At 46.0% G+C, this 70903-nt stretch overlaps 7 protein-coding genes across 12 annotated transcripts; 2 read left to right on the top strand and 5 right to left on the bottom strand.

Moving 5' to 3' along the window:
* Positions 1-2923: 2923 nt before the first annotated feature.
* LOC131101567 (uncharacterized) lies at positions 2924-4047 on the bottom strand. Its single transcript, XM_058046842.2, has 6 exons — positions 3816-4047; positions 3616-3758; positions 3485-3549; positions 3243-3416; positions 3063-3167; positions 2924-2988 (listed from the first exon to the last, which is right to left on the bottom strand). The coding sequence occupies exons 1-6, from the start codon at positions 4032-4034 to the stop codon at positions 2951-2953; spliced, it is 744 nt and encodes a 247-aa protein (XP_057902825.2). The 5' UTR covers positions 4035-4047; the 3' UTR covers positions 2924-2950.
* A 7024-nt stretch (positions 4048-11071) lies between these two features.
* LOC131101573 (cortexin-2-like) lies at positions 11072-11332 on the bottom strand. The gene has a single exon (XM_078791761.1). The coding sequence runs from the start codon at positions 11330-11332 to the stop codon at positions 11105-11107; it is 228 nt and encodes a 75-aa protein (XP_078647887.1). The 3' UTR covers positions 11072-11104.
* Positions 11333-20628: 9296 nt separating this feature from the next.
* LOC131101556 (semaphorin-6D-like) lies at positions 20629-27937 on the top strand. The gene is given in 22 exon segments (XM_078792209.1): positions 20629-20808; positions 21658-22008; positions 22488-22652; positions 22722-22827; positions 22890-22947; positions 23188-23244; positions 23320-23421; positions 23479-23569; positions 23656-23778; positions 23871-23959; positions 24027-24116; positions 24224-24351; positions 24469-24600; positions 24683-24838; positions 25034-25207; positions 25287-25427; positions 25618-25695; positions 25885-25940; positions 26005-26062; positions 26064-26433; positions 26517-26630; positions 26767-27937. Coding segments are annotated over 20 exon segments (3192 nt in total). The 5' UTR covers positions 20629-20808; positions 21658-22008; positions 22488-22534; the 3' UTR covers positions 27718-27937.
* A 96-nt stretch (positions 27938-28033) lies between these two features.
* LOC131101569 (uncharacterized) lies at positions 28034-29999 on the bottom strand. Its single transcript, XM_058046843.2, has 2 exons — positions 29642-29999; positions 28034-29406 (listed from the first exon to the last, which is right to left on the bottom strand). The coding sequence occupies exons 1-2, from the start codon at positions 29823-29825 to the stop codon at positions 28847-28849; spliced, it is 744 nt and encodes a 247-aa protein (XP_057902826.2). The 5' UTR covers positions 29826-29999; the 3' UTR covers positions 28034-28846.
* A 155-nt stretch (positions 30000-30154) lies between these two features.
* On the bottom strand, positions 30155-34672 carry LOC131101562 (major histocompatibility complex class I-related protein 1-like). The gene is made up of 7 exons (XM_058046836.2): positions 34492-34672; positions 33316-33582; positions 32952-33230; positions 32574-32876; positions 32402-32503; positions 32310-32327; positions 30155-31703 (listed from the first exon to the last, which is right to left on the bottom strand). The coding sequence occupies exons 1-7, from the start codon at positions 34541-34543 to the stop codon at positions 31651-31653; spliced, it is 1074 nt and encodes a 357-aa protein (XP_057902819.2). The 5' UTR covers positions 34544-34672; the 3' UTR covers positions 30155-31650.
* Positions 34673-44926: 10254 nt separating this feature from the next.
* Positions 44927-51495, top strand: LOC131101557 (cell adhesion molecule CEACAM20). Its single transcript, XM_058046832.2, has 10 exons — positions 44927-45089; positions 45202-45534; positions 45928-46091; positions 46164-46290; positions 47688-47966; positions 49298-49576; positions 49692-49946; positions 50010-50127; positions 50407-50442; positions 50505-51495. Exons 1-9 carry the CDS (start codon positions 45056-45058, stop codon positions 50423-50425), a joined length of 1608 nt encoding a protein of 535 aa, XP_057902815.2. The 5' UTR covers positions 44927-45055; the 3' UTR covers positions 50426-50442; positions 50505-51495.
* Positions 51496-57333: 5838 nt separating this feature from the next.
* LOC131101554 (glutamate receptor ionotropic, kainate 5-like) lies at positions 57334-68156 on the bottom strand. 6 transcript variants are annotated; one of them, XM_078792207.1, is made up of 21 exons: positions 67742-68156; positions 67359-67519; positions 66111-66259; positions 65854-66018; positions 65689-65786; positions 65451-65616; positions 65210-65388; positions 65073-65126; positions 64756-64920; positions 64540-64692; positions 64351-64455; positions 62796-62903; positions 62523-62726; positions 60512-60625; positions 60316-60425; positions 60037-60210; positions 59790-59955; positions 59481-59706; positions 59280-59408; positions 59097-59215; positions 57334-59051 (listed from the first exon to the last, which is right to left on the bottom strand). In XM_078792207.1, the coding sequence occupies exons 3-21, from the start codon at positions 66217-66219 to the stop codon at positions 58344-58346; spliced, it is 3252 nt and encodes a 1083-aa protein (XP_078648333.1). In that variant the 5' UTR covers positions 66220-66259; positions 67359-67519; positions 67742-68156; the 3' UTR covers positions 57334-58343. The 6 variants fall into 6 exon arrangements, with proteins under 6 accessions (XP_078648333.1, XP_057902813.2, XP_078648332.1 ...); XM_058046830.2 differs by having other exon boundaries at positions 57334-59027; XM_078792206.1 differs by having other exon boundaries at positions 57334-59027; positions 59790-60210.
* Between the last annotated feature and the right edge of the window lie 2747 nt (positions 68157-70903).

Genomic DNA, 70903 nt, shown 5'->3' with positions numbered 1-70903 from the left:
GTCTGTGGTGGTCTGAATCTGTCTGTGATGGTCTGAATGTGTCTGTGGCGTTCTGAATGTGTCTGTGACGGTCTGAATGTGTCTGTGATGGTCTCAATGTGACTGTGGCAGTCTGAATGGGTCTGTGATGGTCTGAATGCATCTGTGGCGATCTGAATGTGTCTGTGACAGTCTGAATGTGTCTGTGGCGGTCTGAATTTGTCTGTGACGGTCTGAATATGTCTGGCGGTCTGAATGTGTCTGTGATGGTCTGAATGGGTCTGTGACGGTCTGAATGTGTCTGTGGCTGTCTGAATGGTCTGTGGCGGTCTGAATGTGACTGTGACGGTCTGAATGTGTCTGTGACGATCTGAATGTGTCTGTGATGGTCCGAATGTATCTGTGGCAGTCTGAATGTGTCTGTGGCGGTCTGAATTTGTCTGTGGCAGTGTGAAAGTGTCTGTGATGTCTGAATGTGTCTGTGGCGGTCTGAATGTGTCTGTGATGGTCTGAATGTGTCTGTAGCGTTCTGAATGTGTCTGTGACAGTCTGAATGTGTCTGTGACGGTCTGAATGTGTCTGTGGCAGTCTGAATGGGTCTGTGACGGTCTGAATGTGTCTGTGATGGTCTGAATGTGTCTATGGTGGTCTGAATGGGTCTGTGAGGGTCTGAATGTGTCTGTGGTGATCTGAATGTGTCTGTGACAGTATGACTGTGTGTGCAGCGGTGTGAATGTGTCTGTGGCGGTCTGAATTTGTCTGTGACGGTCTGAATGTGTCTGTGATGGTCTGAATGTGTCTGTGGCGGTCTGAATGGGTCTGTGATGGTCTGAATGGGTCTGTGACGGTCTGAATGTGTCTGTGGCGGTCTGAATGGTCTGTAGCGGTCTGAATGTGACTGTGACGGTCTGAATGTGTCTGTGACGATCTGAATGTGCCTGTGATGGTCCGAATGTATCTGTGGCGGTCTGAATGTGTCTGTGGCGGTCTGAATTTGTCTGTGGTGGTGTGAAAGTGTCTGTGATGTCTGAATGTGTTTGTGGCGGTCTGAATGTGTCTGTGATGGTCTGAATGTGTCTGTGATGGTCTGAATGTGTCTGTGATGGTCTGAATGTGTCTGTAGCGTTCTGAATGTGTCTGTGATGGTCTGAATGTGTCTGTGATGGTCTGAATGTGTCTGTGGCGGTCTGAATGGGTCTGTGACGGTCTGAATGTGTCTGTCATGGTCTGAATGTGTCTGTGGTGGTCTGAATGGGTCTGTGACGGTCTGAATGTGTCTGTGATGGTCTGAATGTGTCTGTGGTGGTCTGAATGGGTCTGTGAGGGTCTGAATGTGTCTGTGGTGGTCTGAATGTGTCTGTGGCGGTCAGAATGTGTCTGTGGTGGTCTGAATGGGTCTGTGACGGTCTGAATGTGTCTGTGGCGATCTGAATGTGTCTGTGACAGTATGACTGTGTGTGTGCAGCGTTCTGAATGTGTCTGTGACGGTCTGAATGTGTCTGTGGCGATCTGAATGTGTCTGTGACAGTATGACTGTGTGTGTGCAGCGTTCTGAATGTGTCTGTGATGGTCTGAATGTGTCTGTGGCGGTCTGAATGGGTCTGTGACGGTCTGAATGTGTCCGTGGCAGTCTGAATGTGTCTGTGACGGTCTGAATGTGTCTGTGGCAGTCTGAATGTGTCTGTGATGGTCTGAATGTGTCTGTGGCAGTCTGAATGGGTCTGTGACGGTCTGAATGTGTCTGTGATGGTCTGAATGTGTCTATGGTGGTCTGAATGGGTCTGTGAGGGTCTGAATGTGTCTGTGGTGATCTGAATGTGTCTGTGACAGTATGACTGTGTGTGCAGCGGTGTGAATGTGTCTGTGGCGGTCTGAATTTGTCTGTGACGGTCTGAATGTGTCTGTGATGGTCTGAATGTGTCTGTGGCGGTCTGAATGGGTCTGTGATGGTCTGAATGGGTCTGTGACGGTCTGAATGTGTCTGTGGCGGTCTGAATGGTCTGTAGCGGTCTGAATGTGACTGTGACGGTCTGAATGTGTCTGTGACGATCTGAATGTGCCTGTGATGGTCCGAATGTATCTGTGGCGGTCTGAATGTGTCTGTGGCGGTCTGAATTTGTCTGTGGTGGTGTGAAAGTGTCTGTGATGTCTGAATGTGTCTGTGGCGGTCTGAATGTGTCTGTGATGGTCTGAATGTGTCTGTGATGGTCTGAATGTGTCTGTGATGGTCTGAATGTGTCTGTAGCGTTCTGAATGTGTCTGTGATGGTCTGAATGTGTCTGTGATGGTCTGAATGTGTCTGTGGCGGTCTGAATGGGTCTGTGACGGTCTGAATGTGTCTGTCATGGTCTGAATGTGTCTGTGGTGGTCTGAATGGGTCTGTGACGGTCTGAATGTGTCTGTGATGGTCTGAATGTGTCTGTGGTGGTCTGAATGGGTCTGTGAGGGTCTGAATGTGTCTGTGGTGGTCTGAATGTGTCTGTGGCGGTCAGAATGTGTCTGTGGTGGTCTGAATGGGTCTGTGACGGTCTGAATGTGTCTGTGGCGATCTGAATGTGTCTGTGACAGTATGACTGTGTGTGTGCAGCGTTCTGAATGTGTCTGTGACGATCTGAATGTGTCTGTGGCGATCTGAATGTGTCTGTGACAGTATGACTGTGTGTGTGCAGCGTTCTGAATGTGTCTGTGATGGTCTGAATGTGTCTGTGGCGGTCTGAATGGGTCTGTGACGGTCTGAATGTGTCCGTGGCAGTCTGAATGTGTCTGTGACGGTCTGAATGTGTCTGTGGCAGTCTGAATGTGTCTGTGGCGGTCTGAATGTGTTTGTGACGGTCTGAATATGTCCGTGGCAGTCTGAATGTGTCTGTGACGTGTGAATGTGTCTGTGGCGGTGTGAATGTGTCTGTGGCGGACACAAAGAAGCACCACAAGAGGAGAGGCAAGGTGGAGGAGAAGGTGTTTAATGGCAGCTTCAGGTGAGCATGGTGATTTTGCTGCCGTCACAGAAACCTGCAGAAGAAGAAGAAGAAGACATGAAGGTCCAGCACAGCGGAGCGGCGTCGGTGCTGAGAGCGGAACAGAACCTTCTTTGGGGTCAAACATGAAGACGGGTTCTCCGGAGAATCCCAAGCAGTGAGCCTGCTCCTTGTAGTGGTCCAGGTCCGCATCCTTCACGTGGTCCTCATGTGCTGGAAAGATAAAGCGGAGAATAATAGTGAGGAGCGGCGTGGGGGGGGGGCGGTACTTGGCGGCGCTCCTCTCACCAAGGAGGTAGACGGCGCGCATGTTGATGTGGTCGGGGATGGCGATGTCATTGGGGATGTGGATGTGGAAGGCCTCCAGGAAGGCGCGGAGGTTGTGGGCGGAGCTGTTGCTGCTGAGCACCATGCAGGAGTCACAGGCGGGCAACAGGTGGAAGGAGGTGGAGATGTTGGCCACTGGCGAGCACGCGGACAGTCAGCGGGACGTCAAGGGGGCGTGGCTTGAAAGAAGTAAGACGTCTGACCTGATGTGGACGCCACGTCGTGCTGGATGCTGATGTTGAAGTTGCTTCCGTAGCAGGTTCCGTTCCTGGAGGAGGACATGGGCTTTACTCGGGAGCTGTGGAGAAGACAACGGAAACAACAACATGCTCACATCCGCATCTCCTCGTAGAGGACCACGTCCTTCGAAGCCCCAGACTCGCTGATGGTCATGCGAGTGCTTTGGGTGACCTTGAAGATGGCGTTGTAGACGTCATGGTCCGTGTAGGCCGAGATCAAGTTCCACTTGCCCAACATCTGAAAACAGCAGCGGCTGAACACGCTGAGGATGCTAGCACGCTAACGTGGCGTTACCTTCTGGTGGTCGGCCAGGGACAGCGGCGTCACCCAAGGTGAGCAGTCCTTGTCCGAGGAGGCCAGGCTCAAACATGCCAAGGCGAACACACTCAGCAGCTTCATGGCGACACTGACCCTCCATCGCTGGCGCTTCCTTTTAAAGCCGCGCCTCCTCGTGGCGCCCGCCTCTTTGTTTGGCTTCACCTTCACTTTGCTCTTTACTCTCACGTCAATCATTCACACGCACACACACACAGACACACACACACAGACACACGTTATACGTGGTAGGAAGGCACCCATGTGCTTGCCATCATGGAGAACATCTCCCATGTGAAATCATTTTCTGAAGAAGATGAGGATACACGTCGTCTGATGTGTGTGCGCGCGTTGCGTCCCGAACGCATTACATTCACACACACACACACACACACACTGTCAGGGTGCACATGGGAACATCGCTGTCATTGAACCTTTCACTCAAATATTTTCAATCGTGGGCCGCATTAAGTTAACAAAACACATATTTAACACACACTATTTTATGCTTATGATTTTCTTTGAATGATTTGTGTGATTTGATCTGTAAAAGTGTTATTCTATCAGCTGTATGTTCTCATGTCCTTTTTTTCAGGAGCGCTTGAACATCACACCACATCAAACTATGTCTTTTCAGTTGACGGTTTTGTTGTCTTTTTTTTACTAAATAATACACAATAATAATAACATACCACTTATGATGGCAAGTCATGTTGCCACTTTGGATGTTCAAAGTTGAAATATTTAGAAAGCAAACGCTTGGTGGGCCGCATGTGGCCCCCGGGCTGTAGTTTGCTCACCGCTGCACTACATCCTCAGCTAGGTTCATGCATACTAACATATGATATACGGTGTAATATTATATATAATAACATCTGATACACAGTATAATATTATATATACTAACATATGATATATGGTATAATATTATATATACTAACATAGTATGATATATGGTGTAATATTGTATATACTAACATATGATATACGGTATAATATTATATATACTAACATATGATATATGGTGTAATATTGTATATACTAACATATGATATACGGTATAATATTATATATACTAACATATGATATATGGTGTAATATTGTATATACTAACATATGATATACGGTATAATATTACATATACTAACATGAGAACATGCAAACTCTACACAGAGATGGCCGAGGGGAGACTCCAACCCAGGTCTTCTAGCTGTGTGGCATGTGTTCTAACCACTCAACCACCATGCAGCCTGTAATAAGTATTTTGAGTAAAACATTATTTTTATTGTACTAATTGTGATTTTATTGTATTAAAAATATGTGAGAGTGATGATTTTTAGGGCAATAATAATTTTTGCAGTTGCAGTTATGTTTTGAGTGTAATCATGATTCATCATTATTGTAGTTTTGTAATTATTACACAAATATTATGATTGTAATGAATTGTCATCCTAAATGATAATTGTAATGTAGCATAATAATAATTATGAGCCCAAAAACAATCTGCAGTGATTTTCCGAGCGTTTCGTCCAAATGAAAAGTCCTCATTTCACAGGAATAGGATGGAAATATGGGAAGTTTGGGAGCGTTAGCCTGGGAAAAGCTAACATGTGATGTAAGAATCCAATAAGTCCAAATATGACGGCAATAAAGGTTACATCAAAATATTTCATAACAATAACAATGAAAACAATGTACTTAAAAATGTACTTTGAATTTTATGGGAGTAAAGTCAGAATATTATGAGAAAACAATGGAAGAAGATTATTGATGAAATCAGTTGAAATATTTGGAAAAAAAACAGCAAAAATGTGGAAAAAAGAGCAAAAGTGAAGTTAATATGAATATTATCTTTTTCCTCCTGCTGTATACGACAAAGCTGATATGAATTATAAATATAAGTATGTGTTATACCGCATGCTAATGTAGTACGCTAATAAGGTCATGGAGTACATGTTATACCGTATGACTTATACTGATTGCTCCTGCAGTATTTGTTATCTGGTAGTAAAGCTATGGAGTCCGTGCTTCCATGTGAGCTTGGATGAAATGATGTTCCCACAGGACTGCCATCTATATGTGGCGGGGTGCTTTGTGATTTATGATGTTATTTTATTATGTTTAATGTGTGACAATATGATGTCATTATTGGAATAATACTTTTACTCTAAGAAAGATTAGGATCCGTGTACCACGTGTGTGTGTGTGTGCATGTGTGTGTGGTGTGTGTGTGAGGCAGAGTGTGTGTTTATCGTGCAGGGCAGGTGAGGACATATGTCCTCAGTGGGCAAACATGAGGGACAAAGTCCATGTTGGACTTGATTTCATAACATCGAATTCATCCAAACATTCTCACATCTTAGCAATACGCACTAACTTATTATTATTAGCATTATTAGCATATGATTATCATTTTCAATATGACTCCATATACTTACGTACAGTGTGTACTACCACATGTATTCCTCACTTTGAGTACTACAAACCTACATTCAACACAATATCCATCATTGTCATGTTAGCATGTTAGCTCTCAGATACGTCACATCAGCTATTCCTCAGACTTGACTTACCTACCTTCCTTTCCATTAATTCACTTTCATTATATCCTCATCATATACCAATATATACCATTATCCTCATCATACACAATATATACCATTATCCTCATCATACACAATATATACCATTATCCTCATCATATATCAATATATACCATTATCCTCATCATATACAATATATACCATTATCCTCATCATATACCAATATGTACCATTATCCTCATCATATACAATATATACCATTATCCTCATCATACACAATATATACCATTATCCTCATCATATATCAATATATACCATTATCCTCATCATTTACAATATATACCATTATCCTCATCATATACCAATATATACCATTATCCTCATCATATACAATATATACCATTATCCTCATCATATACAATATATACCATTATCCTCATCATACACAATATATACCATTATCCTCATCATATACAATATATACCATTATCCTCATCATATATTAATATATGCCATTATCCTCATCATATACCAATATATACCATTATCCTCATCATATACAATATATACCATTATCCTCATCATATACAATATATACCATTATCCTCATCATACACAATATATACCATTATCCTCATCATATACAATATATCCCATTATCCTCATCGTATATTAATATATACCATTATCCTCATCATATACCAATATATACCATTATCCTCATCATATACAATATATACCATTATCCTCATCATATACTAATATATACCAATTCCATAATCATATACCAATATATACCATTATCCTCATCATATACCAATATATACCATTATCCTCATCATATACAATATATACCATTATCCTCATCAAATACAATATATACCATTATCCTCATCATATACCAATATATACCATTATCCTCATCATACACAATATATACCATTATCCTTATCATATATCAATATATACCATTATCCTCATCATATATCAATATATACCATTATCCTCATCATACACAATATATACCATTATCCTCATCATATATCAATATATACCATTATCCTCATCATATACCAATATATACCATTATCCTCATCATATACCAATATATACCATTATCCTCATCATACACAATATATACCATTATCCTTATCATATATCAATATATACCATTATCCTCATCATATACCAATATATACCCTTATCCTCATCATATACAATATATACCATTATCCTCATCATATATCAATATATACCATTATCCTCATCATATATCAATATATACCATTATCCTCATCATATATCAATATATACCATTATCCTCATCATATACCAATATATACCATTATCCTCATCATACACAAAATATACCATTATCCTTATCATATATCAATATATACCATTATCCTCATCATATATCAATATATACCATTATCCTCATCATACACAATATATACCATTATCCTCATCATATATCAATATATACCATTATCCTCATCATATACCAATATATACCATTATCCTCATCATATACCAATATATACCATTATCCTCATCATATATCAATATATACCATTATCCTCATCATATACCAATATATACCATTATCCTCATCATATACCAGTATATACCATTATCCTCATCATATACAATATATACCATTATCCTCATCATATACAATATATACCATTATCCTCATCATACACAATATATACCATTATCCTCATCATATATTAATATATGCCATTATCCTCATCATATACCAATATATACCATTATCCTCATCATATACAATATATACCATTATCCTCATCATATACAATATATACCATTATCCTCATCATACACAATATATACCATTATCCTCATCATATACAATATATCCCATTATCCTCATCGTATATTAATATATACCATTATCCTCATCATATACCAATATATACCATTATCCTCATCATATACAATATATACCATTATCCTCATCATATACTAATATATACCAATTCCATAATCATATACCAATATATACCATTATCCTCATCATATACCAATATATACCATTATCCTCATCATATACAATATATACCATTATCCTCATCAAATACAATATATACCATTATCCTCATCATATACCAATATATACCATTATCCTCATCATACACAATATATACCATTATCCTTATCATATATCAATATATACCATTATCCTCATCATATATCAATATATACCATTATCCTCATCATACACAATATATACCATTATCCTCATCATATATCAATATATACCATTATCCTCATCATATACCAATATATACCATTATCCTCATCATATACCAATATATACCATTATCCTCATCATACACAATATATACCATTATCCTTATCATATATCAATATATACCATTATCCTCATCATATACCAATATATACCCTTATCCTCATCATATACAATATATACCATTATCCTCATCATATATCAATATATACCATTATCCTCATCATATATCAATATATACCATTATCCTCATCATATATCAATATATACCATTATCCTCATCATATACCAATATATACCATTATCCTCATCATACACAAAATATACCATTATCCTTATCATATATCAATATATACCATTATCCTCATCATATATCAATATATACCATTATCCTCATCATACACAATATATACCATTATCCTCATCATATATCAATATATACCATTATCCTCATCATATACCAATATATACCATTATCCTCATCATATACCAATATATACCATTATCCTCATCATATATCAATATATACCATTATCCTCATCATATACCAATATATACCATTATCCTCATCATATATCAATATATACCATTATCCTCATCATATACCAATATATACCATTATCCTCATCATATATCAATATATACCATTATCCTCATCATATACCAATATATACCATTATACTCATCATATATCAATATATACCATTATCCTCATCATATATCAATATATACCATTATCCTCATCATATACCAATATATACCATTATCCTCATCATATACCAATATATACCATTATCCTCATCATATACCAATATATACCATTATCCTCATCATATATCAATATATACCATTATCCTCATCATATATCAATATATACCATTATCCTCATCATATATCAATATATACCATTATCCTCATCGTATACCAATATATACGATTATCCTCATCATACACAATATATACCATTATCCTCATCATATATCAATATATACCATTATCCTCATCATAAACCAATACATACCATTATCCTCATCATATACCAATATATACCATTATCCTCATATATCAATATATACCATTATCCTCATCATATACCAATATATACCATTAACCTCAATACCAATACCATAATCATATACCAAAATATACCAATACCTTAATCATATACCAATATATACCATTAACCTCATCATATACCATTACATACACATGCCATAATTATATACCAATAAATACCATTATCCTCATCATATACCAATATATACCAATGCCATAATCATATACCAAAATATACCAATACCTTAATCATATACCAATATATACCATTATCCTCATCATATACCAATATATACCATTAACCTCATATACCAATTTATACCATTATCCTCATCATGTACCAATATATACCATTAACCTCATATACCAATACATACCATTATCCTCATCATATACCAATATATACCAATACCATAATCATATACCAAAATATACCAATACCTTAATCATATACCGATATATACCATGAACCTCATCATATACCAATGTATACCATTATCCTCATCATATACCAATATATACCATTAACCTCATCATATACCATTACATACACATGCCATAATTATATACCGTACATAGGTACTGTATGTACGTAGGTACTTTATGTACCGTACACATTTGAAAAATCTAATTTAACCAAACGCCCAAAAACAATCTGCAGTGATTTTCCGAGCATTTCGTCCAAATGAAAAGTCCTCATTTCACAGGAATAGGATGGGAAGTTTCGGAGCGTTAGCCTGGGAAAAGCTAACCTGTGATGTAAGAATCCAATAAGTCCAAATATGACGGCAATAAAGGTTTCACCAGAATATTTCATCACAATAACAATGAAAACAATGTACTGAAAAATGTACTTTGAATTTTATGGGAGTAAAGTCAGAATATTATGAGAATACAATGGAAGAAGATTATTGATGAAATCAGTTGAAATATTTGGAAAAAACAGCAAAAATGTGGAAAAAAGAGCAAAGAGTGAAGTTGATATGAATATTATCTTTTCCTCCTGCTGTATACGACAAAGCTGATATGAATGATATATATATGTAAGTATGTGTTATACCGCATGCTATGGAGTACATGTTATACAGTACAGTAGTACAGTATGACTTATACTGCATGCTACTGCAGTATTTGTTATCTGGTAGTAAAGCTATGGAGTCCGTGCTTCCATGTGAGCTTGGATGTTCCCACAGGACTGCCATGTATTCGTGGCGGCGTGCAGGCTTCCGTGTCGCCTTTGTCGTGAGTGAGTGAAAAGCTGGTTGCTTTTGTGAATAAGAGCATCCCGTGAAGCTTCTGGTTCTTCCGCTTCCGAGGTTCTGTTCTCCTTGGAAGCTCTTTTGGATCCTCAGGCAGCGACCCGCGGGGGATCTGGCCACCTCTCACGCCGCCTGTCAGGAGATCCGGTAGTCGAAGGTGTACTTCTCGGTGTAGTCGGTCCAGGTGGAGGACGGCATGCTGCGGTACGGGTCCAGGAGGATGCGGAAGCAGCGCACCATCAGCAGGCCCAGGAAGACCAGGAGGACCAGGACGAAGACCAAGGCTGCCCTCTGCTCCGGCTCAAGGACGGAGGGGGAGTGGACATCCGAGGACACGGTGCTCCCGTGGACTTGCTCGGCCATGCCGGGACGCTTCTAGAAGGCGGGAGGACACACGAACATCTCACGGCGAGCATGGGAAAGCAAAGAGGAAGGAGGTGACTGATCTAAAAATAACTTGACGATAAAAATAATCTCCTTCATCTTCCCAACGTTGAGGAACATGTCCTCCAACATCTGAGACCATCATGTTTGACATGTTCTCACACGCACACACACACACACACTTCCTGCCACCAGCAGGGGCGCTCACTTTTGTCCTCACTTTTTAAACCTGAGGAAACAAACAACAACAAGTGTTTCAGGATAGAAAGAAGTCACATGACATTTGTCCACAAAAGACACACGCAGAGTCTCCGTCCTTCCACTTCCTGTCAAGGCGGAGATAGGGGAACGAGGAGTGGGTGAGGATTCCTTGCTCACAAAGTCCACTGGTGAGATTGGGTGTTTTATTTTGGCGAGACAACGCTTTACTTCCTCTTGCTAGGACCTCAGCGAGGAAAGATGTGGGAAGACATCGCACTCATTCACTCGTGGCCACCAGGGGGAGCTGATAAGCTGAAATATATAATCCAAATACTGTATCACAACATACTCATAGACTCCAAATACCATATCACTACATACTCATACACCCCAAATACTGCATCACTACACACTCATATACTCCAAATACTGTATCACTGCACGCTCATATACTCCTAATACTGTATCACTACATACTCATATACTGCAAATACTGTATCACTACATACTCATACACCCCAAATACTGTATCACTACACACTCATATACTCCAAATACTGTATCACTACATACTCAGACACTACAAATACTATATCACGATATACTCATACACTCCAAATACCGTATCACTACATACTCATACACCCCAAATACTGTATCACTACACACTCATATACTCCAAATACTGTATCACTACACACTCATATACTCCAAATACTGTATCACTACATAGTCAGACACTGCAAATACTGTATCACGACATACTCATATACTCCAAATACTGTATCACTACATACTCATATACTGCAAATACTGTATCACTACATACTCATACACTGCAAATACCGTAACCGTATCACTACATACTCATACACCCCAAATACTGTATCACTACACACTCATATACTCCAAATACTGTATCACTACACACTCATATACTCCAAATACTGTATCACTACACACTCATATATTCCAAATACTGTATCACTGCACACTCATATACTCCAAATACTGTATCACTACATACTCATATACTGCAAATACTGTATCACTACATACTCATACACTCCAAATACCGTATCACTACATACTCATACACCCCAAATACTGCATCACTACACACTCATATACTCCAAATACTGTATCACTGCACGCTCATATACTCCTAATACTGTATCACTACATACTCATATACTGCAAATACTGTATCACTACATACTCATACACCCCAAATACTGTATCACTACACACTCATATACTCCAAATACTGTATCACTACATACTCAGACACTACAAATACTATATCACGATATACTCATACACTCCAAATACCGTATCACTACATACTCATACACCCCAAATACTGTATCACTACACACTCATATACTCCAAATACTGTATCACTACACACTCATATACTCCAAATACTGTATCACTACATAGTCAGACACTGCAAATACTGTATCACGACATACTCATATACTCCAAATACTGTATCACTACATACTCATATACTGCAAATACTGTATCACTACATACTCATACACTGCAAATACCGTAACCGTATCACTACATACTCATACACCCCAAATACTGTATCACTACACACTCATATACTCCAAATACTGTATCACTACACACTCATATACTCCAAATACTGTATCACTACACACTCATATATTCCAAATACTGTATCACTGCACACTCATATACTCCAAATACTGTATCACTACATACTCATATACTGCAAATACTGTATCACTACATACTCATACACTCCAAATACCGTATCACTACATACTCATACACCCCAAATACTGTATCACTACACACTCATATACTCCAAATACTGTATCACTGCAAGCTCATATACTCCTAATACTGTATCACTACATACTCATATACTGCAAATACTGTATCACTACATACTCATACACTGCAAATACTGTAACCGTATCACTACATACTCATACACCCCAAATACTGTATCACTACACACTCATATACTCCAAATACTGTATCACTACATAGTCAGACACTGCAAATACTGTATCACGACATACTCATATACTCCAAATACTGTATCACTACATACTCATATACTGCAAATACTGTATCACTGCACACTCATATACTCCAAATACTGTATCACTACATACTCATATACTGCAAATACCGTATCACGATATACTCATACACTACAAATACTGTATCACTACATACTCATACACCCCAAATACTGTATCACTACACACTCATATATTCCAAATACTGTATCACTGCACACTCATATACTCCAAATACTGTATCACTACATACTCATATACTGCAAATAATGTATCACTACATACTCATACACTCCAAATACCGTATCACTACATACTCATACACCCCAAATACTGTATCACTACACACTCATATACTCCAAATACTGTATCACTGCACGCTCATATACTCCTAATACTGTATCACTACACACTCATATACTCCAAATACTGTATCACTACACACTCATATACTCCAAATACTGTATCACTACATACTCAGACACTACAAATACTATATCACAATATACTCATACACTCCAAATACCGTATCACTACATACTCATACACCCCAAATACTGTATCACTACACACTCATATACTCCAAATACTGTATCACTACACACTCATATACTCCAAATACTGTATCACTACATAGTCAGACACTGCAAATACTGTATCACGACATACTCATATACTCCAAATACTGTATCACTACATACTCATATACTGCAAATACTGTATCACTGCACACTCATATACTCCAAATACTGTATCACTACATACTCATATACTGCAAATACCGTATCACGATATATTCATACACTACAAATACTGTATCACTACATACTCATACACCCCAAATACTGTATCACTGCAAGCTCATATATTCCAAATACTGTATCACTGCACACTCATATACTCCAAATACTGTATCACTACATACTCATATACTGCAAATACTGTATCACTACATACTCATACACTCCAAATACCGTATCACTACATACTCATACACCCCAAATACTGTATCACTACACACTCATATACTCCAAATACTGTATCACTGCACGCTCATATACTCCTAATACTGTATCACTACATACTCATATACTGCAAATACTGTATCACTACATACTCATACACTGCAAATACCGTAACCGTATCACTACATACTCATACACCCCAAATACTGTATTACTACACACTCATATACTCCAAATACTGTATCACTACACACTCATATACTCCAAATACTGTATCACTACATACTCAGACACTACAAATACTATATCACGATATACTCATACACTCCAAATACCGTATCACTACATACTCATACACCCCAAATACTGTATCACTACACACTCATATACTCCAAATACTGTATCACTACACACTCATATACTCCAAATACTGTATCACTACATAGTCAGACACTGCAAATACTGTGTCACGACATACTCATATACTCCAAATACTGTATCACTACATACTCATATACTGCAAATACTGTATCACTACATACTCATACACTGCAAATACCGTAACCGTATCACTACATACTCATACACCCCAAATACTGTATCACTACACACTCATATACTCCAAATACTGTATCACTACATACTCAGACACTACAAATACTATATCACGATATACTCATACACTACAAATACTGTATCACTACATACTCATACACCCCAAATACTGTATCACTACACACTCATATATTCCAAATACTGTATCACTGCACACTCATATACTCCAAATACTGTATCACTACATACTCATATACTGCAAATACTGTATCACTACATACTCATACACTCCAAATACCGTATCACTATATACTCATACACCCCAAATACTGTATCACTACACACTCATATACTCCAAATACTGTATCACTGCACACTCATATACTCCAAATACTGTATCACTACATACTCATACATTCCAAATACCGTATCACTACATACTCATACACCCCAAATACTGTATCACTACACACTCATATACTCCAAATACTGTATCACTGCACACTCATATACTCCAAATACTGTATCACTACATACTCATATACTGCAAATACCGTATCACTACATACTCATACACTCCAAATACCGTATCACTATATACTCATACACCCCAAATACTGTATCACTACACACTCATATACTCCAAATACTGTATCACTGCACACTCATATACTGCAAATACTGTATCACTACATACTCATAAACTGCAAATACCATATCACAACATACTCATACACCCCAAATACTGTATCACTACACACTCATATACTCCAAATACTGTATCACTACATACTCAGACACTACAAATACTGTATCACGACATACTCATATACTCCAAATACTGTATCACTACACATGATATACCATGATATTATGAAATATCAGAATATCAGAATACAAATGATTATGGTATAATTACGCAACAAACTGGATGAACTCCAGGCAAATATGTCATGCCAGCGGGTGTACAAGGAGGCTAGCTTGATGTGCCTCACTGAAACCTGGCTGGATTACACGATTCCAGACTTATACGCCTTAAAAAACTTGAAATGAGAAGAAAATAGTTGAATTTTAATTGAGGGAACAAAATGGAGTCCAAGTCATCCAAAAGAGACGGAACAGAGAAATAAAGCCAGCCAAGAGCGGGTACAAGGAGAGGGTCGAGAAACTTTTTCAGGAAGGCAATGCCAGGATGTGGCAGGGTGTTCAAGCACCGGCTGCCCCCCCCCCCAACAATTCAAAAACTTATTAAATAGGTGGACAAAGGACCCCAGTCTGACTTCTCATAGCAGAGGTTACGCCAAGGTTGTCCACCCAAGTCAACTTGGAGTTGCCACAGACTGAGGTGGACCTCAGGAGGACCAAAACTACCAAAGCACCAGGACCCGACCAGACCAGCGGGTGGTTGCTGAAGTCCTGCTCCGGTCAGCTGGCTGGCGTTTCCTGCCATCTCTTCAACCGCTTCCTGTCTGAACATCGTATCCTGTCACTTTGGAGATCCTCCATCATCTGTCAGGTAGCATGAACATCCTTGGTAATGAAAGGCTTTAAAAGGCTTATTCTCCCCGAGCTCCAGGAGGGGGGCAGGACACATGCTGACCCCCTGACCCCCAACAACACGGGGGTGTGGAGGATGCCGCTTCATAGACATATTTATGCATATTTATGCATATTTTTTTTGCCAATTTGTTGACTGAATGTGTTGTATTATGTCGTATTGTTGGGTACATGAAGTGCACACGCTTTGACGCTCTGCACAAATCAAGTTCCTGACGGATGAATAATGTTCTTAAGTAAGTAAGTCATGATTAGAATGATTACAAACAAATCTACTAATTGTGTGATTGTGTGTGAGCACCACTGGGGGGCACCATCTTGTTACAAACGGTGATGTCACTTTCATGGCCGACATCGTGGTGATGAAAAGTCAGCCCGTTGTTGCTATGACAACCACAACTGGCTGGCGGGAACCTGTCAAGGTCACACGTCTGCCGTCAAGGACGGAACAAGAGAGGAAAAGCAGGGACATCCTCACGAGAAGGTCGAGCAGTAATGGAGTACAATAGTCATGGATTACTTTGCTTTTGGGAGCAAACCTTGAAAAGTTCCTCAAACAAACCACAAGACTACACATTCTTCACACGCACACACACGCACACACACACACACACAGTGCGTGCTCGTGTCACGTCGGTGTGAATGATTGACATTCCTGTCTTTGTTTGCTGCACGATTGACAGCAGCTTTGATTGTTTGTCTTGGAGTAAGTCACGTGACCCCACAGCCGCTGCTGTTGCTAGGCAGAAAGCTAGCTAGAAGGAACAATTCCTACATGACAGGAAGTGATTGTTGGCCGTCCGGGAAGCTGCGTTGCCACGGGTGACCAGCAGCATCCAATCCTCAGCCTCTGGGGTGTTGCCATGGAAACACATCCTCCACGTCCACAATGCTAGCTTATTATAGTGCTCAGAATTTTGCTAGCTCCTAGCTGTAACGAGTACGCCTCATATACGGATAAATATTATATATATCGTATTCCCATAACTTCATGGTATGGCTCATTAGCTTTATACCTCTGCAAATCAGCCTTGTTCTTAAAAATGGCCACCAACACACTTCTCCTCCATTCCTGAGGCATCTTCTCACCACCTAAGATCCTCTTGAAGTGCTGCACGTCTTTCCCATCTTTGTCCCTCTGCCTTGCCAACCTGTATAGATCCACCCCCCCCTTACTGTTCAAGGGGGAAAGAGGGTTAAAGGTCAGCACATGGTGAAGATGGTGAGCGTTAGCCACAGATGCTAACCTCATGCGCTCTGAGGGGCGGTTTCCATGGCAACAGCCAGCCCCTCCTTTTGCGTCCTGATTAGCATTAGCATAGTGTGCCTGCTGATGAGGATGATGACTCTGCGTCTTCACGCCTCAAGGTGACACAGACGCACACGGAGCATTGTCACCTGTGTGTGTGTGCGTGTGAGAGAGAGAGAGAGCAGTGATGAAGATGGGGAAAGATGAAGATGATGCTAATAATTGTGATTGATCAATAACGCTATAAATGATGGTAATAATGTGTAGAATAAACCCAAGTAGAAATGGTCATAAAAGTGCCGGGTGAGCATTGCCTTGTGCTGATTGGCTGCCTGAAAGAGGGCGTGGCTGGGAGACGCCGGGCTGCTGAGGTGGACCTCATTGTCTCTGAGCTCAGCGGCACGCGCGCTGCGTCTCCGCGCTCCTCTTTTTTTCTTCTCATTTTATCATCTCGGCGGACGTCAAAGAGGACTTCGTTGTCTCATGCCGCTGCCTGCTCGCGCGTGCACGCGCATAGGTGAGTCTGACTCGGATTGCGTGTTTATTTGTGTCTGTGTGACCGTGCGTCGATGGAGCCTTTTGAGGCCGCCAATCACCTGTCAATCAAACGCGTCCCTCCTCGTGCTCTAGCCCCTCCCTCATCCTAAGAGGAGAAAACGCTGAAGGAGCGGGAAGAGGAGGAGGTAGGGGGAGAGGCAAAGGTGACACGTGACGTCATCGTCCATACGGAGTGTGGTCACAGGAAGGAGTCAAACAGGAAGTTGTGGAGTCTTTGACGTTTGTGTGGTGACACGGTTGAAGCACACATGCAGAAATTCTTCCTCGTCCTCTTCCTCGTCCTTGTCCACCTTTGGACAAAAGCAGGTGATTGATGATTGACACCAAGAAGGTGGCAGCCATCTTTGTAGTCAACTTACAGCTCCTGAATGACACACCTGTGGTTTATCCTTATGGGTGCTAACGAGCTGCTAGCGAGCAGCAGGTGAACATATTAGACTGTAGGAAAGGGGCGGGGCTCGCTGCTGTCATGTGACAACCGTTATTTCTTCAATTATGCTGATTTTTGGCCCTTTGTATTGAGTTGTGGACTCCTATAGAGCAGCTACACACCGTAACACAAAGCTTAGTTTAGTTAGCTTTAGTTTACTTAGCTTAGTTCTTCTTGGTCACACTAGCAAGTGCTTGAAAGGACTTCTGTTTTGTGCCGCTAGCTCCAAAAGGTGTAGGAATTGTTATTAAATGGCACCGTATGTTTTTAGAATGTGGGCTTGAATCCCGAATCCGATTCGGAAGTAGTGACTGGGCAGCCCGGCATTTCTGAAGAAAAGAGGTTACTTCAAGATGTAGCTTTAGCATTTTACCGTTTTACCTACAGCATCGGGAGCCAAATATAGCTCATATGCTAATTGTGGCTATTAGCAACCCCGCTTCCTGTATGCAAGCCCTTTTGCTCCATGGCTTCCCCAAAATAAAGACAGTTAGGACCCTGATAAACTGCTACTGACTGCTTGCTCTATGACTCTTCCACCCCACCAAGTAACGTTGTCGAGTTTGTGGGCTAGTCCAGCTGCATGGTGGCCCATGTTCACTAAACAGTCCAGTGTTGACAAAATCCATTTCATTTGCTGGTAGGGAATCAGGAAGTCCAAACACTTGTGTCTGATGGTGGTGTCTTTAGGAATTGGAAACAAATGTGGCTTTGCTAGCAGGTAAACAGAGAGCTAATCTGCTTACAGCCACGCCCATTCAAGGAAGTCCGCCCCTCTGTGACGTCACAAAGGAACCGTTTTACCAGGCCCTCTGAAACCGAGCATTTAGAGCCAAACTTCTTTCAGGAATCACTTCCAAATGCGTAAACCCCATGATCTGGAATGGTTTAACACCAGAATACAACATTGCAACTACTTTTAAAAAGGACCCATGCTGAAGGACGTGTGTCTGAGCAGAAGGGGAAAGGCTAGCTAACTAGCCATACTCAGGAAGTGTACATGGGCGGGACTGGTCTGAATGGTTGGTGTCGTGTGAGTTCTGGCCAGGGAAACGTTCGGGGAAGTTGTGGAGTTGCGCATAATCGGCAGCTATTGGTTGAAGGAGTCCCGCAGGTCTGCCTGGAAGGGCTGACTGAGGGCTGAGGGCTGACTTTGTGACCACACTGAAGACAGGAAGTGGCTGAGAGCTTAATCTCCTCTTCGTCTGTTTTTGGATTAAATCTGATAAACTGGGACCGCCTCCCTCTTTTATCCGCCCCCCATGACCTCCTCATCTTTGTGTGTCCTCAAATACCCCTCCCCCACCCGAAAGGATGAAGGACTTGACCTGTGTGGGCGTGGTCAAAGACATCATCAGCCAGGACTACCAAGAACCAACGAAACATCCTTGTTTCCTTCCAGCCGAGTGCTGATTGGCGGGGGCGGGTCCTCATTGGTCTAATGCATGAGGACATAAGCCCCCTGGAAGCCAACATGCACGCTGATCCATTAATTAGCTTAAGTGGCCCCCCCTCGCCTTCCCTCCATTGTTTTCCTCTCCATCAATCTTTGCTTCCTGGCGTTGGCACCTCTTGGAGATGTGCCCATTGAGGTTCTCGTGCACGTCGCCGCTGTCGTAAACATCCTTTGACAGGAGCAACAGGCCCCGCCTCCTTTTGCCGGCATGCCGGAGTGGTTTCCAGAGCTTCCTTCCTAATTCCTGCCGTTGATCCCCTAAAGAGGCTCAACGGCCAGCGAATGCAGATTTAGCCCGACGGCAGGAATGTCAGCAACGACTCGTACGTGACTGGTCCACGACATGGACATGCAGGGAACACCGGGCCGGACCGCCGTCCATCACAAACGTACCCACTCGGCATCGCTCTGAATTCGGGTAAGGCTCGACTCGTGTTCGTCCTTTTGGGCCTTCCAGCATGGCCGAGTGGGCGGAGCCACGCCAGGACGCTTGGAATTGTTTGAAATTGGATCCAAAGATGTTCCTAGGACTCCTCCTGCATCTCTGTCTATTTCCTGCACATCTCCCCCCCCCCCCCCAGGAGGCCTGAGGTGACAGGAGCTGGTTGCTATGCTGGTTGCTACGTGCGCACTGTCCTCAGGAAGTAGTTGGATCTTTGCTGTTGCGGTGCTCGTATTTTCAAATACGAGCAGGGTGGAACTTTTAGGCCTTGGAAGTGTCTCTGTGTCCTGTCATGTGATGCACGTTGGACCGGACTTCCTGTTACGGACCTGAGTGCGAGCAATGGCGTCTCTTTTTTGTGTAGCACGTGCAGAGGCAAAGCTACCTGGATGTGACAGGAAGTGGAACCCTGAGATCCTACTGGGCCTCAAGAAGGCCAGGATATCAGACATGTGGCTGATGGCAGATTAGCGTCCTTGTGTGTGTGTGTGTGTGCGTGTTCAGGGGTCCTGCTGTGTCGCCATGTCTCCGTTAATCGGATCCTGTTTAGATTTTTGGAGGTTTAGACGGAGCGTTGCCGTCTCATCCGTCCTTTGATGCTTCCTTCCCAGCATGCTCAGCGGGAGCTCAGTGAGATGTCCGCATTTCCTCAGGTGGACTTGAGTCCTGGGTTGCCCCCTCAAGCTATACGTCATGTGACCTGAGCGAGCACGAGCACGGCGGGGGGGGACGTCTGCACTCATGTCGCCACGGTGACAGGAAGTCAAGTCTCGGTGTCGGTGCTGTCCTGTTGAACCAGTCTTTTGTGTGTGTGTGTCATTGCAGCACCACTGAGGGGGTCAACCCCCACCTCCTGCCGTTCTCACCACTTCCTGTCAGCTGACCATCCCGGCCGACGGTGAGTACAAGACAACACCTGTTCCTCTTCTACGGGGAGCTGGACCCTAGCCCAGCGGATTCTGATCCCACGTCAAGTCGGTCCACCGCAGGAACAGGTGTCTAGGCTTGGCCAGGGGTCTTCATGGCGTGGCACAGGGAGCCCCGCCGAGAACCCGAGAACTTCATCCCTGATTGAATGGAGCCTACTTTTTGTGGGCTTTTGTGTCCACGCACACCTGCCTTGGTCTGCCTCACAGGGAACCATCAGTGACCACAACAACATTTGGACTTGAAAAGGTGACAGGAAGTGAGCGCACGCGCTGCAGCTGATGAGATGCGGCCAAGCCGAGGAAGTGACCTTTAAGAATGAGGAAGGAACGTAGGACCAAACACCGTGTGTGTGTGTGTGTGTGCGTGTGCGTGATGGGGTTTTGTTAATTCCATTAAGAGTCATTTGTAACATTGACGGATGTAGAATGGCTCCACTGTCCTGATGAACACGAGCAGATGAGATTTACGGAGGCGGGACATAAATTGAGCGGCGGCCACATTAGTCCCACCGTAAAAATGACAGACGGTCCCCAGCGGCGGTGAGCTGGAGTGACAGGAAAGGGGCGGCGGCAGCGAGTGGAACAAGATGTCTCAATTCTGGACCCAAACATTAAATCCACTTTGGATGTTCAGCAGATCGGTGGCCATGTTGGAAGTTCTACATGAACGCCATTCTGGCTGAATGCACACACATCCATGTTCTGACGCTTCCTGTTTTCTCCCAGGCGACACCCACTATGACCTGCTGACCCCGCCCCTACCCTCCCGCAAAATGGCCGGCGGGCTGCCATCATGGATGCTGACATTGCTCCTGCTCCCTTCCTGGGAGTCCACCTCCGTCTCGACCTTCCCGCGGGACCTGGAGCCAATCAGCGTCGTGGACCGGGACCGTGAGTAGCGATGACGGCTGGTGGGCGTGTCCGTGCCGTCAGGTCTGTCACCGTGTTGTCACATCGTAGAGTCGCGCCACTATGCCAGATTCCAAGGACTCCCGCAGGACAACGACACCCGTCTGGACTTTCAGAGGATGCTCCGCGTCAACCACATGCTCTTCATCACCGGCAGGTACACGCACACGTGCAGCCCCCCATACGGGATGTGCATAACGTGTGTTTTATGTGTGCCAGGGATCACGTGTTTGCAGTCAACCTCACGACGGCAGCGGAGGCGTTTGTCCCTCAGCTGGTGAGTCCAACAAAGGCATCCAACAGCTGCCTTTTGGTTTGCTTTATTTTGGGAATTGTTCTCCAAATATATTTAAACAAAAACGTGTATGAAACAGTGAAATTAAAATTTAAATTAAATTATAATTAAAATTCTAGTTGTGTGTGTCTCGCGGCGTGCGACTCCGGTGACGCCCGGAATGTCGTTGCCGAAAAGGTTAGCATCGTGGAAGCTAAACCGTTGGTGTACTTCCTGTTTCAGACGCTGGCGTGGCGCTCCAAAGACGTGAGCAAGTGTACAGTCCGAGGAAAGAACAGCGTGAGTTTGTGGACTTCTTCCTTGCGTCGTTCATCCTCGGGCCGCCAGCGAGTGTTTGAAGTGTGGCTTTTCCAGGACGAATGTTACAACTACATGAAAGTTTTGGTGGTGCGAGACGATGAGACGCTGTTTGCCTGCGGGACCAACGCCTTCAACCCCACCTGCCGGAACTACAAGGTAAACACGCCCCTTGACCTCCTGGACGTGACCCCACTTCCTGTCTTTTGGTGACAGATGGCGACGCTGGAGCAGGTGGGGTCGGACGTGGTGGGCCAGGCTCGTTGTCCTTTCGAGTCGGGTCAGTCCAACGTGGGATTGTTTGCCGGTAAAGTCGCTCGCAGTAGAAGCTTCTGTCACTTGCATCCACCATCTTGTGACGCCAGAGCATAAAGTGATCGATTTACGTGACAGGCGGAGACTTCTATTCGGCGACCATGACCGACTTCCTGGCCAGTGATGCTGTCATCTACCGGAGCCTCGGGGATGGGCGGCCTGTCCTCAGGACTGTCAAGTACGACTCCAAGTGGCTCCGAGGTGGGTCATGTGACCGGAGGAAGGTTGGCTTTTGAAGACGCGTGAAAGAAAAGAAAAAGGAAGAATGAAAATCATCTGTTTTGTTTCCGCAGAGCCGCACTTCCTGCATGCCATCGACTACGGCAGCTACGTCTACTTCTTCCTGAGCGAGATAGCCGTGGAGTACACCGCCCTGGGGAAGGTACGTGGGCGCTTACCTGGGACGCCATGGCGGCGATCCAGCTCTGACCGGACACGTCTGTCCACAGGTTGTGTTTTCTCGGGTGGCGCGAGTGTGTAAGAACGATAACGGCGGCTCTCCGAGAGTTCTGGACAAGTACTGGACTTCCTTTCTCAAGGTGACCTGACTAATCATTTTGAAGTGGGCGGCGCCTCAAGGGGACCTGAGGCAGGAAGTAGGACTGTGGTCGCGCTAAAATAAGACCTGCTTCTGGTCTCGGCACAGGCCCGTCTCAACTGTTCGGTTCCGGGGGATTCTTTCTTCTACTTCGACGTGCTGCAGTCGCTCACCAACGTGCTTCAGATCAACGGCAGGCCTGCTGTGGTCGGCGTGTTCACCACGCAGGCCAACAGGTCAGTGACGGACGCCGGACTTGATGCTAATGCTAGCCTGCCAACTTGCGGTGCCAGCAGGAAGTGAGCAGAAGAGTTAGGTGATCACCTGGTCACGTGTCACTTGCGTGTCGGCAGCATCCCTGGCTCTGCGGTTTGCGCGTTCTACATGGATGATGTCGAGAAGGTGTTCGACGGGAGGTTTAAGGAGCAGCGGAACAGCGACTCGTCGTGGACTACGGTGCCAGATGAGCAGGTTCCCAGGCCCAGGTGAAAGGACAGGCCCTCGTCTCTTTCCGACTGCTGGAGGTCACGTTAGAGTTGAACGGAGTGTCTTCTGTAAATGTTGCAGACCTGGTCTGTGCGCCGGCGAGGGCCCGTTGGCCGACTACAAGTCTTCTGTTCAATTCCCGGATGAAACGTTGACTTTTATCAAGTCGCACCCTCTGATGGATGAAGCAGTTCCCTCCGTCAACCATCGGCCATCTTTCACCCGGACGTCCAGCGGGTAGGATCTTCTGGAAAGTGAACAGGATTCAACAGAATTTATTAGCCGTATTCATCTCTGGTGGCATCATCCACACTTTTATTTTGAAATCCCTCGTCTTCCTTCACACCAAGAGACTCAGTCATAAAAATTAGCATTAGCTTGTTGATGATTGGCAGATAGCTAGCTGTGGACTGCCTGTTGTCTTCCTCGTAGGTCCAAGCTGACCCAGATTGTGGTGGACGCCGCGGCCGGCCCCTACAAGGATCGGACCGTTATGTTCCTGGGGTCCGATGACGGGAGAGTCCTGAAGGTTTTGGCCGGCATGCTTTCCAATGACACCTTCGGCTCCAAACTTCTGGAGGACATAGACGCCTACGACCCGTCCAGGCGAGCAACTGCTTCTTTCTTTGGGAAGGTGGCACTCTTCATCACGCTGGCACTCGTAACTCCTGTTGGCTCCATCCAGGTGTGGCCTTCAGGGCCGAGGGGACAGGAGGGTTATGGGCCTGGAGCTGGACAAGGACCATCACGCCTTGTTTGTGGCCTTCCCCAACTGCGTCATCCGAGTGCCGCTCAGCCGCTGCAGCCGACACGGCGCGTGCAAGAAGTAGGAGTCAAACACGCAAGGACGCAGTCCGTGTCTGGTCCGCGTTCCTTCTTCCGTCCGGCCATGTTCAATTCCCACAAATCAATGAAAAGCCTTTCTGTGTGTTTTGTTGGATTCCTTCAAAGGAAAATCTCCGCCCATGTGCACAGTGTATGAAGATTTACACAATAAAGTGCTTTCTGTTTTGCAGGGCGTGTCTGACCTCCCGTGACCCCTACTGCATCTGGTTGCGCACGGGGAGGTGCACGAACATGGCACCTGGTTTCAAGTAGGCTTCTATTTCCTGTCTCTTTCTTACATGAGTTGCAATCATTGACGACTTCCTGGTTCGCCACCTGTGTGAGTGGCGCCAGATGAAGTCCATCATCTGAGTTCTTTGGTGTGATGAACCGAGCGCGGCCGTTGAGCCCCGAAAAGAACAATGGCCAGCTGACTTGCCTCCTCCCCCTCTCTGCAGGGCGGGGTTTGACCAAGACATTGAGGGTGACCACTTGACCGCGACCGCCTGCCACGGTGAGATGTGTCACGGCTGTCACCGTGACGCCAAAACTTAAACGTCGTTTTTGTGTTTTTGCAGCTGACATCTTGGACGCCTCAAGTGACCGGGAGTCGCCCGCCGACTCAGCATACGGTAAGGACCCTCAAGTCAAGCACATTAGAAGAGCCGCCGCCCACACTCCGTGGGCCCACACTCCATGGGCCCACACTACGTGTCCAGGATGCAGGACTTTTCACGTCTGTGGCGTATCTTCTAGGCATCCAGCGTCTTCCCGACGTGGACCAGCGCTCAGCCGCTCATGTGCATTACACGCTACTGCTTGCCTGCGTGCTACTCGCCTTCTTCCTGGGCGCCATCTTGTCGGCTTTCCTGGCCTCGTGTTACTGTGGCCGCAGCTCCACCCGCCACGATGGGAAGTTGTCCAAAGACCCAGAGGCAGCGCTGCCACGCGCCATGTCCCTGCGCTCCCTCGCCAAGCTGAGCGGCCTCCTGGATGGGCAGCCCAAGGTACAAGTCCCTGGGGGCGTGACCACCAAATAGCAACACAGGAAGTAACATTTGGATGATGCACTTTCATTCCTCTCCTCCAGGAAGAAAAAACGGACGTGTCCGTGTGTCCAAAGATGTACACATCTTTCATCCCCAACGGGGGCATCGAACCGCACCTCATCCCAGCCGCAAACCAGAACCTTCCTCTGTCCCAGGTACCGGCCAGTATCTTCATACTTGAGAAAAGTATCGGGACGCACTGTACTTCAGTGATTCCCTTTTTATTATTTTGGAGAATTGACATTTTCACTTCCTGTAAGTGTCCCAGTATTTTTGCTTGCTTGATGTCAGGGTTTACTGCTTAGAACTGGTACCGAAGTCCGGGGGTCTCTAACTGACGTTCCGCCTCAGGAGGATGTCGAGCTGTCGAGTCTTGCCACGCCGGAACCCAGCCCAGAATTCCTAAAGCAGACGGGCGAGGTCGGGCAGCATCTTCCCTATGAGATGGCGCCAGACGCCGCCAAGGCAGTGACGGGAAAGTCTCCACCCACCTTGCTGCTATGTCACCACGGCAACAGTCAGAGCAAGGATGGAAAGGCTTGGAGTGACGAGCAGGTCATAGGAGACGTCCATCACTGCCACAAGTCTTGCCCCCCAGCACCCGTGGACGTATCGGCGCTGGACGAGCTGCTCAAGCACATCCATGAGGTCAGCGCCTCGGGAAGCGGAGGAATCAAAGTCTTGACGTCGTCATCTTCCTCCATGGGGCATCATCATCCTCATGGCTTCAACCACAGCCATCGCCAAGGCAACCAACACCACGACGGCGGCCAACATCAGCATCAGCGAATCCCAGAGACAGAATCGGCTTCCTACTATGGCGCCTCCACGCCCTTGTGGGATGGCCTTTCCAAACGACTGGACACGCCTACTCGAAACTCTGCCTCCTCTTTCTCCAGCCAGGCCGCAATCCCGTCCTCGCGGTTCTTGGAAATGCCAGGACACTTGCAACGACATGCCTTGGTCAAGATGGCCAGCGGCGTGCCGTGTCACCACAGCTTCGACCAGCGGGGGGCGCCGTCATTCCTCGCCAGGATGAACACCAACAGCAGCAGCAACGGGCCCCCCATCGCCAACGCATGTTTGACGCGACAACACAGCTACAGTGAAGGACTGCATGCCCAGCGGGCGGCCATCGTGCGGCGGTCGGTTTCTCTGAAACCCAAGGTCCCGCCCAAACCCTTGTTCCTTCCCAACGTGGCCACATCGCCGCTCTCTGAGGCACCCAGGTCCAACTACTGACACGGAACGAGCGCTTCATGCTGGGGGCGGAGCTGGAGAGGAACCCATCGGTCTCCGGATGATGACGGAACATGATGGGCCCCTCCAAAAGAACAGCCCCTCCCACTCGGCATCTCATCACCATCAGGCTGAGGTACCTCTCACCACAATGTTTTGTACCATATTGGTATGTGTCGCCTGGCTCGGGGGCGGGGCGGGGCGGGCGGGCTTCTTGCAATAACACAGACTAACAGCAGACGTTAGCATGTTGCTGGAGACTTTGCTACTTTTGGAATTCAAATAAAGTTTTCAAACAAACAAAAAGATTCAAGTCAGTTTTTATTGAAGCTTGTACACTGAAATGCTGAAGAGGAAAAGCAATTACCTCTGGTCTTTTGTGGTTTCTATGGCATTGCAAATGGAATACGACCAGTAGTACACTTTAAAGTATACCTTGTACGCACTGGATTTACTTCCCGGGTAAACGTTGTTGATTCCAGTATTTACCTTCCTCCCCTTTTTAATGGTTCCTTCCAACCACTAGAGTTTCTTTGAGCTGGAGTGCGGAAGTGCACCAATTGAGACGCAAGCCCAGCAAGACAGTTCAGCCGGGGCCCGGACCCGCACACACCGGTCACCACCGATTGAGAGTCGAGTAACGCTAGCCAATGAGCCAAGAGCTGAGCTGTCAACTAGTTGTCCAGTGCAGCTCTTAAGGCATCAGGGAGTGAGGTTCGCCAAAGTACTTTGGCACAGCTACACAAAAACTGGCATCCGTCCAAGTACCCACGTGTGTTCCCACGAGAGGTTTACTGCCAGTACCGAGAAGTTATACTCAGAATGCTGTTAATGGTGAGCGCGCAGTGACGGACCCGCAATAACTTGGCAAGAGCACAGTGTGTGCACACTTGGTGTGCCAACAGTCATGGATTTGGGATGGATCAGGAATTAAGTACACAGAATACTTTGAATTGAAGTGCACTGACTCAGTAGTATTCGCCCGAGTGTTGCGTTTACATCTCAGCATCGCCACCCTGTGGTCAACACCTGAATGACAGGAGTCAGTGAGGTAGCGCGGTGATGAAACACCACCACCTTGTGGTCATTTGAGGTGACTTCCTGTTGCTACAAAGTGTCAAAATAAAAGCAGTCACGTGTGGGCCGTGCCTTGTGAAATTTGAACACAGGTTCGAGCGTGTCGCCTGTAGTTGGAGTTGTCGCTGAAGCGGCGTCCGCAGGCAGCGCAGCTGTATGGTCTCTCTCCCGTGTGCACACGCAGATGTTTCCGGTAGCCGTCGAAGCGGGTCAGCCTCTTCCCGCAGATGGTGCAAATGTACGACTTGTCCGCTTTGTTCATGTCCCGCTTGGCGTGGTCCCGCATGTGTTTAGACCACGGCCCTCGCCGGGCAAAGGCCCGTCCACAGATGCTGCAGATGTACGAGAGCTCCTCATTGGGCGGTGGCGGCACCGGATCCACGCAGGTGTACTGCACCGACGTTCCCGGCTGAGGGTCGGAGTTGTCCGTGTCCTGGCCGTGGACGCCATCGGGCCACTCCACCAAGTCACCACTCGGGAATGAGAACACGCCACCGGGCTCGGAACCTGGAGGCGTGTCATCTTGCTGGTCCTCATCCTCTTCCTCTTTGATGGGAGGGGGCACGCGTTCTTCCGGGTCCACACCGGACGTCCAATCCTGCGGCTCACTGGGCGCTGACGGGAAGTGACATCACAACATTCGTTTAAGCAGAATGATTGTTTAAGTGGCCTGACGTCATGTAGTCTTGTAGCAAATGTCGACGAAGCTAAGCACAAGCCCGGCCCTGGTTGTTTACCTCCACTAACCACACAGCTAGCTAGCATTCTAAACATGTCCCGATTCGACTGGCCCTTGAAGGCGGTCCGAAAGGTTCCAAGAAGGAGAAAAGGGTGAAAAGTATCTTCAGACCTGCGCTGCTGGTCGTTTTGCAGGAGAAATCCAGCAACCGCCGCTGACGTTCGATCTCCCGCCTGGAGCGGCACAGTTCCTCCTCGAACTCCGCGATAGTTCTGCCGAACACGCCGAAGATCTCGTCTGCGACCTCGGTGAGCCGCTGGTTGATTAGCAGGCGCAGCATCTCAACTTTGGTCATCCTGACCTGCGGTTCTAATGTCGCCCCAAGCTCAAATGAATCGCTCCTTTGCTTCTCTGCACCACTTCCGGGTGTCCGTTCGCGCTGCCGGCCATGTCGCGGCGGCGCCACCTGCTGGCCGGGAGGGCCTTGTCGTTAAAGCAGCAAAGACAGAGCATCTGAACACCTTTTACAACTTGACGGGGATTCCCTGCTTGACTGTAAAGGCTAACCAAGGTCGTGTTGTGAAAACAACAATGTTTTTACAAAACTTAAAGTAGGTCAAATCTCAATCCAACATAGTAAATGAAGAGCTATTCAGAGCTAGCAACCTTTGGAAACAGCCTCATCAATGTAATCACATGACTAATAGGGATATAAACAGGACATCATCCAGATTTTTTAAATTTCATTCCTACATCAGCAATCCAATCTATTATCAGGCTCAATTTGGATTTCCTCAGAAAAGACACGCCATATTAGACAAGGCCAGTTCATGAAACTATTGGAAGAGGGAGGACCACAAGCTGTTGATGCCATTCTTCAAGAACCACAGTAACATCTGGTTCCATATCCCCAGTCACATATTCTCAGACCTGGGGGGGAGCAACAACCTTTAGCGAAGATGGTTATGGGTATTAAACCACAATGGTGACAACTTGATCCAGAATTAGATTAGATACTATAACGTTTAGGCGGCACAAAGTCCAAAGTGTGATTAAAAGTGAGTCGTCAGCTAGTACCCGATGTTAGCGTTGAATCTTCAAATTAAGAGCATCACAATCGATAATGTATGACATGACAATGTTTAGTTCTAGAACAAACAGTGCGCATGGGTGATAGAACCCGGTGTACCAGTAATCGTAGAGCAACAGTTGGACCGGATGTTATCTTCTACCCTGCCCTTCAATTTGTATTACAGTTGCCTGTAAAATATCCACTGCGACACAACGTTGTACCATTTCTAGGAATGAATGCCAACATTGTCAGGTCAGAAATGCGCTTCTCTTATTTTGAAGAGTCATGCAAGATATCCGCTACTAGCTAGGTTGACGCAGTATCGCTTTAATCAATTTGGACTTTGTGCCTCTTCAATGTTACGGTATCTAACGTAATTCCGGATCCAAGTGTCCCCTTTGAGGTTTAACGACTGATAATGATGGGAAAAGTATGACGTTACTGAAAGAACGTACAGAGTTTGTGATGTGTGGCCGAATTTGGGCTGGTTCTTGAAGGGAGGCTCAATCCACCACAATTAAGACTTACTGGATTTACTTACTCGGTTCTGATGCGATCGAGCACCAGTTTGTTTGGAACTTTGTAATGGCCTTAATTATCGGTGTAATTAAGGCCACGTTTACTAAATACATGACGAAATCAGCTACATGTCAATGACATCTGCAAAGGGAAAAGAGAGTAAAAAGGCACAAAGGTGGAAGGATGCACTGAAGGTGGCCTTACATTTGCCTGTGAATGGTACGGTCCAAATAACCTGGTTAATCTTTTATATTCCTGATGACGCTCCATATTCTATGGAAGTATGTAGCGCCAAGGCTGTTGGCATGGACACCATTCATATCCAAGCATATTCATTCCACACTTGACATTGGAAAGTACTTGACTTTAAAATAGATTCCTCAAGACTACACCAAACCTGATTGGCTCTGTGCCTCTTCTTTTCCTTCAACTACATGGCGTGCCACATAACAGTTACTTCAAGAGTTAGGCAAGAAGCTAAGAGCTGAGCCGTCAGCTCGTGTCAGGGATTGAAGGTTCCACACGTACGACTCGCCACACCAGCCGAGAGAAACGTCTTCTTCCTGTCTTTGTCCGCTAAGACGTGTCCTCAGGGTCTGCATCCTTGCAGCGTCTCCATCTGTTGGACGTCCTCGTCACTTCCTGCAAAGTTGTATTCATCCACTGGTGATGAGTACATGATGAACCCCCCCACAAAAGTACCTAGCATCAAGCAATCAGTGTTTGCCCACCGGCGGGTCATGTGACATCATCATGGATGCACATTATTGCATGATCATTAATGTTTACTAGCGGGGGTGTCACAAGAACTCGGCAGGTTAAAAGGTAACAAGATGCAGGCAATCACTAATGTCCCGGAGGTGTGCTGCAGCCTATCCCAGCTGTCTTTGAGAGAGAGCGGCGGGGTACACTCTGGACTGATGGCCAGCCAATCACAGGGCACATACAGACACTCACATTGATGCATGTCTGTGTGTATAGATTTGGATGAAATGTTCAGGAATTGTGGGAAATGGAAGAACTGATTCAAGTTTGGCAGTCTGGATCCGGGAATTCATTCGAAGAGTCTAACATTCTGAGATAATCCTCTTTTGGCTGGTGGATTGTAATGTGGTTTGCTTTTTGTTATTGTGTTTTGCACCTCTCGGTCACCGTAGCCGTCTCCTCAGTCAAACAGTCTCTTTGTGTGGGTGGGTGGTGACACCCCCATCATTTACGTGCTAATGTTTGCTAGCTCGTAACACTCACCACGTTGGGCCTTGTGAGCTGAAAGAAGAAGAGAAACAAAGAAGAGTGATGGTGTGTTTGCACTTTGCTATGACGACTTGCTCATCACTCACCTCGTCTCTTCTTACAAATGTAGATGCCGATGGCCGCCGCTGTTGCCACGAGGATGGCGGCGACGAGCGTGGCCACAGGGATGGCGATGTTGAGAGGCTTCACTGCAGCAAAAAAGCCAAGTCACCGGTTACCACGGTTACAGAAGGGTATTTTAGTGCCACACACACTCACCGTAGTTGGTCATGATCTTGGACGCGTCCAACGGGACGACGATGTCCTCCTGGAGCCCGGACAGCCGGAAGACGCAGGCGTATCTGTGCCAGTCGTGGGGCGGCAGCGTGTTCACCTCCAAGGTCACGCTGAGCTGGAAGGTGTGGTCGTGGTTGGGGAGGAGCTCGCCGTGCTCCACGAGCTCGTAAATCTGCTTCCCGTCTCTGCTCCAGAACATGTCAGCTATGTCGGGGTAGAATCCGGTGGCGTGGCACGTGACCACTGCCGAAGGCCTGGTCTGCAGCAGGGACACCATGGGGCGCTCTGGAGGGACAGTTGACAACATGGGCAGCGGCCTCGGGAACGCCCCCCCCTCTCCCGGTGGTGCAGACTAATTACCGATTCTCTGCAGGACACTTTTTCCGCATTCCAGCGTGTTGTTGAGGCGTCGAGGACAGTCGTCCAGCAGGCGGTGCTCCATGAACTCCATCCAACCCGTGTTGTCATTCCACTTCCTCTGGGTGACGTCCATCTGAGGCTTCAAGGAGATCCAACGCCGCTCCTTCATGTCCAGGAACAACGTGTCATCTCCGTCGTAACTGTGATAATTGAAACCGCTGAAGGTGCCCGTCTGGTCGTCGTACTCGCAGCCGTGCAACACCTGGAACACGTGCACGCCTGCAGCACGCACATGCACACACACACCAGGAGAACTTCACTCACTCCGAATGATGACCCATGCTAATGCTAATGCTAATGGAACCTTGAGTGCGGTTGAAGCGCTTCCCAAGAATGTCAATGTTGATTTTCCCAAAGTGGTCTTGGCCCTCCCAGAAGGATGTTTGCGTCTTCCAGTAATCGGGGTCCAACTGGGTGATGCGGTTCATCCAAGCTTCTCTGGGCACGGCCGTCTTGGTGAGGCTGTCGTAGTGATCCGTGGGGATCCCGTCAACGACCACCACCGCCACCATGTCGGGAAGGTTGGCGATGCCGGTGGTCACCGTGTACACATGCCACAAGGAGTGCATCACTCATGTCGACAGGAACAGGAAGTCACACTTAGCACATTGCCTTTTTTTTAAATTAAGGCTTGATTATTTGTCATCTGAAACAATGGAGATACTCCATATCTTTTTTTCAAATTGATAACTTACTGTTTCGCAAGGCAGATATGGTACAGATAACCATTTTTATATCTACTTTTAAAATTACAAGTAAGTGTTTTTTATGCACACCGGGAGGTAAGAAGGACTGGAAGAAATGAGGATGTGAGCAAGTGCACCGGTTGATTAGTCCAGATGAAATATCATGACGTGACAACTACCAGAAGGGGAGCATAGAGGGGGAGGGGCCACATGGCGTGGCCCAGCAAGGTGCACTGAATTCGGGCACACTTTTGCGGCAGTGTCGCTGGCGTTTCAGGCGGCTGATAAAGTTTATTGTGTGCTCTATGTTTTTTCCCCTCATTGCGGAGCATTCGGTGCAACTAGTACACGAGATGTATTCGTCAGAAAATGAATGTTTGTTTACAAGTGAGCTCAGGGGAGGTTCCGACAGGCTGTTAACATCAGGCAGAAAAAAGGAGCGCTTGATTTGCTCACCCACACAGTAAGAGTGATCTCGCCTCATTGAAGCCTGTTTTAAAATTATCCGTTATGAGAACTATTTTAATGTTATCGGATTTATCGGTATGACACCATAATTTCCTTAAATTTGTGGGATAATTATCATGCACCCCTACTAAACAACAGAGAATTCTGAGAAAATCACACTGGTATCAAGTCGCTAACACAGTTAGCCACTAAGCACAACTTAGATCATGTTTATTAATTTCTAGCTTTAAGTTACGCTAACCATCTAAAAATATATATTTAATTTGACGTTACACTACACGGTTAATCAATACGAAAACAAAACCAAGTTTTTCAAGTATTCTTACCGGGAGATACGACATGACAGCAAAGAAGAAGAAAGAATGTCACTTTCTCCATTTGGCGACAAAGTCAAGTTGGTGGCTATCAAAACGAACACATATTCAACTCATAACAAAAATATGAGTTAAACATGTTAAGATGTCCTACGTCACGGAACGAGGCTGAAGAGAAAGTCTCGCGCAATGCAGCTGCCTGCCAAGAACATAACAACGTCACCTGAGGTCATACCGGTAGTACGGCGCCAAGACGTACGGTGGCCGACGGGGGCAAAAATATTTAAAGAACGCGCTCTCAGTCGGTAATGTCAGTCAACCAGTAATTGACTATATCTATCTAATAAGTTGTTACATACCGACTTTGCTGTAAACTATAATCATCCAAACAACTAATAGTCAGTGAATCTATAGAAATCGTTCACGTTTTGAGTTGAACTACTCTTTTTTTTACAAACTTAAATTGTACAAAACAAGAACAAGAGCAGAATTACAGGAACATAAAAGTGCAATTCTACAGAACAATGTCAACATAAATAAAAAAATAAAAAACAAAGAAAGGAATGTGCAAGGGATACTGAAAATACTTGAAAATAAGAACAACAAAATAAAAATAGAAAACATGTCAGCTTGTTCTTTATACGAATTGTTTTTAGAACGTTCTCCAATGTATGAAAGGTTTTCAGTGCTTTTCTGTTTTTGAAAATCAGTTTCAGTGATTCATATAATATTTTCAGTTCAGAAGAAAACCGGTGAATATTTGGCTTGCATAACATGACTCTGGTTTGTGAATATGGAATTTTCCTAATAAACAAAGACATTTCACAGCATTCTGTAAATCTTTACGAAGGTTGCATTGTAGAAACAAGACCATTTCCATTTTGATGTCAAGACGTTTATTAAAAGACATAAAAAGTCAAATAGAAACTTCGGTCCAAAATGTTTGAAAAATGGGACATTCGTAGAATAAGTGCCTTATTGATTCCTCTTCTATTTTGCAAAATGAGCATTGTGACGAGACCCCCTCCATGAATTTGGCTAAACGTGAGTTGCAAGGGTAAAAATTGTGGATTGTTTTAATGTGAAGTTCTTTCACTTTGTTTGGAATAAAAACTGATTGTGTTCATTCCATAGCTTTCCAAAGGGAATGTGAGGGAAGGAGTTCCTCCAAAATACAAGAGCCGTCGGAGGGCAACCTCTATCTAAACTAAGCGTGTTCCTTATGTGATTGTTATCACATTTACAGTCAAGAATGCTCCTTCCACCAGTCATCAAACTTGGAGAAACTCCTTCCATCAGCCCACCCTGGAGAGATGATTTAAACAGCTGCAAAAGCTGGGCTGGGATTCCCTTAATCACTCGTTCACAATCAACAGGATTCATGTGGATATTATGTTTTTGAACAAACATGTGATAGTTGCATGATGTTCCATTTCTATCAAAGAAATCAGAGAAAAAAATGACGTTTCTTTCCAGGCATTGTTTGTGGAACATGGACTTGTTTCTGTGCAAAATGTATTGGTTATTCCACATAATCCATTTGTGAGGAGAGAAGTTGTGTTTGAAGGCCAACTTCCATGAATCCATTGCTTGCTTGTGAAAAAGGGATAACCTAACGGGTAACTTTGGAACATTTAAAAATACAAGTCAGCAGGAACTTGAGGCCACCACATTTTTCAAACAAAAGGTTGGGAAAAACAAACCAAGGACTTTTTTTCACACATCAGACATTTTTTGACCCATTTTATTTTGAACATATGGTTGAGAGTTTCAAAGTCAATGGCATTGAATCCTCCTTCAGAATAATTTCTAACCATTGTGTTCCTCTTAATATACTCTGTTTTATTTTCCATAAGAATTGAAATAATGTAGTGTTGATGGCGGAGGACGTTTTTCTGTCAACATATAGTGATAGGGCAGGATAAACCATTCTAGAAATCCCATCAGCCTTGAAGAGCATTATCCTTCCTTGTAAGGTGAGGTCCCTCTGAAGCCAACAGTTGAATACAGATTTAGCCTTCTCCACTTTTGGAGAGAAGTTCTCAGTTAGCCGCTCACTATGGATTGCAACCCCAAGATACCGAAGAGAGTTTTTAACAGTAATTCCGCAGACCGATTGCTTGTCTGTCTCATGAATGAACAAAATTTCAAAAGCCTCCAAACTCTCCGAGGCTGATGGGATCTGCTGATCATTTCTTAGAAATTTAAACGTATCATTTGCTAGTTGACTAATTAATAATGAGCGCTCTCCAATACTGATTCCTTGCACATGAATACAGTTTACAATGTGTAGGTTCAACATCTCAGCTGCAATTAAAAACAAAAAAGGAGAAATTGGGCAACCTTGTCTTATTTGAAGTACTCTTAACAAATGAACTTTCAAAGATATTCTACAGATGCTAGTAAGGTTTCATTAGTCCATAGGTGTGAATGCCTGTGTGGATATTACCTGTGATTGATGGGTGACCTAAAAGGCAGCTGGGATAGACCTGGACCTTTTATTCATGTATTAGCTAAAAGTGCAGGAAAGTGCAGCTGTAGTACCGATGGTGACAATTGTCTCATATACAACACCAAGTGGTGTGGTGATACATGATACGAATTCAGTAGCGGGTCTAGCTCCGGGCCACAGGGGGCGCCGCTAAGGTGGAAACAAACAAACTAATGCTCAAACTAAATGCTCAGCGCTCACCAAATCCTCGTGGAGCCAGGACATGGCAGACGAGCGCCCTCTACAGGCGTGATACTCACGCCCCCAAACTTGAGCAAACGTCCACCACGTGATGTGGACGAAACCAATGAGTACAGCGAGGGGGCGGGTGCCGCTGGATTCCAGCCTTCAGGTTCATACAAGGTAAAGAATGGAACTTCCAATAGTATTCATTCATTCATTTTCTACCGCTTTTCCTCACGAGGGTCGCGGGGGGTGCTGGAGCCTATCCCAGCTGTCTTCGGGCATAAGGCGGGGTACACCCTAGACTGGTCGCTGTGTTGGTCACATTTTTGCTTGATATGTGTCAGGTTCACTCTTCAATCTTCACCGGTTTGAGATGACCGCAAAGTAGAATTACAGCCCCCTTTGTAGCCGGACTTCCTCTGAAGGTCGTTGAGGAGCTACAAATCTACAGCAGATACCACAATGCTATTATCATGACGCAAATAGGTACAGTTAAGGTAAATACTAAGATGGAGATGCATAATTTAGTCATAGTTTATCACTTTCTGTGTCTGTTTTTTTATTGTTCCATTCATCCTTTCTACCAACCCTGCCTCCCTCTGTGGGTGGTAGGCACAATGATTTTTTTTTTTTTTTTTTAGGTCTATATGGAATGCTTGACCTATTCTTGTTACAATCTGATTTACGAAATGTGTGCCGTTATCACTGTACATTTTTTCTGGAATACCTTAGCGTGGAATTATGTCTTTGCATAGAGCTTTAGCTACTGTTAGCTACTGTTTGTGCATCTGGATGTTTTGTAGGAAACAGTTCTATCCATTTTGAAAATGAGTCTATTATCACTAAACAGAATCTTTTCCCTTCACTGTTGTTGAGTTCAATGAAGTCCATGTGTATATGTTGGAACGGATAATCTGGTTTCGGAAACTGTCCTCTTTTTGGCCTCAGATTACCTTGAGCGTTGTGTTTTGCACATACCAAACATGCTCTACAAAAAACTTTTGAATACGAATTAAAGCCATAGGTTGTATATGTTTGACTGACCAATCCCACCATCCCTCCTGTTGAGACATGTGACTTCCTATGGCTCAATATGGCTGCCCATTTGTATAGGTTCTTGGGTGTGTGTATATTCCATTTTTTATTTGTGCTCCTTTTCTTTGCCATTGTTCTTGTTCTTGTTTAGGCGACTGTTTCTGCATTTCTCGTAATATTTCACCGGTTATTTCTTTTTCAGTTAATGTTAGGACTTTTGTTTCTTTTTGTGCTGCTTCTTTGGCTGTTTTGTCTGCAAATGTGTGGGTTGTTGCGTACGCATACTGACTATCTGTGTATATAGTCGCAATCTTATCTTTCATAAGTTTGCAGGCTTCAGTAAGAGCTACTAATTCTGCTGCTTGCGCTGAAAAGTGTTGAGGCAAAGCTTCTGCCTTCAGGATCTTGTCATGTGTTACTACAGCGTAGCCCGTTTTGGTTTTCCCTTTTTCATCTTTTTTAGATGAGCCATCTACAAATAGGGTTTCTCCTTGCTCAAAGGTAGTGTCTTTTAGGTCTGCTCTGCTTTTTGCTGTCTGCTCTGCTAGAGATTGACAATCATTAGCTTCTCCTTCATCTTCTGTGGGAACCAGCGTTGCTGGATTGAGTGCTGTGCCTCTTTCTATTTTTAGATGCGGTTGTGACAGTAATATTGACATGCAAGACAGATGTCTTGCCGGTGATAGGAAGCTCATCTTTGTCTGCAATAGCAGGGCCGACACTGCATGTGGAACTTTTAGTATGAGAGGATGGAAAAGTACTATGTCTGCACTTGAGGTCACTGCTAGTGATGCTGCAATCACTGCTCTCACACAATGTGGTAAGGCACATGCTACTGCATCCGTTTTAGTAATAGGCCACAGGCCTCAATTTATTTCCATGCATGCATCAACACTGAGGTCATAAAATGTCCTTTGCAAGCTACCATTTGTACGAATTCCTTTTGATAATCTGGTAGGGCGAGTGTACTGCTGCTAACCATGGATTGTTTCAATTTGCAAAGGGCCTCCTCAGCTTCAGTTGTCCATCTTAGTTTGTCTGACATTTTTAATTCTTCTTTGTACATGAGTGAGTTTAATGGTGCCGTCAATTCTGCATAACTTGGTACCCAACTTCTGCAATCATTTGTAAGTCCTAAAAAGGACATCATTTGTTTTTTGGTCAATGGTTTAGGTCACATATGTCAGAGTCAAGGCCCGCGGGCCACATCAGGCCCGCGAGAGGGTTTTACCTGGCCCGCGTGATGATATTAACCTATTATTAGATTCGGCCCGCAGATAAACTGTACTACATTTCCCACAATGCAACAGGGACGCGCGAGCGGGAGCATAGCGGGAGGCGGCTTAATTTATTCAGCAGTCATTCAGCATCAGTCATTAGCATAACAGCAAAAGTTAATTCACAGATACCCTTCAACAATGGCAAAACGGAAGGTGGACGGTGAAAACAGGGGCTTTCAAACAAGGTGGGAGTTGGAGTACATGTTCACGGAGGTAGCTGGAAAACCTGTGTGTCTTCTATGTGGAGAAAGTGTGGCGGTGATGAAAGAATATAATATGAGACGGCATCATGAAACAAAACACACAGACAAAAACAAGATTCTGGACATGGAACAAAGGCTACAGAAGGTCGAGGAATTAAAACCAGGCCTCAAATCTCGACAGAGTCTGTTCAGAAAAGCCCAGTCGAAAAAAAACTCATAACATAAATGTTATGTTATATAAAGGACATTTGTATTTTGTGCCTGCTGAAATTAAAAATAACTGACAGAGTCATAAGAAAATATTGCTTTATTTATCCAATCATATTGTAATATATTTGTTATGTTTTCAGTAGGTTAAATCTTGGTTTTAATGAAGATTGGACAGTCCGGCCCTCGGCTTGTGGCCAAATGTTTTATTTGGCCCTCCGTCCATTTGACTTTGACACCCCTGGTTTAGGTGCTTGCAATATGGCGTTTTTTCTTTCTTCTAATATAGTTCTTCCTCCTGCACTCAGCCGATGTCCTAGATATTTGACCTTTTCTTGACAGAATTGTAGTTTATTTTTGCTTACTTTATGGCCTTCTGCAGCTAGATGTTTTAGTAAGGCTATAGTGTCTGCTTCACAGTCTTCCTGTGTCTCAGATGCTACTAATACTATGTCATCCACATACTACGTAAGTAGCTGGCTTTTTCTTGGAGGCTCGAAGGTAGACAGACTTGAATTAATCACTTGAGAGTAAATTGTGGGACTTTCACAATACCCTTGAGGTAATCTGGTATAGGTGTATCTTTTTCCTTTGAAAGTAAATGCAAACCAATATTGGCTGTCCTTGTGTACTGGTACTGAGAAGAATGCATTACTTATCACTACTTATCACTCTATCACTGTGAAGAATTTAGCTTTTGGATTTCGCAAATTTAGCAGCGTGTGTGGATCTGCAACACACGGAGATCTTTGGATTACTGCGTTGTTTACTGCTATCAAGTCCTGAACCATCCTCCACCCTGTTGATGGAGGTGCCTTTTTCACAGGAAATATTGGTGTGTTTACTGGGGAGTCAGCACATTCTATTAGTACACCTGCCTTCTTTAGATCTTCAATCACTGGCTTTATTCCTGCCATTGCATCTGGTTTTAGAGGGTATTGTTTTATCTTGGGACGATGCTCTGTTTTGGGTCTAATTATGACAGGTGCTGCTCCTTTCGCTAATCCTACGTCTGTCATTTGAGGTGTACACTGCGGGGGTTGCTCTCCTAATTCTTCATTTGGTGCTGATGCTCCCACTGGCTGTTCCAATTGTTGCCTCAACACGTTATGTGCACCTGAATATTCATTATCTTCCTTCCTATGAAACATTACGGGTTTTTCTTTCTCTTGACTTTCTTTTTCTTTCTGCTGTCTTTCCTTCTCCTGCTGCACTTTCTTGTTCCTTTTTCTCACAATATTATCCCAACTCTGTCCATCACACACTTTCCATGTTATACGTACCATCTGTCTATCTTTATTCTTATCCTGACTTACCAAGCCCCTCATAACCTGACCTTCCACAAGACCAAACAACGCACTTTCTTTTTCATTCTGCTTTTTCTCTTCTCTTTCCTGCCTTGCCCTTCTTTCACCTTCCTCTCGCTGTCCTGCTATTTTCATCCAGACTTGTGTCTGCTCATAACCTTCCTTTTTCATTTTCTTCTCGTTTTGCTTACATTTCTTTTTTATGTTTTGTTGTAACTCCCTAATACATGCTGTGGATAATTTTCCGTTGAATTTGTGCTATTTTATCCAATAATATAGGGGGTCTACTGCTAGACTATCCTCTTTGCTTCAAGAGTTCTTCAAGGGCTTTTTGTTTTTCTTTACTTTGTCCCTTCCCCATTTTGAACTAAATTTGGACCCAGTGGTTCTTAACACCTGTCGTGTTCTAACACTGGGGTTATTTTCAACAAGATGGAGATCAACAACCTTTTGTGGTAAAATTCTCTTCAACCTTTTCAGGTGGAAGAGAAGCATCCACAAAGGCTCACCATTTGTTTCTTGTTGGTTTGGTATAAAACACAGTTACCTAGTGGTAATTGTATTTTCATTCATACATTCACACTTTCACACTTTGCACGTCTTTTTCTCAGCACAGAGGACTCCGCCATCCTACATAGAGTTTAACTAGTCTGTTTCAACTAGGGGGGTCTACGCCGCCAACGGAATTTAACTGTCTGACCTGATAGAGTCTAGAATTGTCAGGGTTTGTCTTCTTCTTCTTTTTTACTTTTTCTCTATTTTACTTTTTCTCTTCTTCTTCTATTTTACTTTTCTCACTTTCATTCCTTTTAAACAAAATTTGTACTCACAATCTCTGCGTCTCTGGATTTCCTTCAACCTTCGGATCCCAGCCCGCAAGAGAGGGACCAGTCCCGGAAAGTGTCTTAATGCTGTGGCCACAGTCTTGCCTGGATCTCGCTTGCCTGCTGGGATCGTCAGGTGTCTTGGAATCCGGCTCGAAGGACCAAAATAAATGTCAGGTTTAAAAACCCCGACGCTTGTAAAACACTGCCTGTACAAAGAGAGAGTTGAGTTTCTTTTTACTTGCAAGGAGAGTGATTGAGACTGCACAGTTATAATCCTCCTACCAACTCTGAAACAGTCCCCATTCTTCGTGCCTTTTATTCAGTTAGGAACACCCTAGTTACACGAGATTTCAACTGATAAGGGGAAGGGGGGTTTAACTATTCCAGTTGAAACCGGTTCTTTTGTACAGCATGTTATCCATAGTGTGTGGGTATCTCCTCCTTGGCATGTGATCTTCTGGAGACACTCACACACACACACACTCTTTGAGGTCACATCTACTTCTGACCCGTGCAGCTATTTCCTCTTCACAAGAGTGTGATAAAAACTATCTGCTGAAAGAACATTCTGTTTTTCTCTAATCATGAGGTACACCAAATGTGCAAGCGACACAGCATTAATCTTACTTTTGCTACGTGAGTGATATGAAATGTTTGTAGGTCATAAGAAAATAGGTCATAAGAATATAGTAAAAATAGGTCATAAGAATATAGTAAAAATAGAATAACTTTATGTACAATTCTTCCAACAATATGATATGTAAAATATGTTGAGGAAGTCGTCATGCAGGGAAGTGAACAAGGTGGCGTTAGCATACTCTTCATATCCAACCTTTTATTGTTCATAGTTGATATTGTTGTTGCAGCTGAACTACCCAGCATGAGGGCATTAGTAAATAACATTTTAAGTTATATGTTATGTTTAGCGCTGATGCGTTAACTTGTTGTGGATGTGTTGTGTGTTGGTTTTGTTGCTCCGTGAGCAAGTATGTCATAGACGGCCCCTCTGCAAAATATTGTACCTCATTGTGGCCCGCGTGTTAAGGTTTTCCCACCCTTCCTTCATGTACACCACATTATGGAATGTATATGATCAAATAAGCTAACCTTACTTGGTGGCTATACACTAGCTGCTGTTCATTTCTTTTCTTGGTGAGAGTTTCCATGGTGTTCATGTGGATGTAAGTCAAATGCAATTTAAGGACACACCTCTACACTGCTAATGACAAGTGGCTGACCTTCAGCAGGGTGCTCCCACTGGACCGCCTCACCCTTCAGGCCGTCCAACTGTCTCCGCTGCAGCTCCATCTTCTGCTGGTGTCCCCCGAACAGCCCCAGGATGTTGTCCACGGCCGCCGTCGGCCACTCGCTGACAAACCTCCTCAGAGTCTCCATCTTCGGGGGCGGTCCGATGCCAGTGTGAGGCTGCCTGGAGGTGCTGACAGCCGGCAGGCATGTTTTGTCATTGTTTGAATGGCTGGCTTCGAAAACGGAAAAGTACCGCAACACCGTTGCGCTCCATCAAAAGCACACCTCGATTTTCCACAATATAACCCTTACACGTGATAAAAATACTCATTCATTAATTATTTTACCCCTTATCCTCACAAGGGTCACGGTAGCCTATTCCAGCTGTCTTCAGGCAAGAGGTCCACTCTGGACTGGTGGCCAGCCAATCACAGGGCATATATAGACAAACAACCATTCACACTCACATTCATACCTATGTGGCCAATTAACCTAGCATATTTTTGGAATGGGGGAGGAAACCGGAGTACCCGGAGAAAACCCACGCATGCACGGGGAGAACATGCAAACTCCACACAAAGATGGCGGAGGGCAGAATCGAACACCGGTATCCTAGCTGTGTGGCCTGCACAAATATAATAATAATATGGATATATATGTATATATACAAAATCTATATATATTAATACCTATATATGTATAAATAAAATGAAAAAATATAATAAAACAAAATAATGTAAGGCTAAATGTGCTATTCGGTCATCTTCTTGAACTGTATCAAACATGCATTTAAACATTTCTATGTTTTGCATTCATGTATCACAGTCATGAGAGGACTTTAAGAGACGGCCAAGCCCCGCTGCTGGATCGTGACATCAGATGGGAACCGAACTTCTTCACCGCCGCCTTGTACTCGTTTGGACTCAGTGGCGCCGCCTGGTGCTCAGCGTCGCTCACCTCCACTTGACAACATGAGGCTTTTTATGATTATATACTGGCATTCCTCCACGTGCCTGCTGGACGGCAGCAGTACCACGGAATGATACTTGCTACTTCGATACCTCGTGTACTTTTGATTCAGTGTACTTACTGCATTACCCTCAATGAGAGAACTTGTGAATGAACCGCTGGAAGCGAATGAGTGACTTAGAGTGCGCATGCGCATTTGTGCTCGCGTAGTAGTGATGAGAATTTCGGTTCTTTGAAGAGACTCGCTTATTTTGGCTCGGATCCTACAAAGAATCGACTCTTTCGGCTTCTTTGCTGCTTGCTATTGATAATAATAAAGTACAACTATATTATTATTTTTATGCATCATGGAATAGATTGCGATGAAAAAAAATTATAAAATACAAAAACCTGTCTCAGATAGACCGATTCAATCGTGGTTTTTGGATAATAATTTAAAACAAAACAGCTGCTGTCCATGAATGAAAAGTAAATCGTGTATCATAAAAATAAGTGTTTGCATGAACATTCAAGCATTCAAGATGAGCTCATTCGGCAGAGATGGAACAGTTGAGGGACATGACGTGAATGTCGGTCACGTGACCCCGAGTGTGTGGTCATATCACAAACAGTCGCGGTTCATTTCTGCTACTATTGCGACACGAAGACAAAAGAACACTCCCAACGCCTGCTTCAGTCCATCATGAAGAAATGGCAGGCTATGGCGCAGGAGTCGACTTTACCAGCCGTATCGTTCGCGAACGACACACCACGATCACCTAGTCTGGGTGTGTCCCGCCAAGGGAGCAGGTAGTGCTGCATTTTGGGCTGAGCTCGGAGGACGATGTCGCTGGTTGCCTTTCTGCTCTGCTTCTTGGGTAAGAACTCACTTTAGAACAACATCTGGGTCCGGGTCCCGGTCCCGGCACACACCTCGATTCCGGCAGCGCGCAGGTGAGACCGGTGTGAACCCTCGTCTTCCCTCCCCAGGATGTTGCGCGGCGCGGGACATTTTGCCGCCTGGCCCAGTGGACGCCATCGTGGGTAGGAACGTGACGCTAAGAACCCTGCTGGACCGGCCCGCGTACTACTCCTTCATCATCTGGAACGTCAACAACGGGGGCGAGCAGGTTAACGTCGCCACCTTGAGCCGTTCCGCTCTCCACGTGAACCAACCCTACCTTGGCCGCGCGGAGGTGGACCCGCTAAACGGCTCCCTGCACCTGAGCGCGCTCACGAAGGCCGACAGCGGGAACTACGGCGTCACCATCGTGACCGAGGAGGGCCAGACGCAGACAGACAACATCGAGCTGCGCGTCCTCGGTGAGTGCACGCCCGCGCCCGCGCCCCGCCCCTCCCTTCTTGTAAGTTCACTTTCCCGATCGGTCGATCGATACGCGCGTTGCTCCGGGACTACTTTCCTTGGCGTGGGGGGCCGTTAGACAAAAGTCATGGGACGGGAAGCTCTTGTTTGCGTTGGCACTCAGGAGGACAACATTCCACAAACCAACGTGCACGCGCAGGGCGTGGCTGCGCTCCTTCTGCACTTTTACACACAAATGAAAAGCAGTCCTCAACGGTTTTCCTAGAATTCCTGCAGGCGACGCTTGCATCATTTCATGGACGGAGAAGCGCAGGCTCCACCTCCTTGTTTGTTTGTAAATGTAAATGTCCATGATGATGATGATGGTGATGACGGTCACATGATGGATGCAGAGCCCGTGTCCAGCGTGGTCATCAGCTCCAACCTCCAGGAGGCGGTGGAGCACAACAGCACGTTGGTCCTGACCTGCTCCGCCAAAGGCTCCTTCCTCAAGTTCTCCTGGCTCAACAAGACCGCGCACATCGCGGCCGACGGCAAGCGCCTGCTGATCAAAGACGTCAGTGTATCCTTGGACGACCTTGGTGTCATTGTCCGCCTCTGCTGAGACGCTTTGTCTTTGCCGTCACAGAGTGACGCGTCCAGCCAGCTGACCATCAATGACGTTCTCCGCACCGACCTGGTTGGCCCCATCTACTGCGTGGCTGCTAACAAGCTGGAGACAGAGAAGAGCGCCCCCTTTGACCTCATTGTCAACTGTGAGTGCTGCACCCTCGCTGCTTTAGCAGGCTCATAAGCTAACAATGCTAATGCATGATTCTAAGGCAACAAGTGGCTAGCAGCATTAGCGTGTTGCTAAGCTATCTGTTATTATGTTGCTAAGGTAACATGCGGACAGCTAGATGCAGTAGCATGTAGCTAAGCTAGTGTGATAGGAGCTACCTGCATTAGCATGATGCTAAGCTAGCAATGCTAGTAGCTAGCAGCGTTAGCATGTTCCTACACCTGCTTCCTCTTTGTGACCTCGACTTCCTCTTTAGGATCCCCCGTCCCACTTCCTCCTTTTGACACACCTACTTCCTCTTATGGCATTCCTACTTTCTCTTTATGGCAGCCCTACTTCCCCTTTAAGATTCTTACTTCCTTTACGGTCCTGCTACTTCCTCTTTTTGATACCCCATTTTCTTTACAGCACCCCATTTCCTCTTTATGACCCCTACTTCCTTTCTACAATGTCTGCTTCCTTTATGGCACATCTACTTCCTCTTTATGACCCCTACTTCCTTTCTACAATGTCTGCTTCCTTTATAACAACTCTACTTCCTCTTTTTGACTCCTACTTCCTTTACGGCACTCGTTCCCTATTTCCTCCCTATGACCCCTACTTCCTCTCTACAATCTCTGCTTCCTTTACGACACCTCTACTTCCCCTTTATAACCCCTACTTCTTCTTAAAGATATCTACTTCCTTTATGACACCTCGACTTCCCCTTTATGACCCCACTTCCTCTTAAAGATATCTACTTCCTTTATGACGCCTCTACATCCCTTTTATGACCCCTACTTCCTCTTAAAAATATCTACTTCTTTTATGACACCCCACTTCCTCTTTATGACCCCTACTTCCTCAATAACACCCCTATTTCCTCTTTTTGACTCCTACTTCCTTTACGACAGCCCTGTTTTCTATTTCCTCTTTATGCCCCCTACTTCCCATACGGCACCCCTATTTCCTCTTCATGCCCCCTACTTCCTCTTTAAAATCCCAACTTCCTTTAGGAGACCCCCACTTCCACTTTAGGACAGGGTTACTTGTCCTTTTTCATTGGGTTGCATTAGCAGGCTGCTAAGCTAAGATGCTAGGTCAGCATGTTGCTAGGCTAACAATGCTAGCAGCTGACTGCAGTAGCATGATGCCAAGGTACCATGGCGTATAAGAGCGTGCACGTGAGTGGTGGCGGTACACGTTTGGGTGTTGTTATCGAGTGTCGCTATCGCAGCACTTTGGCCACGCCTCCACGGAGCCACAGTGCTGAGCACACACAACGTGTGTACGCTGCCGTTATTCATTAAACCGTCTGACTTCCTCACAATGCCGTCCTGATGTCACATGACCGCTGACCTGGCCATCACGTGACATCATCGTCATCTTCAGACGGCCCAGACGAGATCACCCTCTTGCCGAAAGACGTGCCACAGTTCGTACGAGCCGGCTCCGACTTTAACCTGACGTGTGCGACGCGGTCCAGCCCTCCCGCCACCTTCACGTGGTACCAGAACCAGACCGCGATGGAGTTCGGGGAACCCGTCATGCCGCTAAAGATCGTGCAGAAGCACCCGCAGTGGCAGCGCATGTCGACGTACACGTGCAAAGCCACCAACGCCAAGACGCAGCGCCAGGTCACCTCCCGCGCCGTTTCCTTCGCCGTGATGGGTGAGTTAGGCCGCCTGTTTTGTTTGACGCAAGCTTGGTCATGTGACCGCTGTAGGACATGAGTCAGTGGACACACACGCACTTTGCAGGTGTGGCGCTTCTTGTACGTTTCCTTACATTTCTTTGACAAACCTGCTGGACGAGTATGGGGGGGTGGTGGTGGTTGGGGGGGGTCACTGGGGGATGGGCTTACATTCACTCCTTTGCTTTCTGCTTCTTCATGTTTCATCACAGCACCCATACTTCCTTTACGGGACCCCCAATTTCCTCTTTAGACACCCCTGCTTCCTTTATGGGACCCCTACTTCCTCTTTAAGACACTCCTGCTTCCTTTATGGGACCCCTACTTCCTCTTTAAGACACCCCTGCTTCTTTTGTCATTCCTCTACTTTGTCTTTATGGCCCCTACTTCCTCTTTATGACCCTTACTTCCTCTTTAAGATACCCCTACTTCCTCTTTATGACCCTTACTTCCTCCTTAAGATACCCCTACTTCCTCTTTATGACCCTTACTTCCTCTTTAAAATACCCCTACTTCCTCTTTATTACCCTTACTTCCTCCTTAAGATACCCCTACTTCCTCTTTATGACCCCTACTTCCTCCTTAAGATACCCCTACTTCCTTTTTATGATCCTTACTTCTTCTTTATGACCCCCACTTCCTCTTTATGATCCTTACTTCCCCTTTAAGATACCCCTACTTCCTCTTTATGATCCTTACTTCCCCTTTAAGATACCCCTACTTCCTCTTTATGATCCTTACTTCCTCTATAAGATACCCCTACTTTCTCTTTATGACCCTTACTTCCTCTTTAAAATACCCCTACTTCCTCTTTATTACCTTTACTTCCTCCTTAAAATACCACTACTTCCTCTTTATGACCCTTACTTCCTCCTTAAGATACCCCTACTTCCTCTTTATGACCCTTACTTCCTCCTTAAGATACCCCTACTTCCTCTTTATGACCCTTACTTCCTCCTTAAGATACCCCTACTTCCTTTTTATGATCCTTACTTCCCTTTTAATATACCCCTACTTCCTCTTTATGATCTTTACTTTGGCTATAAGATACCCCTACTTCCTTTTTATGATCTATACTTCCTCTATAAGATACCCCTATTTCCTCTTTATGACCCCTACTTCCTCTATAAGATACCCCTATTTCCTATTTATGACCCTTACTTCCTCCTTAACATACTCATACTTCCTCTTTATGACCCTTACTTCCTCTATAAGATACCCCTACTTCCTCTTTATGACCCCTGCTTTCTTTGCAACACCTCAAAGAGCGTCCAAGTTCTTTTTAATGACTTCCTTGTTCTCCTCACAGAGCCCCTGTCGGGCGTGAAGATGAGCGGCCCGAGTGCCGTGCTCATGGTGGGAAACGGCACAGCCAACCTCAGTTGCCAGGTGACGAAGGGCGCAGTGACGAGTGGGACGTGGCAGAAGGACGGGAAGCCGCTGTTGGCTGGCGGGCGTGTGACGCTCGCGGCCGACAGCAGCTGGGTGAGCATCTCGCCGCTGCAGAAGGAGGACAACGGCGAGTACGAGTGTCGGCTCGCCAATGCAGTCAGCGTCCTGAGGGCTTCGTACAGGATGGTGGTCAACTGTGAGTGTTCTGGCCTGCGGGACTGCTAACTTCCTTAGCATTAGCTGAGGTCGTTGAGCCATGCTGGTGTGTTGAGGAGCAGGGTGGCATCACTGACGTCACTTCCTGTTTGCAGTCGGGCCCGAGGCAGTGATGGTGAGCGGTGACAATGCGGTTGAGGTGCGAGATGCCGTGAAGCTTGTGTGCTCGGCTTCCTCCGTCCCCGCCCCCAGCTTCACGTGGAAGTTCAACGGCACGCTGACAGAGGTCAAAGCGGCCACGTACGTCATCGGCGAGGCTGTGTACAAGAACACGGGAGCGTACATGTGCCAGGCGTACAACGCCGTCACAGGAAAGACTGCCACATACACGCACAACCTGTCCGTCAAAGGTGAGACGCACCGTGGGAGGGGCTTCCGACTTATACCTCTCACTTCCTGTGATGTCCCTGCAGAGGAGGGCGCGCTGGACGAAGGCCTGTCGGACGGCGCCATCGCCGGAATCGTCATCGGCATCCTGGCCGCTTTGGGCGTGGCCATCGCCGTCATCATGTACTGCAGACAGAAAGTTCCGTGAGTACTCCACTCGTGTGTGTTTGCTGAGCGCCACCCTGTGGCCCACTTCCTGCCGTTAGCACGCCCGCCTGGTCTTGGCGTCTGGAAGCTTCACAAGAAGCAGCTTGTTTTTTATTGGATGACACGCACGCCGGGAATTATCTCCGACCGAATTCTCCTCATTCTTGTGCTGCCGTGGCGTCTTGCAACATGTTGCCCTCGTGCACACTCACACACACACACACAAAGTCCTCCCTGCATGCCCCTCCCACTGACTGTGTGTGTGTGTGTCCTCAGGGTGGAGTCGCCATACTAGTGAGCTCGATGGTGCGGGTAAGTCACATGACACGGTTTGGGAATGACTGCTGACGAATGACATGGTGTTGCGTCCTCAGGAGGTACCGGGCCAAACAACCCAAATAACCCGCCCCCCTCCCCCCGCCACCCCACCAACACCATTCCCATCCCCCCACCTCAGATCCAGCTGGTTTCCTAGGAAAACATCAGACTCGACTGAACCGCGGATCTCGAACTCAGCTTCACGGCTGAACTCTTCTTGGCTGTCAATCATCTGATCTTTGTCTGTGCCTTCATCACCTGACCGCTCGTAGGCCCCGCCCACCACTTCCCCTGAGGAAAACTGCAAAAATGTCAAGACGCCGGGAAGGAAGTCCAATCCACTGTCGCCATGATGGACTTTGTCTGTCTGGAAACCCAAGGACACACACACACACTCAGTGATACCGTGGTGGGCGGAGTCTAAGCAGAATGAATTTGAAATATTTGTATGCTCTTGTCGTTAAAGAGGTTATCGTTAGTGAATGATAACAATAAAAGTTCTATCAAGGTCGTCGCCACCACGAGCTCACCTCTTTCCTGTCCTTCCACTTGGCGCCTGCGGGGGCAGCAGTGAGCGACATGGAACGTTGCTAAGGTGACCCGCAGCCGGTGTTTGTTTTGAAAGGGGAGTGGGGGGCGGGGGGTGGGGTTCGTGCTCAGTGGGGATGTTTCAGGACAAGACCGGACTCGCTGTGGGCGGCGACATACTTTGACTTTCGGAGGGAGAAAACCTGGCAACATATTTGACGTTTTACTTTTATGAAGATGTGATTTGCTTCGTCAGCAGGCTTCAAATTGTGCGTGCGTGTGCGTGTGTTATATCAGACCTGTACGTGCACTGATCTCCAGTGGGAAAGTATTTATTGTTTACAAACTGGAGCTGAAGATCGTGTTTACTGTCTTTGCGTAATAAAGAGGTCACGTGATTTGGAAACGCACGCTCATCAAAACTGGGAAATGACTGCATCGGGATGTTCCTCGTGCACACCTTGCTACTTTGTGATGACTTCCTGTTGCAACATTGGGATTAATAAAAGCCGAAAGGAATGGTTTCTTTTTTTCTTTGACCTACCACGTCCTCACCTCACCCCCCACCCCCCTTTCGTGAACAAGCTATGACTTGAAAACACACACCATCGCTCCCTGAACGCACCGCAGTCGTTGGAACCTGTTTGTCCGCTATTGTTCGCAGCAACCAATCAGGAGGCAGCGGCAGGCAGGCAGGCTCATGTCTGTCACCCAATGCCCACGTGATGTCACAGGCTGGGGGCGGGGCCAAAGCCACTTGTTGAGCTGGAACGTTTCTCCTTGGACAGTTGCGGAAGATGGAACCTTCGAAAAGGAAGTGTGTCCTTAGCCTACCTTCTAATCCAGGGGTGTCCAAAGTGGGATCCGGGGGCCACTTGCGTTTATTGGCCAATGGCACATTCTGAAAATACAATTTAAAAAATGAAAATTATACCCAGCAAAAGTGGGAAAAACACAACCATAAAGTTGAAATATTATATCTATCATTCATCCATACTTCATCCATCGTCCATCCATCCATCATCCAGCCATCATTCATTCATCCATTCATCATCCATCCATTATTCATCCATCCAACATCAATCCAACCATCTATCCATCATCCCACCCTCCCTCCATCATTCATCCATCCATCATTCATTCATCCATTCATCATCCATCCATCCATCCATCCATCCATCCATCCATCCAATCATCCATGATTCATTCATCCATCCATCCAACTATCATCCATTCATCCATCCGTCCAACCATCCATCCATCATTCATCCATCCATCCATTCAGCCATCATCAATCCAACCATCCATCATCCCTCATCCATCCATCCCACCATCCATCCCACCATCCATCCATCATCCAACCATCATGCATCCATCCAACCATCCATCCATCATTCATCCATACTTCATCCATCATCCATCCATCCAACCATCCAATCATCCATCATTCATTCATCCATCCATCCATCATTCATCCATCCAACCATGCATCCAACTATCATCCATTCATCCATCCGTCCAACCATCCATCCATCCATCTTCCATCTATCATCCCTCATCCATCCCACTATCCATCCATCCAACCATCATCATCCATCCAACCATCCATCTATCCAATCATCCATCATTCATTCATCCATCCATCATCCAACCATCCATCCATCCATCCATCCATCCATCCATCCATCCATCCATCCATCCATCCATCCATCCATCCATCCATCCATCCATCCATCCATCCATCCATCCATCCATCCATCCATCCATCCATTCATCCATCCCTCCCTCCCTCCCTCCCTCCCTCCCTCCCTCCCTCCCTCCCTCCCTCCCTCCTTCCCTCCCTCCCTCCCTCCCTTCCTCATTCATCCATCCATCATCCATCCATCCATCCACCCATCCGTCCAACCATTCATCAGCCATCATTCATCCATCCATCCATATCCAACCAACCACCATCCATCCAAATACAGTGCATCCGGAAAGTATTCACAGCGCTTCACTTTTTCCACATTTTGTCATGTTACAGCCTCATTCCAAAGTGTATTAAATTAATCTCTTACCTCAAAATTCTACACAAAATACTCCATTATGACAATGTGAAAAAGGTTTTTTTTTACTTTTTTTGAATTTATTAAAAATAGAAAACTAAGAAATCACATTTACATAAGTATTCCTAGCCTTTGCCATGAAGCTCAAAATTGAGCTCAGGTGCATCTTTTTTCCACTGATCATCCTTGAGATCTTTCTACAGCTTAATTGGAGTCCACCTGCAGTAAATTCAGTTGATTGGACATGATTTGGAAATATAATAACTGTCTATATAAGGTCCCACAGTTGACTGTGCATGTCAGAGCACAAACACCAAGCATGAAGTCAAAAGAACTGTCTGTAGACCTGCGAGACAGGATTGTCTTGAGGCACAAATCTGGGGAAGGATACAGAAAAATTTCTGCTGCTTTGAAGGTCCCAATGAGCACAGTGGCCTCCATTATTCGTAAATGGAAGACGTTTGGAACCACCAGGACTCTTCCTAGAGCTGGCCGGCCTTCTAAACTGAGCGATCGGGGAAGAAGGGCCTTAGTCAGGGAGGTGACCAAGGCCCCGATGGTCACTCTGTCAGAGCTCCAGCGTTCCTCTGTGGAGAGAGGAGAGCCTTCCAGAAGGACAACCATCTCTGCAGCAATCCACCAATCAGGCCTGTATGGTAGAGTGGCCAGACGAAAGCCTGGTGGCAGCATCATGCTGTGGGGATGTTTTTCAGCAGCAGGAACTGGCAGACTAGTCAGGATAGAAGGAAAAATGAATGCAGCAATATACAGAGATATCCTGGATGAAAACCTGCTCCAGAGCGCTCTTGACCTCAGTAGACTGGGCATGTACCTTGACCATATAGACAGTAGACATTAGCACACAGCCAAGATCTCAAAAGATTGGCTTCAGAACCACTCTGTGAATGTCCTGGAGTGGCCCAGCCAGAGTCCAGACTTGAATCCGATCGAACATCTCTGGAGAGATCTGAAAATGGCTGTGCACAGACGTCTCCCATCCAACCTGATGGAGCTTGAGACTTATTGCAAAGAAGAATGGGCAAAACTGCCTAAAGATAGGTGTGCTAAACTTGTGGGATCATATTCAAAAAGACTTGAGGCTGTAATTGCTGCCAGGGGTGTCCAAAGTGGGATCCGGGGGCCACTTGCGTTTATTGGCCAATGGCACATTCTGAAAATACAATTAAAAAAATGAAAATTATACCCAGCAAAAGTGGGAAAAACACAACCATAAAGTTGAAATATTATATCTATCATTCATCCATACTTCATCCATCGTCCATCCATCCATCATCCAGCCATCATTCATTCATCCATTCATCATCCATCCATTATTCATCCATCCAACATCAATCCAACCATCTATCCATCATCCCACCCTCCCTCCATCATTCATCCATCCATCATTCATTCATCCATTCATCATCCATCCATCCATCCATCCAATCATCCATGATTCATTCATCCATCCATCCAACTATCATCCATTCATCCATCCGTCCAACCATCCATCCATCATTCATCCATCCATCCGTTCAGCCATCATCAATCCAACCATCCATCATCCCTCATCCATCCATCCCACCATCCATCCATCATCCAACCATCATGCATCCATCCAACCATCCATCCATCATTCATCCATACTTCATCCATCATCCATCCATCCAACCATCCAATCATCCATCATTCATTCATCCATCCATCCATCATTCATCCATCCAACCATGCATCCAACTATCATCCATTCATCCATCCGTCCAACCATCCATCCATCCATCTTCCATCTATCATCCCTCATCCATCCCACTATCCATCCATCCAACCATCATCATCCATCCAACCATCCATCTATCCAATCATCCATCATTCATTCATCCATCCATCATCCAACCATCCATCCATCCATCCATCCATCCATCCATCCATCCATCCATCCATCCATCCATCCATCCATCCATCCATCCATCCATTCATCCCTCCCTCCCTCCCTCCCTCCCTCCCTCCTTCCCTCCCTCCCTCCCTCCCTCCCTTCCTCATTCATCCATCCATCATCCATCCATCCATCCACCCATCCGTCCAACCATTCATCAGCCATCATTCATCCATCCATCCATATCCAACCAACCACCATCCATCCAAATACAGTGCATCCGGAAAGTATTCACAGCGCTTCACTTTTTCCACATTTTGTCATGTTACAGCCTCATTCCAAACTGTATTAAATGAATCTCTTACCTCAAAATTCTACACAAAATACTCCATTATGACAATGTGAAAAAGGTTTTTTTTTTACTTTTTTTGAATTTATTAAAAATAGAAAACTAAGAAATCACATTTACATAAGTATTCACAGCCTTTGCCATGAAGCTCAAAATTGAGCTCAGGTGCATCTTTTTTCCACTGATCATCCTTGAGATCTTTCTACAGCTTAATTGGAGTCCACCTGCAGTAAATTCAGTTGATTGGACATGATTTGGAAATATAATAACTGTCTATATAAGGTCCCACAGTTGACTGTGCATGTCAGAGCACAAACACCAAGCATGAAGTCAAAAGAACTGTCTGTAGACCTGCGAGACAGGATTGTCTTGAGGCACAAATCTGGGGAAGGATACAGAAACATTTCTGCTGCTTTGAAGGTCCCAATGAGCACAGTGGCCTCCATTATTCGTAAATGGAAGACGTTTGGAACCACCAGGACTCTTCCTAGAGCTGGCCGGCCTTCTAAACTGAGCGATCGGGGAAGAAGGGCCTTAGTCAGGGAGGTGACCAAGGCCCCGATGGTCACTCTGTCAGAGCTCCAGCGTTCCTCTGTGGAGAGAGGAGAGCCTTCCAGAAGGACAACCATCTCTGCAGCAATCCACCAATCAGGCCTGTATGGTAGAGTGGCCAGACGAAAGCCTGGTGGCAGCATCATGCTGTGGGGATGTTTTTCAGCAGCAGGAACTGGCAGACTAGTCAGGATAGAAGGAAAAATGAATGCAGCAATATATAGAGATATCCTGGATGAAAACCTGCTCCAGAGCGCTCTTGACCTCAGTAGACTGGGCATGTACCTTGACCATATAGACCAGGGGTCGGCAACCTTTACTATGAAAAGAGCCATTTTACCCCCTTGCACACTAAAGAAAAATAACCTGGAGCCGCAAAACATAGTATGTTTAAAACAATTAGGGGGTATCAAAGTAGTTCAGATAACAAAAGACGAGTTGGAGTACTCTTGCTAGTATTGGAGATAAACTTACATAAATATATGTGTAAAGTACAGTAAACTTACCTGATTTGTTTACTCTGGCAAACAAGTTCCCATGCACCAGTCTTTTTAAAAAAATGATCTCTAATATATTTTTTGGAATTATCAAGTAGTTCTGGGAAAGTATTACTTCACCATTCAGTGGTGCCCAGCCAATCACAGGGCACATATAGACAAACAACCATTCACACTCACATTCATACCTATGGACAATTTGGAGTCGCTAATTAACCTAGCATGTTTTTGGAATATGGGAGGAAACCGGAGTACCCGGAAAAAAACCCACACATGCACGGGGAGAACATGCAAACTCAGGGTGGAATTGAACTCGGGTCTTCTAGTTGTGAGGCCTGCGTGCTAACCACTCGTCCGCCGTGCAGCCCATGGTAAAGTATTACTTATTTTCCTTCATGTTTACTTGTGTGAGAGAGAACTGAATAGCATCCTGTCTGCTGTCAGAACTCAGTCAGGATGCATTCATGGTCTCACACAAAGTTGGATTTTTTTAAACTCATTACAAACACATGCATTTTCCCCACTCGGGTGTTAAAAAATATTCAAACATTGCAAAGGGAGCCACAACAAAGAAGCTGAAGAGCCACATGCGGCTCTGGAGCCGCAGGTTGCTGACCCCTGATATAGACAGTAGACATTAGCACACAGCCAAGATCTCAAAAGATTGGCTTCAGAACCACTCTGTGAATGTCCTGGAGTGGCCCAGCCAGAGTCCAGACTTGAATCCGATCGAACATCTCTGGAGAGATCTGAAAATGGCTGTGCACAGATGTCTCCCATCCAACCTGATGGAGCTTGAGACTTATTGCAAAGAAGAATGGGCAAAACTGCCTAAAGATAGGTGTGCTAAACTTGTGGGATCATATTCAAAAAGACTTGAGGCTGTAATTGCTGCCAAAGGTGGATCAACAAAGTATTAAGCAAATGCTGTGAATACTTATGTAAATGTGATTTTTTTGTTTTCTATTTTTAATAAATTCAAAACATGTAAAAAAAAAACTTTTTTCACATTGTCATAATGGAGTATTTTGTGTAGAATTTTGAGGTAAGAGATTAATTTAATTCAGTTTGGAATGAGGCTGTAACATGACAAAATGTAGAAAAAGTGAAGCGCTGTGAATACTTTCCGGATGCACTGTACATTAGTTTCTGAAGTTGTCATATTACAAAAAAATAAAGCTGTAATTGTTGGGAAATTAATTAGCCAAAAAGTTATGATACTATTTTAAAAATTATAAGGGGAAAAACATAATTAGCTAAATAAAATAAAGTCAATTGAAAGTCAAATTGAATATGAAAGAAAAAACTTTGATTTAATGAGAATTGTGTCATAATTGTATGAGGGGGAAAATACAATTATTGAAACAAAACAAATATATAATACATCAAATCTAATATCAAATACATTTAAGTTGAAATATGAAAGAAAAAACGTTTATGTCATCATATTACAAAACTCAAAAGCACTCTTCATCCGTGATGTTATTATTTGACCACTAGGTGTCAGTAGAATCACGTGTACACGCACACAGTTGAAGGAAACACACAAACTTTCCTTACAAAGAAAAAAAACATCCATCCATTCATCTCTATGCCACTTATCCTCACGAGGGTCGCGGGGGTGCTGAGCCTATCCCAGCTGTCTTCGGGCGAGAGGCGGGGTACACCCTGGACTGGTGGCCAGCCAATCACAGGGCACATATAAACAAACAACCATTCACACTCACATTCATACCTATGGACAATTTGGAGTGGCCAATTAACCTAGCATGTTTTTGGAATGGGGGAGGAAACCGGAGTACCCGGAGAAAACCACACATGCACGGGGAGAACATGCAAACTCCACACAGAGATGGCCGAGGGTGGAATGAAGAAAAAAAACATTTTATAGAAAATGAAGGTAATTGAACTTAATGAGCATTTGGCAAACACGTCACAACCACAACACTGTGTGTTTGTGTGTGTGTGTGTGTTTGCTGCTTTGGAATGATCCATTTCAAAAGGTGCATGTGACCGTTGACACCCGCCCCCTCCGGATCCAGAGTGGCTCAGTTCTGCACCCTCACTATGTTTAGCGGCAGGTGTGGTACCTTGAGGGGGGGCGGCGGGCGGGGTGGTGGCACCGGCCTCGCTTTGGACTGTGGGGGACGGTCTGTTCTGTCTGGGGGTAGGGGTGGTGGTGGGAGGTGGGGTGAGGACACGGTGCTGCGGTAATAGCGAAGGTGGCGAAGAAGCCCCGACGTCGCCATTAAGGGCAGAATCCCGGGGCAGGAGGAGCACTGTGAGGAGGCGGGCGGACACGGGGGCGGCAGGATGAGGCTTTGGATGCGCCGGCACTGGCGGCAAACGCGCACATGACTGCAGCTACACAGGAAGCTGCACGGCCTGACAGGAAGGGCAGTCGTGGCCGACATGAGAGGCGGCATGTGGGCGGCACCAAGCGTGTCCGGCAGGAGCCTCCGACGGCCGGCGCCCAAATCCCAGTCTGAACTTTCCTGTGTCCCACGAACAAGCGTGAGCAGACCGCCACTGCTGCTGCGAGGTCGTCCGTTGCTCAGACGCACGTCACCAACCACATGTGTGGTTCGGGCTGAGCCCAGCGGCATGCGAGCTGGGCGCCGCAGGATCCGCCCCCCAGAGTAACTCAGAGGTCGGCGCCGTCGGGGACGGGAGCTCCTCTTACACAAGACGACATTTCGAAACTCCAACAGCATCTCATGACACAAGGACACCTGCAGGGGACGTGGAACACATGTCTGAGCGCAGGAGGCTGAGGAAGACAAGGATGAAAAAAAAGTCACCTCCGTCTGTAACGAGCAGCGCGTCAACCACACAAACTCCATGATGGCCACCACCACGGCCGTGATGAGACCATACAAGAGAACCACAAAGATCCCGCCGATGTTCCCCATGCCCAGTCCTATCATACACAAGAACATGAGTCTCAGGATGGATACATTGTGGGAGGCGTAGGCAGGAGTCACCTGTGGCCCGGCGGTCCTCCTCCTTGGGACAGTGCCCCCCCCCCCACCAGCGTCTCTTCAGGACCTCCAGGCGGTTGCTTTCTTGCAACTGCAAGACTCCCAGCGTGATCTGCTGTCGATACGGAGAGCCTGGCAGGGCACGGATATCGTGCGTGAGCGCATCCTACATTAGACGAAGCATCAGGACGACACGGCGCTCACCAAGGGGAAGTCCGATGCCGTAGCCTTTGGTGTCCAGCAGGTTGCCGATCTGCGTGAGGTTGCAGTCGAGGCGGCGGTAGTACTCGTTCATGGTGCTCTCCATGAGGAAGGCGTACCTGGAGTTGAGGACACGGGCAATCCCGTCCTCCGTGGTCTTGACGAACACGCTGGGTTGCTTGGAGTGCATGAAGGTCCACATGCGCTGGTACGTCTGGTAGCGGGAGTTCTGCACGGAGAAGGGAAAAGCCACAAGATGACATCACCATGACGGTGATGGGGCTTGGCAAGCATCAAACAGGCCGGTCCCACCATGAAGAAGGTCATGGTGGACCCCCCGTGGATCGTCCCGTACTGGATGCTGGTCTGGTCGGCCAGGTCATCCGCAGACCCGATGGGTGCCTCCATCCTCTGCACAGTCAGGAACGCAGCCAGGTTGGCAGTGTAGGATGAGATGATGATGAGGGTGAAAGCCCACCTGGCAGGAGGAAGCACGGCACGTTTCAAAGCTCTGGAGCGTTCGCCCCTTGCCCCGCCCATGCATGTGATGACCACCCACCAGACGCCGCTGACGCAGCGTGTGGATAAGGCCCTGGGCGTGACCTCGGAGCCCTGCTGCATGAATCCCCCCACGGGAAACCATAGGCTGTTCCCCAGTGTGTACTGGTTCTCCAGGACGTCTTGCCGTGCCCACGGGCATGCATGCTGGTCGTACCACTCGCCAGGGCTCAGCCTGGACGCAAAGACACCTTTCTTATTGCTCACCCAGCTTCCATTGGACTCCGAGCCCCGCCCCCTGTTGCTGACCTGAACCCGCAGAGAAACAGTCACACGCTACCTGGCGGCCAGGAAGAGGATGCAGCTGACGGCGAGGTAGGCAAACAATATGAAAAGCCACACCGCCGGAGAGAAGGGATCCAGGAAGGAGAAATATCCTGGCTTACGACCCTGGAAGCCAAGAACACGCCTTGTGACTGCACCGCCTGGTAGGACACAGGAAGTCCATTTGGGGGAAAAAGTAGATGAGCTTGTACCAGGTGGACCCGGTACAGGATGCTGATCCCCAGGGTCATGAAGGGTTTGGAGAAGTCGATGACCTTCTCTCTCTCTGATGTGATGGTGAAGCCCGCCACCGCCAGGTCCGCTTTCTGCAGAGACCCACGACACATGACACATGACACATGACACATGACACATGATACACCATACATGATACATGACACATGATACATGACACATGATACATAATACATCACACATGACACATGCTACATGATACATGGCACATGATACATGACACATCATACATCATACATGACACATGACACATGACACATGCTACATGACACATGACACATGATACATGATACATGACACATGATACATGATACATGACACATAACACATGACACATCATACATCATACATGACACATGATACATGACACATCATACATGACACATGACACATGACATGGAGGTACAAGAGGAGGAGAAACATGAAAAGAAGACCCATGAGATGGAGACACGTGACAAGGAGAAACATGAGAAAAAGACACATGACAATGAGAAACAATGGGATGGAGACACATAAGAAGGAATATGATGAGACAAATGACAAAAATGAGATGGAGACAAATGAGAATGAGAAACATGAAATGGAGACAAATGAGAATGAGAAACATGAGATGGAGACGGATGAGAAGACAAGAGAATAAGCAACATGAAGAGGAGACACATGACAAGGAGATATATTAGAAGGAGAAACATGAGAAAGAGATAGATGAGGAGATGCATGAGAATGAACAACATGAAGAGGGGACACATGAGAAGGAGAAACATGAGAAGGAGAAACACGAGGAGGAGACACATGAGAAGGAGACATGTGACGAGGAGAAACATGAGAAAAAGACACATGACAATGAGAAACAATGGGATGGAGACACATAAGAAGGAATATGATGAGACAAATGACAAAAATGAGATGGAGACAAATGAGAATGAGAAACATGAAATGGAGACAAATGAGAATGAGAAACATGAGATGGAGACACATGAGGAGGAGAAACATGAGCTGGAGACACATCGGAAGAAGACACGTGAGGAGACACATGAGAATGAGATATATTAGAAGGAGAAACATGAGCAAGAGATAGATGCGGAGATGCATGAGAATGAACAACATGAAGAGGGGACACATGAGAAGGAGAAACATGAGAACGAGAAACACGAGAAGGAGACACATGAGAAGGAGACATATGAGGAAAAGCATGACAATGAGCAAGAGGAGACACATGAGGAGATACATGAGAAGGAGAAACATGATAAGGAGATATATGAGGAAATGCATGGGAATGAGCAACATGAAGAGGGGACAGATGAGAAGGAGAAACATGAGGAGGTGACACATGAGAAGGATATACATGAGAAGGAGACTGATAAAAGACATGACAAGATACATGAAAATGAGAAATATGAGCGGGAGAAACATGAGGAGGGGCTACATGAGAATGAGAAATATAAGGAGAAACATGATAAGGAGATGACGATGAGTACTTTAGGAGGAGACACATGAGGAGATACATGAGAAGGAGAAACATGAGAAGGAGATAGATGAGGAGATGCATGAGAATGAGCAACATGAAGAGGGGACACATGAGAAGGAGAAACATGAGGAGGAGACACATGAGAAGGAGACAGATGAAGATGAGAAAAATGAGAAGATACGTGAGAATAAGAAATATGAGCAGGAGAAACATGAGAAGGGGAAACACAAGAAGGAGACAGATGAAAATGAGTAACATGAGAAGATACACGCAAATGAGAAATATGAGGAGGAGACACATGAGAAGGAGACATGAAGATGAGAAACATGAGAAGATACAAGAGAATGAGAAATATGAGGAGGAGGAACATGAGAAGGAGACATGAGAGGAAAGGCGTAACAATGAGCAACTTGAAGAGGACACACATGAGGAGAAACATGAGAAGGAGCAACATGAGACCACCTGATGTTGCTCCTCACGTTAGCATGCCAGCGGCTCACCCTGTTGATGAGTTCGCCCACCATGCCGGTCCAGCTGCCGTTGGGGTCCGGTGCTCCGTACAGGCCGTCATCCACCAACTTGATGGTGAAGGAGAACTTGAAGATGTCTGCCAGCTCGCGCAGCAAGTCCATGCAGAAACCTTCGTACCGCTCGTTGCCAAGATAGTCCTGGAAGTTGGACTTTCTCATCACGTACGGGTTTTCCTGTGGAAGGAAAGCTGAGGAGTGATGAAGTGCTGAAGGCTGGACGTGCACGTGAAGGGCTTGTTCTACCAGAATGGTGGTGACCACCAGCGTCTTGTTGGCCAGTGTCTGCGATGCCTTCAGGTCCACAGGGCTGGACTTCATGGACAAAGTGTTGTTTGAGTACCACGTACCAATCTGTGTGACAAAATATAGTCTGTGGATTTGCATTAGATTAGATGGAGGTCATCCCTCCAGGAGAAGAAGGTTCCAATAGCAGCAGCAGTGTAAAGTACAGAAGATACTAAAAGATACCAGAAGATTCCAGCAGCAGTAGTGCTGTAAATCTGTGTTCAGTCAGATCCGTGTCTGTACGAGATGATTAGTGGAGGCTTCATAAAATAACTTTTAGTTTCATCCCCATCTTCTCAGCATCTCCTGCCGTCCTGCCTGAGCATGGCGGCATCGCCGATGATGGCCAGCAGTCACGATAACAAATTTGGCTGGACCATCATTCATTCATTCATTTTCTACCGCTTTTCCTCACGAGGATCGCGGGGGGTGCTGGAGCCTATCCCAGCTGTCTTCGGGCGAGAGGCGGGGTACACCCTGGACTGGTGGCCAGCCAATCACAGGGCACATATAGACAAACAACCATTCACACTCACATTCCTAACCTAGCATGTTTTTGGAATGGGGGAGGAAACCGGAGTACCCGGAGAAAACCCACGCATGCACGGGGAGAACATGCAAACTCCACACAGAGATGGCCGAGGGTGGGATTGAACCCTGGTCTCCTAGCTGTGAGGTCTGCGCGCTAACCACTTGCCGTAGATAATCAATATTATTGACGACAACTTTTTCATGAATTAGATGGCATAGTAATGAGAGTATATTATACGTAATAATAAACTTTTGTTTCTCAAGCACATCTGACATTTTAAAGCTTTTAAAGAATCAAACAAACAACATAATCAATTCAATAAGCAAAAATGACCCAAAAAATCAGTGAAAATAAAATGGTCTCTTTTAGCAAAAAATGCACTTTTGTCCAACTAACGATGGAACCCGTCTCCGTTAACAAAAACACTCCGGTGGCAATCATTTGCCTGTCAATCATTTCTAACATTTCCACAAATGCTGGCTATTCAACCATATTGAGTGGTCACCCTTCTTTTGCAATGTAGCGAGCGACACCGTCTGTGAGCACGCACCATTTTGCAAGGTTTTGTTTATATTTGATTTGCTCCGTAAGCACTGACTGCCGGGATGACGCCACTGCCGCCCCTTCACCCTGGGGCACACTGGTGCATCCGGCTTAGAAAGCAGGGCTTTTCTGCCTTCATTCACGTTAGCATTTGCTTGCTAACTTACTGCTAGCAATCCATGCGTATCCACTCACTAGTAGCCCCGCCTCCACGCATACGTAAACATGTATTAGGGTTGGGCATTGTTTGAAATGATGATATTGAAGGCATTTGGAAAGTCCAGAAACAAGATCTGGACTGTTCTGTTTTCCTGGTTCAGGCGCGAGCGGACAGTGTGGGAGGCGGAGGATGGGGTCCTACACCGATGGGCTGCCAGGAATCTTATCGCGGAGCTCAGTGGCATGCGAACACCAACATGTCGTAAAGCATATTCTGACCTGTCTGTGACCCCGGGCGTGTTTCTCCAGGACCTTCAGGGTGTAGTTGCTACGCTGACCTTTGCTGTTGAACTCGATGTGACCCGTCAACCCGTTGTACTCCACCTGGCAATGCAAATGTTGACTCTTTGGTCTCAAGGCGTCTAGCAAAATGTGTGTGTGTCTGGGGGGGGGCGAAGGAGGTGGTACCATGCGCAGGTAGTTCATCAGGCTGGTTCCATGCTGCCAAATGAGCGGCGAGCCGCAGCTCAGCGGCTTCACACCCACCTCCTGACTGCGGTTCAACTCACGCACCGCGCTCGCCACCACGTGCACCGTGTCAAACATCATGGCCGCTGACAACTGGGAGGTGGAGGTCAGTGTTAGTGTGGACACAGACCCACACATACACACACACACACACACCGGCAGGCCAGGGTAGTGGGGGCTGGTGGGGCAGCCGTCCCGCCACAACACGCTGAGGCTCCTCAGCACATGCCAGTAGGAGCGATGGTTGCTGTCCAGTATGGAGAATCCCAAGATGGTGGCCTGCTGGACCAGTAGGGGGTCCAGGTCCAGCAGAGGGAAGTCCTACCAAAAGAAATGATGCTAAGTGAACCTTGTGGATTCCCAGCAGAAGTGACTGCTTTGACGTCCACACACATGTTTCAGGTGACGAAGGGGAGGAGCTTGAAAGGCTCGGAATGTCATGGAAAAGTGCTGAAAAGGGAAAGTGGTCCTACCATGGTGGTCAGAATGTACGTGTAGAAGGCAGACGTCATTCCCAGCTCACCGGCCTGCGGCGAGGGAGAAGGAAAAGTCAGCACTCGCGCGTGTCCTTCCATGCCGCCTGCTCGGTGGCGGCGATGAAGGTTGTCACCTTCCTGAGGATGCGATGCGCCAATGCGTCGTCGGTGTCGACAATGACCGTGCCCACTTTGTCGTTGCGAATCTCCTTCAGGAGGGGGGTGGGGTCCAGGTCCCGCTCCAGCATGCGCACCGACAGGGTCTCCCGGGAGATGAGGAAGCGGCGCACCAGCTCCTCCAGCCGCAGCAGACCTGCGGGAGGAAGGCGCGTCGGGTCACTTCCTGTCAGCCACAAAGCACGCAATCAAACTCACACTCCGCTTTGGCACAGATGAGGCTGGCCGGCGGGTTCCCGAAGGAGCGCAGGACAGACCCGATGGCGAGGCTCAGGTCCTGGTCGCTGGGCCGGAGCGTTATGGAGGCAAAGCGGAGGTACGGGAGCTTGGACGTCTCCTCGGGAGAGATCTTCACATGGGGGACCTGAGGAGACCAGGAGGACATGTGTGAGGACAGGTCTAAAGGCGCCCTCCTCGGATCTTCTGTCTCGCTCGCCTCCTTCTCTGCACAGACGTGACTGATGGCGGAGGCAGAGGCGGGGCTGGAGGCGGGGCCAATCACAGCAAGCACACCTTTGGGCAGGATTTGACACACTAAGAAAAAAAAGACAACGGTAAGATCCCCAAGGTCAACCCTGGAAGACCAAGCGTGAGGACTTACTGATTTCGGTGGCGTCATACTGGGAGTCGCTCAGCAGCTCGTACGGGTCCACCTCCACCCTTGCCTGGGTGGAGCCTTCCTTCCGTCCATTGATGTCCTTGCTCGCTAGCGCCAGTGCCAGACGTTCACCGCAGCCGCACACCGGCTGGTCATCCAAGATGGCCGCTGCAGTGAGGTGGGAAACACGTCATTTCACAGCAAGTGGCGTGTCTTCCAGACACGGGAAGGCGGGAAGTCGTCTCGGCAACGGGGCTCACCCAGGCGCACGACAGAGGCGGCGTCGGCCCGGCAGAAGGAGAACGGCACCGTGGATGTCAGCAGGACCAGCACGTCAATGGAGAGCAACAATGCCCCTGGAGGTGGCATCTTCCAACCTTCTCATGGAGAACACGCTGCTGGACACCACCTGCAGGAACGCATCGGCATCGGCATCGGCATCGGCATCGACTTTAGCATTAGCATTAGCATTAGCATTAGTAATAAATCACAGAAAGAAATGTTAATAAGGCGTGCTTAGTAATATTATGGGATGTTTGACTTCTCTTTGCATGAGAATTTGAAATTGGCTGCACGCACGTGCACACACGTGCACACACAAACAAATGCATGGAGAGTCTCATTAAGTTTAGTTAAGTGTCGCCACGGCGACACGGCTAGGAAGTGTGTGAGGCGGTGTGTGAAAAGCATGCTCGGAAATGCGGTAGGAAGTGTGCTAGGAAGCATGCCAGGGAGCATGCTAGGAAACATGCTTGGAAGTGTGCTCGGCACACTTCCTAGGATGCTAGGAAATACACGAGGAAGCATGCTTGAAGGTGTGCTAGGAATCATGCTAGAAAGCATGCTAAGAAGGGCATGGTAGGAAGTGTGGTAGAAAGCATGCTCGGAAGCATGCTAGGAAGTGTGCTTGAAAGCATGCTAGGAAACGTGGTCGGAAGTGTGCTAGGAAGCATGCCAGGGAGCATGCTAGGAAACATGGTAGCAAGTGTGGTAGGAAGCATGCTAGGAAACATGCTTGGAAGTGTGCTCGGAAGGATGCTAGGAAGTGTGCCAGGGAGCATGCTAGGAAGTGTGCTGGGAAGCATGCTAGGAAATGCATGAGGAAGCATGCTTGAAGGTGTGCTTGGAATCATGCTTGAAAGCATGCTAAGAAGGGTGTTAGGAAGTGTGCTAGGAAGCATGCTGGGAAGTGTGCTCGGAAGCATGCTAGGAAACGTGGTCGGAAGCATACTAGGAAGCATGCTCGGAAGCATGCTAGGAAGTGTGCTCGGAAGCATGCTAGGAAATGTGGTCGGAAGCATACTAGGAAGCATACTAGGAAGCATGCTCGGAAGCATGCTAGCAAGTGTTTGCGTGGAGAGGCATTCGGTAACGGGGGTGTTATTGTGCTATGCAACCAAGCTTATCCATGAGGTTAGCATTAGTGCTAGCGTAGCCTTTTGACCAGAAGTGAGGCAAAAGGAGGACATCGGATGGATGTTGGATGTTGGATGTTGGTAAAGCCTCACATGATGCCTTCTGGTCTACTTGCCAGCGCGCTGGCTCCAGAGAGGACAGGAAGAACACGCCCCCGCCCCGTAAAGAAAGGAGGTATCTGCCAGGCTGTCAGAGGCGTCTTTGAGTGGATGCGGTCGCCATGGCGATCCCGGGGACTCTGGTTGGACCCGACCTGAAACCACAAGGAAACAACAGGATCCGGACAGGAAGTTACTGCTCTTTCCCAACCATAGGTTCCCACATAGAAGCGACATGCTAACATGCTAATGCTACCGCTTCTGTAGATGTGGACACATGCTTTGATGTGTACTTGTGCATACACAAGGAGAGATGGAGGAGGAAGGAGGAAAGGAAGCCCTGAGGCTTTCAGGAAGCAGGAAAGACACGCACTTACTAGGAGCCTCACTGCAGGCAGCTTGCTGAAGGGAACACGCAGGACAGGGGACAAACCACAGGGCACCCACACTCCTCAGCGTACAACCGCGTCCACGCTTGTCCCAGTGTTGCCAGCAGCAGTGAGGATGATGATGATGATGATGATGTGTCCTTCGGCGTGTCTGCCGCTTCCTCAGCATTGCACTCCTACTCAACCCCTCCCTCTCGCCTGTAGCTCAGTCGCCCCGCCTCTTGGTCGGGCTGTGGCGGACCGAGCCTAAGCAGCATGCTAATGCTAACAGCATCCAGCAGTGTTATGCTGACGTCACTGCAGCACCAAAGCAACATGGCAGCCGCTACTGCAATAATACTGTTTGTGTGTGTGTCTCCATCGATAGAGTGCTGGCGTGAGCTGCGTGCTGATTGGCTTATTGTTATTCTGCTTGCCCTTCTCACGGAAGGAGCTTGGTGGACTTCGCTTTCTGTCTCTCATTCGACCAAGTCGCGAGATGACGTCATAGTCTAATTTGCATGTAATTTGCATGTGAAGTTGTAAAATGTAGGAAAATAAGGTAGCCCAGTAGGAGAGAGACAAAGAAGTGAGTAAAAACGCCTTAATTACCGGTAGAATGATTATTTCATTATTCGTGATTATTTCATCGAAATAAAATAACTTTATATTTTACTCTCAAAGTTTTGCCATCACACGAGCTTTTTGCAACGAGTACAATTGAACGCCGTGTTCATTCTATTAACGTGACTCGGTGTGGTTGGTGAGGAGTACCCTCTTCTGGTGAGTCTATGCAGGTGACGCATGTCGTCTCACTGGGGATGTCCATCCCTGCCTCATCTGGACCAAATCCTGCAAAAGACTAAAGGCATTTGATAACATGTACTACCTATATGCATGTTCAGCTACTGTATACTTACATGTACTGCATGTACCTAGACATTATACTGTACATACATCAGTACAACAAAAGTCACAAATATCAAAGCAGAAGTCAAAAGCTTGTCCTGTTGTTCATTGCTTTGCTTTTTCTTTGCCTTTTTGGTGCCACTTGATCCAAAAGACGGAATTGGTTGGTGTTGTTCATGTAGTTGGTTGGCAATGTAGTTGGCCATGTAGTTGTCTGGTAATGTAGTTGGCCATGTAGTTGGCTGGCAATGTAGTTGACTGGTAATGCAGTTGGCCATGTAGTTGGCTGGTAATGTAGTTGGCCATGTAGTTGGTTAGCTAAGTAGTTGGCCATGTAATTGGTTGGTAATTTAGTTGGCCATGTAGTTGGCTGGTAATGTAGTTGGCCATGTAATTGCTTGGTAATTTAGTTGGCGATGTGGTTGGCTGGTATTGTAGTTGGCCATGTAATTGGTTGGTAATGTTGTTGGCCGGTGATGTAGTTGGACATGTAGTTGATTGGCAATGTAGTTGGCCATGTAGTTGGCTGGCAATGTAGTTGACTGGTAATGCAGTTGGCCATGTAGTTGGCTGGCAATGTAGTTGGCCATGTAGTTGGCTGGTAATGTAGTTGGCCATGTAGTTGGTTAGCTAAGTAGTTGGCCATGTAGTTGGTTGGTAATTTAGTTGGCCATGTAGTTGGCTGGTAATGTAGTTGGCCATGTAATTGGTTGGTAATTTAGTTGGCGATGTGGTTGGCTGGTATTGTAGTTGACCATGTAATTGGTTGGTAATGTTGTTGGCCGGTGATGTAGTTGGCCATGTAGTTGATTGGCAATGTAGTTGGCCATGTAATTGGTTGGTAATGTTGTTGGCCGGTAATGTAGTTGGCCATGTAGTTGGTTAGCAATGTAGTTGGCCATGTAGTTGGTTAGCAAAGTAGTTGGCCATGTAATTGTTTGGTAATTTAGTTGGCCATGTAGTTGGTTGGTAATGTCGTTGGCCGGTAATGTAGTTGACCATGTAGTTGATTGACAATGTAGTTGGCCATGTAGTTGGCTAGCAATGTAGTTGGCTGGTAATGTAGTTGGCCATGTAGTTGGCTTGCAATGTAGTTGGCTGGTAATGTAGTTGGCCATGTAGTTGGCTGGCAATGTAGTTGGTTGGTAATGCAGTTGGCCATGTAGTTGGCTGGTAATGTAGTTGGCCATGTAATTGGTTGGTAATTTAGTTGGCGATGTAGTTGGCTGGTAATGTAGTTGGCCATGTAGTTGGTTAACAATGTAGTTGGCCATGTAGTTGGTTGGCAATGTATTTGGCCATGTAATTGGTTGGTAATGTCGTTGGCCATGTAGGTGGCCATGTAGAAGGCCATGTTGAAGGCCATGTAGTTGGATGGCAATATAGTTGGCCATGTAATTGGTTGGTAATTTAGTTGCTGTAGTTGGCCATGTAGTTGGTTGGTGTTGTAGTTCCTACAGTTTCTGGTCATGTAGTTGGTCATGTAGTTGTCCCAAAAGAAGGAGCATCCTCTATGCAGTAGAGGAAGAAGGAGACGGAGACAGGAAGTAAGGAATATTCAAAGTCACCAAGTAGCATTAGCACATACACGGTTTCATTTCTTTTTACGGCCAAGAGACAGTGAAGATAGTCGACTTCCAACACTGTCTCCTAATAAGTCATCAAGCTTGCCAGACGGCCACAGTTTGACCCTGGACCGGATGATTGTAGTCCTACCAAGGCCAACTTGGAGGAGCTTTGCTGAGTCAGGAAGCGACAAAGACTACAAATGAATGAACATTTGCTCTATTTGCTTTGCTCCGTTGTCACGGAAACAGCCAGCAGCCAAGCACCACTAAAAGTTCAATCAGCTTTATTGACACAGACGTCATCCTGTCGCACACAAACTAATTGTTCCCACAGATCAAACGAGGCATCCATCTTGGCTTCACCAGCACATCCTGTCTTTGCTAACGTCACCTCTTGATGACAAGATTCCATTTTGCCTGACAGAGAAAAGAAAGAATGTCATCAATGTTGATCCAGCCAACAGCTGTCAATCACTGTGGGTGGGGCCAAGCCCCACCCTGAAAGTCCCTTGATGGAATTATGCAGGGCGGAGGGCAACGCTCAAATAATCAGACGTCTGGAGCCCTTTGGCATCCCGGGATGCTGATCAACTTTCACGCTTTCTACTCCTCTGAAGGACGACAATAACGTTGTAATATGTTGAGGAAATGAGAGAATAGAATAGAATAGAATAGAATAGAATAGAATAGAATA

The sequence above is a fragment of the Doryrhamphus excisus genome, linkage group LG7 (genome assembly GCF_037039965.1).
Source record: "Doryrhamphus excisus strain RoL-2023G ecotype Guam linkage group LG7, RoL_Dexc_Guam_v1.1, whole genome shotgun sequence".
Classification (NCBI taxonomy): Eukaryota; Metazoa; Chordata; class Actinopteri; order Syngnathiformes; family Syngnathidae; genus Doryrhamphus; species Doryrhamphus excisus.
The sequence above is the reverse complement of the archived record's forward strand: the minus strand, read 5'-3'. Positions and strand labels throughout refer to the sequence as shown.

What these genes read in the sequence shown, in the direction of transcription:
- LOC131101569 (XM_058046843.2), bottom strand. Translation starts at nt 29,825, where the DNA reads ATGACCAAAGTTGAGATGCTGCGCCTGCTAATCAACCAGCGGCTCACC. An exon ending in CAAAACGACCAGCAGCGCAG is followed by an intron (nt 29,407 to 29,641) that starts GTCTGAAGATAC and finishes ACTTCCCGTCAG; the next exon opens with CGCCCAGTGAGCCGCAGGAT.
- LOC131101562 (XM_058046836.2), bottom strand. Translation starts at nt 34,543, where the DNA reads ATGGAGAAAGTGACATTCTTTCTTCTTCTTTGCTGTCATGTCGTATCT. An exon ending in CTGTCATGTCGTATCTCCCG is followed by an intron (nt 33,583 to 34,491) that starts GTAAGAATACTT and finishes TGTCGACATGAG; the next exon opens with TGATGCACTCCTTGTGGCAT. An exon ending in CAAGATCATGACCAACTACG is followed by an intron (nt 32,504 to 32,573) that starts GTGAGTGTGTGT and finishes TTTTTGCTGCAG; the next exon opens with TGAAGCCTCTCAACATCGCC.
- LOC131101557 (XM_058046832.2), top strand. Translation starts at nt 45,056, where the DNA reads ATGTCGCTGGTTGCCTTTCTGCTCTGCTTCTTGG. An exon ending in CTTTCTGCTCTGCTTCTTGG is followed by an intron (nt 45,090 to 45,201) that starts GTAAGAACTCAC and finishes TTCCCTCCCCAG; the next exon opens with GATGTTGCGCGGCGCGGGAC. An exon ending in AGCGCCTGCTGATCAAAGAC is followed by an intron (nt 46,092 to 46,163) that starts GTCAGTGTATCC and finishes TTGCCGTCACAG; the next exon opens with AGTGACGCGTCCAGCCAGCT.
- LOC131101573 (XM_078791761.1), bottom strand. Translation starts at nt 11,332, where the DNA reads ATGGCCGAGCAAGTCCACGGGAGCACCGTGTCCTCGGATGTCCACTCC.
- LOC131101567 (XM_058046842.2), bottom strand. Translation starts at nt 4,034, where the DNA reads ATGATTGACGTGAGAGTAAAGAGCAAAGTGAAGGTGAAGCCAAACAAA. An exon ending in CTCTACGAGGAGATGCGGAT is followed by an intron (nt 3,550 to 3,615) that starts GTGAGCATGTTG and finishes GTCCTCCTCCAG; the next exon opens with GAACGGAACCTGCTACGGAA. An exon ending in GCGCGCCGTCTACCTCCTTG is followed by an intron (nt 3,168 to 3,242) that starts GTGAGAGGAGCG and finishes TTATCTTTCCAG; the next exon opens with CACATGAGGACCACGTGAAG.
- LOC131101554 (XM_058046828.2), bottom strand. Translation starts at nt 66,219, where the DNA reads ATGCCACCTCCAGGGGCATTGTTGCTCTCCATTGACGTGCTGGTCCTG. An exon ending in CCCACTACCCTGGCCTGCCG is followed by an intron (nt 64,693 to 64,755) that starts GTGTGTGTGTGT and finishes TCCACCTCCCAG; the next exon opens with TTGTCAGCGGCCATGATGTT. An exon ending in TGATGAACTACCTGCGCATG is followed by an intron (nt 64,456 to 64,539) that starts GTACCACCTCCT and finishes TTGCATTGCCAG; the next exon opens with GTGGAGTACAACGGGTTGAC.